The 72,089-nt window shown below is 41.8% G+C and overlaps 2 protein-coding genes across 2 annotated transcripts; one reads left to right on the top strand and one right to left on the bottom strand.

The window, feature by feature from the left end:
* Positions 1-8,919: 8,919 nt before the first annotated feature.
* Positions 8,920-13,293, top strand: slc22a5 (solute carrier family 22 member 5; the record flags this gene model as incomplete). Its single annotated transcript, XM_079738748.1, has 9 exons — positions 8,920-9,315; positions 9,649-9,752; positions 10,357-10,511; positions 10,778-10,949; positions 11,543-11,669; positions 12,041-12,120; positions 12,265-12,479; positions 12,711-12,893; positions 13,154-13,293. The coding sequence occupies 9 exons, from the start codon at positions 8,920-8,922 to the stop codon at positions 13,291-13,293; spliced, it is 1,572 nt and encodes a 523-aa protein (XP_079594874.1).
* A 23,293-nt stretch (positions 13,294-36,586) lies between these two features.
* Positions 36,587-70,033, bottom strand: pdlim4 (PDZ and LIM domain 4). The gene is made up of 7 exons (XM_079737628.1): positions 69,785-70,033; positions 60,960-61,111; positions 53,622-53,700; positions 45,297-45,598; positions 43,615-43,784; positions 41,279-41,417; positions 36,587-40,411 (listed from the first exon to the last, which is right to left on the bottom strand). The coding sequence occupies exons 1-7, from the start codon at positions 69,875-69,877 to the stop codon at positions 40,207-40,209; spliced, it is 1,140 nt and encodes a 379-aa protein (XP_079593754.1). The 5' UTR covers positions 69,878-70,033; the 3' UTR covers positions 36,587-40,206.
* Between the last annotated feature and the right edge of the window lie 2,056 nt (positions 70,034-72,089).

The raw sequence follows: 72,089 nt of genomic DNA, 5'->3' as shown, positions 1-72,089 counted from the left end.
AAATGTAAGATTGCTGCGCAAATTGTTCATGGTATTGTTATCTATTATGTTAACATAATAGATAACAATAGATAACAATAGATAACAACGATCAGTGTAAGAGTGTTGGCCAATTGGCCAACACTCTTACACTGATCGTTCTGTTCAACAACCAAAGATAAAACAATTCTAATCTAGGATATAAAATCTCCCCAACTATAAAAAGGATGGGTTTATTGTAACACATACACCCTTTCAAAATGTATAACCTTGTCTACTCTTTATGAACATATACCTCGGACATGGCTCCACGCATTCGCCGGCTTCTTTGAAAACAAATGCACATGGCTAGCGTAGAAGTGGATGGGTATAGTTCCCCTTTAAGTAGGGGTGTGATTTGTGGGAGGTGAGTTTCATTATGTTTTACACAGTGCCGAAAAACTGAATAATACATATGCACAAGGCAAAAACATTTTCAAGTATCATGAAAAAATTGGTGGAGTTAAATTTCTTTAAAAAAGCTAGGTAACAATTTCCACACCACTTGCTGATCCTTTTCATCGCAAATGTTTTTTTTTAAAAACTGCACTAACACTTGAAGAAAACACTGATCAACTTCAATACATCGTAGATAAAATATTAAATGAGAGAGAACGAGTGGATGACTTGAACTGGAAGACTGGAATCAGGAACCCAGTGGCCCTTGTAAATAACTGCTAGCACTGTGAGCATCTAGCTAACCTTGTTAAACATTACTGATTCAGATGAGTGCATTGCAAAAAAACAAAAAATGTTACACACACGCAAACCCTATCTCAATCGTTTTTTTACTGCACTAACACACTAATTAATCTTTGATGGGAAACTAAAAGTGCCAGTGGACACAAAACCTTTTTGGTTTAAAATGTTTGAGATTTTTATAAATTTTTTTCAATTCTTTGGCATTCTCCCCAAACCACTATTTGAACGTTCCACTCTGCTGCGAAAGCAGGTGGCGTTGTATTGGAGACGTCTGAGGGCCTTTTCCCAGGCACCCGGACGTCACGACCAAAGGGCACTGGCGGCGCAGTGGGATTTTTTTTAAATCTCATAGTGCTCGAATTCCAGCTGAAACAGCAGGTTCACTGGCTCTTTAAGTTCATAGCATAAACCTTTGACGGGTCTAATCAAGAACCTCTGTTCTCTCCATGATGATGGACACGTCGGCAGGGGCGGGGCCTTGGTCTGCTTCACAAACAGAGTTGACTCTTCAGGACATGCTCAGCATAGTCCTATTGTCAGCAAGGAGGGTTTCCTTGCTGACATCCTGTCAAAACATAATAATTGGTGTTCAGATGCAATATACTGTACACGTAAGTTACCATTTATGAAAGAGGCGATTCAAGGGGTTAAAGTGGCCATTTAATTAAGTTTACTTTTACACAGATAAAGTCTGGGTATGTTATTATTCAGGAATTATCTTCACTATTATTTCTTGGTCCAAGTATGACTTTAAGTAAGGCAGCTGAGTTTATAAAATATCTGCTTTGCGGAGCAGAAATTAGGTAGGCTTTAAAACCATCTATTCTACTGAAATTTGAATCAGAATTAAAAAACGTATGGAGCAATTATGAAAAAACGGAATGAATTAATGATACACAGTAAAAAAAAATTTCACAGTAAAAAACTTTATTAAAATGACATACTTTTTCCCCACATACTGGCATTAGATACTCACCTTTAGATATATCCATCTACTATTGAAAAAAATACAGAATATCTTTAACATGGACACTAAAAAACATCAGAAAAGGTCAAAATGTACCTGGTAGTCTTTGATGAGTTCCTCCGCTGATGCCAAGGAACTTAACCAAGCAGCGGATGGCATCTCGTCTGCATGTTGCAGTTAAAAGAGAACACTACACTTACAACTTACTCATGCATACAGAAAGCAACAAATTACAAGAGAATGCTTCATGTTTACATAGTCTAAAGTATTCTCAAAATATGATGTAGGAAATATAAAATATAAATATAAAAGCTGTCTAGAAACTCACAAAAACGAAATATTATTAATAAGGTCTTGCAATACAGGTGAATTTGAATTGTTTAAAACCCTCAATGGACTTGGACACAAAAAACTAAAGGACAGTGAGAAAAACAAACAGAAAAAGTGAAGTTTCATAATAACAAAGGTGTGCTAGTGGTTAAAGTTCAGTGGAATGAGTCTTTTAATGGGGAGTTTGAGGTCCTTCTCTCATCACAACAGTGTCTGGAGTGTTTTCAAAGTTGCATGCCTGTGTATATTATGGAAAGTGTGAGCTCCTGATGCCTTGGTATGACCGGCAGAAAGTTGGGAAGTGCAGCTTCCTAACTCCCTTAAAGAAGTTACCAGTTGGTTTTGTGTTCAGTAGCATGCCAATTTACTTTTTGGTGGATTCTTTCCAATGTACCAAATAGTTTTATTTTAGTTTTCTTATAATTTAGTTTTGCCTGATGTGCTGGTTGTTGTGTGTCGGACAGAGTCCCAGGACAAGCTGGCTAAGGGGAATCTTTTCTTGATTCAACTCTCTGTGGATGATGGCCTTGTTGTGGAGTGTGTTGCTGTCACTTTCCTTAAGGTGGTTATACAATTTTAGCACTCTCTTCTGGATTTTAATAATGATTGAATATCATCCTAATTCTGCTTTGGATGCATTATTTTGTGTTTTTCTTTGGGCTCTTAGGATAGATCTGCAGATTTCTGCATGTAGAGTTTCAATTTGATGTTTGTTCTATTTTATAAAATCTTGGTTAGCAAGTGGACCCCAGACCTAACAGCCATACAGTGCATTGGGTTCTATCACTACGTCAAAGATTTTAACCCAGATCTTAATTGGAATGTCGAGTTTGATGTTTCTTTTTATGGCATAAGAGGTCCTCATTGACTTGTCTCTCAGGTCATTCACGGCTTTGTTAAAGTTTCCTGTGGTGTTGTTTCCATGTTTATGACGAAGTAGGTATGTTTTTTTGTTTGCTCTAGGGTAACGAGCTGTCTCTCGCCTTCTCTCCCTCCCTCATCTGCGGCTGGCTCTCTCTCTTCTCTTTCCATCACCTGCAGATGTCTCTCTTCTCTCTCTCCATCATTTGCTGCTGTCTCTCTTTTGTCTCTCTCCATCATCTGTTGATGTCACTCTCTTCTCTCTCCCTCATCTGCTCCTGTCTATTTATTTTCGCTCTCTCCATCATCTTTCAATGTCTCTCTTCTCTCCCCTCACCTGCTGATGTCTCTCTTCTCTCTTCTCCTAAACTGGGTAACCAGTTTGGCGATTTGAGTTCGCCCTGCAGAAGGGTTTGGAGAAGAGCAAAACATTTCTTTCTGCTTCCAATACGTTTTTGAGGGAGCCAAGCTGGCTTTTCCCCCTGGCGCACTATTGGCTTGTTCAGTGGCGGACTCAGGGGGGGCGCAGGGGGGGCGACCACCCCCCCTGCTGCCTCCATGGTTGAAAAAGTGCCCTCAAGAGTGGTGAATACGAGAGAAAGTGCCTCATTGGCTGCCCTTTACATGTGAAAAAAATGAATGGGTGCCCTCTGGTGCCCCTACATACAATAAATGATGACGATGTGCCCTCTAGAGCAAGAATGTGGCCCTTTTATTTTTTCGCCCCTGCCCTTCAAACACTCTGAGTCCGCCACTGGGCTTGTTTAACACAATGACGACAGGGGAGCGACGGCAAGAAGCCAATTGTGTACAGAGTCATTTGAACAAGGCCCATTGATCACGCCTCTTGTGCTGGAGAAAATGACAGTAGTTTCCCCAGACCAACGGGCAATCTACGATTGAGCATGGTCTGGCAATAGCCAGACTACTCTTCTCCATCATCTGCTCTCTCTCTCTCTCTCTCGCTCTCGCTCTCTCTCATCTCCTCAAATATAACCAGTAAAAGGTGCACTAGCTTGAGGAAAAGTGGCGGAAAAGTGGCGCCCAAGCCCAACTTCTGCTTCGGAGGGGAATCTGCTTTGAAGTAGATTTTTTTTTTTAATTTTGACGCAGTGTGCTGCATGAGTATGGCAAACAATAGATTTGCAGTACTGTCATTTCGATTGGACCTCACCACGCATTCAGTATCCCAGCAAGTTTCCAATGAAAGCACTTTAAAGGGTTAACTAGTGTAGGTCAGACCGACCTCAGTGGGTATGTGAAACAGAAGAGACCTTGGCTGGCTCTAGGCTGTTTGCAAATCAGACACAATCGGAATGGACTAAAACCCCAGCAAGCTGCCTAAGCTGGAGATATTGTTTGACTGCAATACAGTGTGGGATAATGGCGTCTTTTCCTATCTACATACATTTACATTTAGGGCATTTAGCAGACGCTTTTATCCAAAGCGACTTACAATAAGTGCATTTGTTACAATAAGTACATTTGTCATAAGAAGTGAAACAATATATCGCTGTCGGTACAGTAAAGATGTTCATAGAACCAAGTGCAAGTATTACAATCGCTAGGCTAACCCATTCCCCGTGTAAAGCAACGATAGCAGCTACTGTAGACGCTACACAATTAAGTACCTTGAATAAGTGCAATGTACAAGTGCCAGGACGTACAACATTCAATGGTGGCTGTGCATTGGTTTCTATGCAGAGTCGAGGTGAACCCTGAACAGGTGAGTTTTGAGTCTTTTGCGGAAGCTGGTGAGCGACTCTGCGATCCTGACATCGGTAGGGAGCTCGTTCCACCACTGAGGTCCCAAAACAGAGAAAAGTTGTGACTTCGCTGATCGACCTTTGCTTGCTCTTAGCGATGGCGGTACCAGACGTCCAGCTGAGTTAGTTGTGCGGAGGGATCGAGCTGGGGTGTGTGGCTTTACTAATGCTTGGAGGTAGGCAGGGGCAGTTCCATCGACTGCCTTGTATGCCAGTACCATCATCTTGAATCTGATGTGAGCTATTACAGGGAGCAAGTGGAGGTCTCGGAAGAGGGGGGTTACATGTGAGAACTTTGGTAGGTTGAACACGAGGCGCGCTGCCGCATTCTGGATGCGCTGCAAGGGTTTAATCGCAGAGGCAGGGAGTCCAGCCAGGAGCGAGTTGCAGTAGTCGAGGCGGGAGATGACCAGTGATTGGACTAGAAGCTGAGCTGCTTCCCTTGTGAGGAAGGGCCGGATCCTGCTGATGTTGTGAAGTGCAAATCTGCAGGATCGGGCCACCGCAGTGATGTTTGCGGTGCAGCATAACTGATTGTCCAACACTACACCAAGGTTTTTGGCAGTTGGAGAAGGAGATACAGTGATGTTCTCAGCAGTGACCAGTAAGTCCATGTGTGGGCAATCTTTCCCTGGTATTAGGAGGAGCTCAGTCTTGTTGAGGTTAAGCCTCAGGTGATGGGCAGTTGTCCAGGTGCTGACTTCTGCCAGACATTTAGATATGCATGTTGAAATAAGGGTTTTGTCAGATGTGGGAAAGGAGAGAAATAGCTGAGTTCACATACATGCTTGCAGCTGAGTACAAGTTCACGTACATGCATTTTTGTCTATTTAACATGCCATAATGTAAGAAAGTATTATTACCGGATTCAGTGAAATCCCTAACACACATTACATTTTTTGGTGAGCTTCACACCATTTATTATGTCTGTTTTATATCAATTTAATTAATAAGGTGAAGAGTGGATTTCAATGAAAGACTACCTCACCACTGATACAACTGTAATGTTTAAGATGTAAATTCTGTGTGTTGTAATCTAGTGAGAATCCGGAAAAAGAGGATTATTGCTTTTTCCGTTAATGAGAGACTGGGGTGGGGGACCCGGGAGGGGCCTAATGTCCAGGCCTGATGCATTGGGTCAGTGTTGTGCAAGTTCACAGCTAGCTAAAAAGTTCAGTTCACACAGATGATGAACTACATCATGATCATAGTACACAATTTGAAATTGTTACACAAAATGAACTGTTCACGTTAATTTCTTCTTTTATTATTCTATTCTATTATTTTTCATTAGAACCTCCTCTTAACCATCCACCCCCAGCATTGCCACTGCCCACTACTCAAACTAATTGAATTACTGTATATTACTTACTACTAAATAATGCTCAAGAAAAAAGACAAAACATTGTGAGTATATATTTTACCACTCAAACGATCGATCGTGTTATGCAGAAAGTAATAAACCAAGCTAACCGCAGCCGCAGGTTTTACCCTTCTTGTGATTATTGTCATTAAGTCGCAGATTTCTCCCGAGACTGGTTGGATGCTTGAATTAGATCCTTCTTTCTAAATTCTTTGCCGAAGTGGCTGACGTTCAACTTGTTTCCTCAGACCCAGAAGAAAAAAATTTCTTCATATATTCATATGCATAATTGGTTTCAGCGGTAGATACGCTGTTATTGTTTTTGTTAGCCATGCCGGTTGTATACGGTAGTGGTTAACAACCTTGTTCACCAAATATATGAGCACGTTCAATGAACGCCGTTCTTTAAGCGCAAACAAATCATAATAATGTTCAACAATGAACATTGTTATGATTTGTTGTTATGATTGGTCAGCGCATATAGGAGGAATCCACACATTTTGGGAAAATAACCTGAAGCCTAATTCCAGAGTTCTTTGCAAACCAATTGAGGTTTTGTTGTTTATTGTAACAAGTGATAATAAAGTCTTTATCTTTCAAAATGCGGCTTTCTTGACCTCTCTTTGTTTGTGAAAGTGTTGGGTTTTATCCACCACAGGACCATGACAAGTTCATTTTGATTTCCAAGGGCGTTATCAATGGGCACATACCAAAACGTAACCAAATCCTGTTGGAAGAATAGCAAACACATCTTTCTTATCAACAAAAGCTTTAGTTTGTTCTTCTTTTTGACATTTATGATGACATATAATATGTCATTTCTACCACTAGGGTTTACGTTGTGAAGTAGCATGGGTTCATGTTACTATGCATATGTAACAATAACTTGCTACCTTACCGTTACATTTGTCCAGGGGTTTCCAAAGACAGGTCAGAGGCACCGGTAGGGGAGAAACTAGATTGTTATTTAGAGAATGTGAATTCTCTCAATTAAATATATATTTTTTAAGACACATTTCTAACATCATTGATACAAGATGAAAACAGTATTTACATGATGAAAAATACACGGAACTCAAAACATATACACCATAGGTCTAGTCAAGAGAATTCAAGTTACAACATAGCTTCATTTGTTTGCTATATATAGTCAAGCCTTGAGAATTTGTATGATTTCACCTAAGAAGGGTTACCTACTTTTAGGTGTATCTTAGCATATAGAAACGCTTGTCTGTCCTGACACAATATCCCATTAAGAAATTGCCGTGAAAATTTCAGGGCATATCCGGGATTCCTAACCTGAAAAATATTACTCCAAATAGGTTCACCCTGCAGGGCTGGAGACTGGGTTCCAGGGTCGAGCCTCACCACCAGACCACTGTTACCAGCTGGGCTGAGAAGAGACCCTGCGGAAAATAGATTTAGGATTTTACAGTATGGTGTCCTGAGGGGAAGGGACAGTTCAGAACACAATACTCAAACCTATACTATAACCTTCAGGGAATTATATACTACAAGTCTGACAATTCTTTTGACATTTTTTGAGCTACATATTTAAATTTGTCAATGATTAAGATGATAAATGATTAAGACGTGTACGTTGACTGTCAAAAGATGCCAAAGTACATAATAAAGCGTAATAATAGAGCTTGTTTATAAAAAAAAGTATTCTGGTCCCCGCAGACCTTAAATCCTAGTAACAGCCCCGATCTTGACTAGACCATGGAGGTTTTTGTGTGTTTGCTAAGTCAACCCTTCATCACTGCCACAAGTCCAACACAACTGGGATTCAGATCCGGTGTTTCACTTATTTAGTCCCAGTCCCAGTTTACTTGCAAAACATGCCATTTTGCTTTAAAGGATCCCTGATACAAAGCAATTCAAAGCTACATACATGTTATATATGTCCATAATACTAATGTAATTGCCATTATGAGCCAAAAGTAACATCCATATAAAGTCTGCGTCAGCATATTAAGGGTTAATTTAAAAAGGAACCTCTGAGGTTAATTGACGTCACACTCCTCCTGTTTGCCTGTTGATTAACGATACATCAGTGCCTGTTAGAAATAATTGATATAATCAGTCCGTCTCCCTAATAATAAACAAGAGATTCAGCTTAAACTTTGTCCTACTTTACTCTGTCGTCGTCGTCACTCCCTCCCCACTATTCCCACCAAATGCACAATGGTGTGGCTTAGAAAACACCGCTTTAGAAACCAGCGGCAAAGCACAGTCCTTTTAATGCTACTTAGGACCATTTAGAGTGCAGGCACGGGCCATTCTTGAGGGTATTTAGAAGCCAGGAATGTCGTCTGGAAGAAATACAGCTTGGAGCACAGCTAGTGAAGAACTGGGAGAGCAGAGGACACAGCCCTTCTTCACACATTTGGTTATTTGTTTTTTCTTGCCTATTATTTCAACCCCCCCCCCCCCCCCCCCCCCCCCCCCCCACCCCATCTCATCATCACTCGCTGTAAGCTTTGATCACATCTGCATCCATGAGTGATAGGCCTCTCAACCAGGGCTGATTCTAGTTCAACAGCTTGCTCTTTTGTTCTCTGCAGGAGTATTAATGCTGGCAGTCTGGGGCCAGCACTGCAGCTGTGTCCTCAGGCCACTCACAAGGGGGTCTCGTCTCCGCTCCATCAAGTCAGGAAACAGACTTTAACTTTTTTCCTTTCTTCCCTTTCTTCCTTGCCTGCTCTCTGTGTGTGTGCGTATACACTCTCCTCCTTACGCCAGGCGAGACTGGTAGTCCGTTCTTGAAACTTCTCCAAGGCAGGTCGGTTCTTCCCTGCCCCCCCCTCTTCCCACCCCACTCCCCCCCAACCCTGTTTTTTTTTTTAAAGGTCAGGTTTATAAAGAAAGGTTAAAGTTAAATTAGGTAAAAACATAGATAAATTGAGAGAATGGGCGATTACGACAAAGACACTGCCTTTATTGGACAATCGGGCCGTTACTTCTGGGCGGCTTTCTTCCTGCTCAACACCGTGTTCATCTCCACCGGATTCACCGGCCTCTACATCGTCTTCGTCGGGGCCGTGCCCCCGCACCACTGCCTGATTCCCCGCCAGGCCAACCTGACGGCCGAATGGCGGGCGGTCATAGTTCCCACGGAGACGGCGGCCAGCGGCGAGGAGCGGCCAAGCCGATGCAGCCGGTACAGACTGGACATGGTCAGCAACCTGTCTGCCCTCGGCCTCATCCCCGGCAGGGACATCAACCTCACCGATGTGGCGCTTGAGGGTTGTGTGGACGGCTGGAGCTACAGCCAAGACATCTTCAAGTCCACCATCGCCACAGAGGTAAGGGGCTGCACGTGTGTGTGTGGGTTTGTGTGAGGTCATGTATTTGTTTTGTTGAAATTACTAACTGAATGTCTGTGTATGAGGACACGCACGTCTGTGCACACGTTCCACACAAACGTGACGGTGTGTGTGCTTACTTGATTCTGTGTATTAATACTCTAGTATAATGAATGAGGCCAACAATGTGTGTGGCTGTATGTGCATGTACGCGTCTATGTGTGTCTTACAAATGGAAAAACCTATTGTATGTTTTGTAGTATGTGTAAACGATGAAGTGGAGTTAATCAGTCCTAATATTTATCTTTGAAATTGTCTGTTATTCTCTCAAAGTGGGACCTTGTCTGTGGTGATTCATGGAAAGTTCCCTTTGCATCTTCAACCCTCTTTATGGGCTTCCTGATTGGATCCCTCATATCAGGCCAGCTTTCTGACAGGTATTTCCACTTTCTCTACATACTATTCCTTTAAGCTCTTTTATTTGCCTGATCAAAATTTCAAGAGATTTAAGATTTCAATATATGTCATTAGGATTGAATCTAACAATGTGCTTGAATGTTGGAGTTTGATTGTTAAATAGAATAAACTGTTTCTTCTAACTGATCAAAGGAAAGCCAAGGAGGTAGAAAACCATCAGCCTTGTCTACTGGTTATGATGTGTTGGTGTATTAAGATCAGAAACCAACCAGCAGAACTACCCAGCAGGTAGTTCTGCTGGGTGCCACGATGATGATCAAGATAGAGCTGTAAATGTGGTAATGAGGACCACTGCCTTCTCTTACAGTCTACATGAATATCACAAACAAGTCTTTTAATGAATCACCAAGTACTGTGCAAACCACTCTATTCTGCTCCTGCTAGTATCGGGAGTAAAACTCAGTTGTTATGGTGGACCACGTTCACATGGATGTTAATTGTTGAATAAATAAACGCAGCTGGATAAGGAATTGACAGGAAAATAAAGACAGATACGTTATATTTGAAGTTATCCAGGTGAATTGCAAAACTTAATGTGTCTTCTTAATATTATCTATTTTCCAGGTTTGGCAGGAAGAAGGTCCTTTTCGTTTCCCTTGCGGCCCAGTTTGTATTTGTTTTCCTTCAGTCTCTCTCCACGTCATGGATACTGTTCTGCATCACCTTCCTCTTCATTGGAGCTGCCCAGATAGCCCTCTACATATCTGCCTTTGTACTAGGTAAGCATATATGTCTTAGATCAAATGTGACTGAATTTACAAAACAAATCAGTGTATTGTTTCCTACATCACACACGAAATTCCCTATGATTGGTGTAATCAGAGCTTATTTAGGTATTCATCATATATTTATCCTCTTCGCCACTTTATTCTACGTAGCTTTGTATTTATTGCATGAAGGGATAAGGACTAATGCACAAGTTGATTTCTTGCACATTTGTGCTTTTGCAAAAAACATTTCTAATTCGGATGGTGATCACTCACAGGAACCGAGTTGCTGAGTAAGTCAATGCGTGTTCTTTTCACAACACTGGGGACGTTCCTCTTCTACTGCATCGGCTACATGTTGCTACCCTGGCTGGCCTACTGCTTCAGAGATTGGAGGACACTGCTGGCAGTCATCTCCTCCTTCTCTTTGGCCTACATTCCTTTATGGTGGTACGTTGCACGACAGCATTTGTTAAAGGTCAGCTAAGACATAAGCTCAAATAAACAGCAATAAGTTAAGACAGTTCCTAAGCTTGGCGATAAGTGTTATACTAAAGGAGCCCTATTTTACCACCAGGTGTAATGTTTTTTTGGCCATCACCAGCCATGTCCACATTGACCCACTTGTGACAACACAAGTAGGAGTGTCAACCCAGATGTGTGATGGCTAGATACCAGCCTATCCAATTGACTGTATCCAGTTGCATTTGTACCAATTGGTACAAATCCCTGGTGGTAAAATAGAGGACCTTTGACATTGCACTTATTAATCATCAAAAAATATAGATTTATGTTTTCTTTAACATTAGTTCATCATTAACTAAAGGCTTGAAAAAAAGACTAATGTTTTTTTAATGCTTACTTCATCGTTAACTAAAGCCTTACAAATAACTAAACATTATTATGAAATGTTACCAAAAGCTTCAGTATGTTTATTTTGTTCTGAGATCACAATACTAGATTCACACAAACAGATAAAAGTATTGTGTCTTCCATGATGTTGAGTAATATCCCAATGCTAACTTGAATGCATAAATGTAAAGGTTCATTTCAGAGTCTCCAAGATGGCTACTCTCTCAGGGGAGAGTGGCAGAGGCGGAGTTCATACTGAGACATGCTGCCAAGAAGAACAAGGTGGAAGCTCCAGAGGTCATCTTTAAAGATTCTGGGGTGAGATGCTTATCACACGTTCATACTATGCGCAGGTTTTTAACAAGGACAATTTCTGTGAAAAAACAATGGAACCGGTCCATTTAGAAACATAATTACCTGCCTACATTTATTCCTGAATTGTATGGAGATCCCCTATTTCACTGAAGCTTGGCTGTATAATCTCATGCCATTGTATTAATTTGTATGGGTTAACCTGTGTCACTTCCTGCTAAAGGTGGTAAATAGAATGATTAGACTTGTATGATTTAAGATTAACATTTGAATAGTAACACAGCAGAAACCAACTATTTATATGTGAAATGGTTTATATTTTAGCCAGAAGATCACGAATAACCTTTCCCCCATGTTTTCAGTTTGGAGATGGGCAGAAAATAAAGAAATACACCATTATCGACGTACTGAAATCCAGAAAACTAAGGCTCATCACACTCTTGTGTCTAACTCTTTGGTAAGTCCATTTAAAAAATATGCCTCTTAGCCAAGATTATAAACTATCTCAAAAGTGTTTCTATTTAAATGTACATAATTGACGTGCTGGTGTCAAGAAATCCAATACAGTAATGCAGATTGTCTTTTTTTCTCTTTTTTAAAGGATGTCTGTTAACATTGGTTACTTTGGACTATCTCTGAACACCTCAAACCTAAGTGGTGACCCTTACATGAACTGCTTCCTGTCAGCCTGCACTGAAGTTCCTGCCCATGTCATGTCAACTCTGCTTCTGAGGAACTGTCCAAGAAGAGCCCTTCTTTCCTCTTTCCTCATCATCGGGGGTGGATTTCTACTCCTTGTCCAGTTCATCCCCGAGTGTAAGATTGGCAATCCGTTGTTTGCAAGGAATATTTTCACAAACAACATAAAAAGACATGCATCACTCAGGAATAAGTATGTGCAGTTGTTCCATGGTTGTCCTTTAAGATTAAGAATAATTTTATTTAAGCTATCTATTTCAGCCTATTGACACTAACCCTTATCTAAAAAGTAAAATCTAAATAGTTTTACAGCTAGCTAAATTGCTGTTTAAATATTCCACCATACAGCTCTCCATGGTTTGACTCTGGCCATGGTTCTGACCGGGAAATTCGGTTTCACCATGGCCTTCAGCGTGGTCTATATCTACACGGCAGAGCTTTACCCGACGGTCCTGAGGAACATCGGCATCGGAATGTGTTCTTCCGCGGCACGCATCGGAAGCATCACCGCTCCATACGTCATATATTTAGGTACGTGGCGGAGGAAGCAAACACCAAAACCAACGTTATTAATTATTACTGCATTACCTAATGTTAATTAACAGTTCATTATTGTACCTTTACTGTAAAGTGTTACAGGATGAACTAACTTTGTAAATACAAGGTGGGAAATATATTCAAGGTTTATTATCATCTTAATAATAAACCTTGGGCTTTTTTTCTTTTTCTTTACAAAACCACAAAGTAAACAGGTATTGAGTTGATCTTTATCAATGGAATTTAACATACAGGTACATACAACAAGTTTCTGCCCTACATTCTCATGGGAAGCATCACAGTTGGCTCTGCAGTGGTTAATGTCTTCCTCCCGGAGACCCTCAACAAACAACTACCAGAGACTGTCGAAGAGATGCAGGAATGTCAAGGGTAGGTCCAATGAAAACAATTCATACATGTCAACCTGGACAGGAATGAAATGACAAACTACTCTAAGAATTGAATTGCTTTCACCTGGATTAATAATGTTCATGTCTGCTCAACCTGGAAGTGTACTTTTATTACCACTCAGTTACAGTTTAGACTAAATTGCCCCTTGTTCCGAGAAAACCACAGATTCATGACATACATACATGACAGACTCATAAGAGTTTGTTTATTGGTTGGCATGCCTGAGTTGCTATCAGATGCTGTCATATCACGGTATATTACAATACCATATATAACACTTACTAAGTAATATCATATAATGAATATAAGCCTTTTATGCCATTCTCCATGCTGACTGTTTTTCATTAACTCAACAGGATTTGCAGGAGAACAGGAAACAAATCAGAAGACTTGGAAAAGAAGGACAACATATCTCAACATAACTACACGAGTGAGAGAGTGCGAGATTGAAAAAGAGAGTGAGAGGCAGAGAGAGCGAGAGAGAGAAGGAGTGAAATTCCAACTATGCAGAGTAGTCTTTATGAATGAGGAAAGTGGAGATTACAAGTGTTGTTTTTTTCATCTCCAAGCATTTGCAGTGTGACCATACTATAGTTTCAAACTTCGTACTGCCAAGGTAGCATACTACATATGCATACATAATGCTACCTCTGTAAATTAGTAACATTGCAAGAGAATGTTAGAAAGACAGGCGAAGAATAAAAAAATATGAAACGACAATGAAGTAAAAAACAACAACATCCATGTCATCCTTTTATAAACCTTAATGGCTCTGGGTTACAGAATCCTCTGCATTGGACGGCAGATCAGAGTCCCCTTTCTCCAGTTAAAACATTACCAGTCTTTACTTGAATATAACAACCGTTAATGGATGACGGCAACCAAACATAAAAATCATTCACATAGAACACACAAAATAAAGACTATGCTATATCTGTACAGGAAAAGTTCCAAATAGTGACCACCCTTGATCAAAAATTTGAGTCAATAAGAAAATATAATCTTCCCTTGTTAGATTTTTTTGTTATGATCCTGAACCGATTTTTTTTCATGACTATATTGTATAATGTTGCACTTGTGGGAATACAATAAATATCACACATTTACTTGAATCATCTCACTCCTGAAAGGCAAACTTATATCAAATCAAAGGACAAACCAAACTGATGGCAGGCCAGACAGAACATAAGTTTTGCAGCACACAAAAATGCAAATATAAATGCAAATACAAATACAAAAACTCACCCACAAGAAAAGTTCTGAGCACCGTACTATTTCCTTTTTGCTATAGATGCATAGCTGTGTCTCAGTCCAAACCACAGGTTGGCTATGTGGGTCAAAGGTTTCTCCAAAAGCTAATTAAAGCCCAGCTCATACAACACAGGTCCTTCATCAACCGAAAAGTGCTAAACCTGCAAAGCTGTAGAACAAAAAGATTAACCAGAACAAAAAAGAACAAACAATAATGAGAATAATCTATATAAACTGAATTAACAATTAGTGTGGCTGGATAATTTAGGCCAGTATATAAATCTTGGGATCTGTGTTTTACACCAACCCTTCCTGTAAGCGAACAAGGTGAAGGGTAATCATTCATTGCTTTGATATTTGAAACAAAGCAGGGTTTAGCGTTTGGTTGAACCTCTCAACCAGGCTATTAGATGGTGGATGGTGAGTTGTACTCCAGATCCCCTTCATGCCATGCTCCCTGTCCAACTGTTTCATTAGGCCGTAAAGTTGGTCCCCTGTTCCGTGGGAATCTTTTTTGGGATTCTTACTGTTGGACAAGCTATAGGAAAATGATGTGTCCGTATTGTCAATGTATGGCTGCGTCCGCTTTTCATCAAAAAGTAACTGCCCATCTGGGCCCCACTTGGCAGGGGATGCTCCCAGCTGGCAAGACCCAAGCAGCAGGTGCAGTCCTCAATGATCGTGTGTGTTACCACTTTATACTACATACACACATTTGAACAATTGGCCCTTTTATACTGAAAAGATATATATTTGTATAAAAATAACAAATAAAAACAAGAAAATTGGTTAGATATTTATTTCAAAGAGTAAATACATTCTTTCTTTGTGCCAAAGTTACAGGTTACTCTGCATGCCAGGTTATATATTGGCATGCAGAGTAAAAAATTGTGGACACTGGTAATATAGTGACATAACCCTTCAAAACTTGAATACTAGAACTAGAATATTTTACTAGAATATGTATTAAGGAATATATTTTCTCTATTCCATAATGATGAATAATTCATTCTAACAATAAAAGGGTTAAGGTTATGAGGACTTACGATTAAAACACTTTGTTCCTCGTGTCTTGGGGATTCTCTCAACCAAGGATTTTCTTAATACTGGTAATCAGTATTCTCTCGAATGGATTCACATGTATTTATGTAGTGTTTGTGGTGGACACGTCATCCCACCATGCCCTATCACCGACGACATTGACCTCAGCAAGTATGGCGAAAGGAAGCCATACCGTTTAAGAGAGTGGATGGCATGTCCAAGCTTATCCCTTGCACAAAGCTCAACCTATGGAGCTACTCTGAAAGTGGTATGCTGCCAAATGTAAATGTTAACATTATATACATTCCTCGGGAGGGCTGTCTTCATGTACGGACGTACAGCAAATCTACAAGTCCTGTTGTTACATAGGGGAGAATTAGGTTTGTTTTTCTGTGCAGCTTAGGGAGGGCTTCGTATTTAGTATGAATAATGTACAAAACAGGCATTCATATGTAGAGATATACATACATATATATATACTGTATGTGTACATGCCATTGTACATATGTTGTTCATAGTGGGACCTTGTACGTGACAATGGATACAAAACTAATTGGCAGGAACTGGTATCTCTTCACTTCTCCTAGGAAGGCTGATAAATCATTAGTGGGGAAGTGTTTTCATGGTGAGGGCGTCCGAAGAGTCCCAGTAACATTAAGTGTAAGCAAAGTGTATGATTAAGTCCCTCCAAGTTAGTAACAATAATAGTGTTCTGTCCACCGTGACTTCCTGTGTCCTACTATCCGTCACTAACCTGACGATCCTGGCTCTCTGGGTATGGGTTTGGGAGGGTCCATACTAGTACGATTCTTTAATAAGATGATGTAGGGAGGTGCATTTACATTTACATGTAGGGCATTTAGCAGACGCTTTTATCGAAAGCGACTTACAATGAGTAACTTTGTCTAATAATCTTTACAATTCATATAGGCCTTTTTCGCGAGCGCGTTGCGTGCGCTCAACCTCCAGTTGAAATTAAACCCTTAGCAATAATGTGGAAAACCCAGTCGATAATGTAACAAATTTCTGAGCACATAATATAAGAACATTTTGTCCATAATGTTACAACGTACAACATTCACCACACGTTCACCACAAATGACTCAAAAAAGCACTCTTAAAAGCAGTGCCAACATTTAAATATTTTTTAACCATTCAGTGAACAAAAGGCAACAGGCTGATTATCATTTAGGGGGCCACTCAATGACATGCAGAAGTGTCATCAACACGCCCACTGAAGTGGTGTGAGAAATACAGACTTTCTACTCCTCATTCACATATTAGGTAATTTACATTTCCTACTGAGAAAATACTACCTCAGGGGTAGGATTATTTAGGAGATTTTCAAGGGAAAAATGTCAGGATATGTTGTTTACACATACGGCCCATCAGGAGAATATCAGGACTTACACGTGTGTCTGAAAGCAGCTAGTGTGTGAGCATTTGATAACATTATAAAATTAGTCAATTTATGGTAACAGGGGTAATTGTTCAATGGAAAGTGTAGTATACTATGCATGCAAATCAATTATTAAATAGCTTTAACTGTTATTCAGGACTGAAAAGTGCATTGACATTTTAAAATGCAAGGCAACTACTATTGGTTAGTTTAAAATAATAATCATCATTGAGATTAAACCTCTCTTCCAGTGTCCTCGCCAAGACAGGCATTAGTAGCCTACAGTCACACATAGCCTACACACAAAACATAAGAAAAATAAAACAACTAAAACAGTCCGCAGGGGGGAAGGGGGATATCAATATCGCAAGACATTTCGGGAGGCTCAAGGAGAAGAGTAATATTAACTTTTAGAAACAAAGTGTAAATACATTTCGGGAGGCTCAAGGAGGAGCGTAATATTACATTTGAGGAACAAAGTGTAGTCTTGTGGTGGACTTTAGACATAATTCACCATACTGTGTTATTGACATGTTTTCGTTTTGTTATAGGGACAATGTCTCTTTAAGATCACGTGACTTGTTTTTGATATGCCGGTCGGTGCGATGTTTGAATTTAACGGCTTTTATATGACGAATTGAACGGCCTGCTGTTGCTTGTCGAGGTGAGAAATTGTCTTTTCCCTTCTTTTATGGCAATTTCTACAGTCTTTAGACAGAACTTCTTACCTGGGAGAGTTTGTCGACGGCGGAGCCGTTATGTTTAAAAACATAACGTTTTACTTGGGTGAGTGTGTCACTGCGGTGTGTGCATGTGTGTTCTTACCTTGGCGTGTGTGTAGACAGCGGAGCCGTTATGTTTAAAAACATAACATCTTACCTGGGCGAGTGTCGCTGCGTTGTGTGCGCCTGCCTGTGTGTTCTTACCTGTGCGTGTGTTGATGGCGGACCCGTTATGTCTAAAAACATAACGTCTTACCTGGGCGAGTGTCGCTGCAGTGTGTGCGCTTGCGTGAGTCTTTTAACCTGCGTGTGTGTTGATGGAGGAGGAGCCGTTATGTTTAAGGGCGAGTGTCGCTGCATTGTGTGCGCGTGCGTGTGTGTTCTTACCTGTGTGTGTGTCGATGGCAGTTATGTTTGAAAACATAATGTTTTACCTGGGCAAGTGTCTCGGCAGGGTGTGCGCGTGCGTGTGTGTTCTTACCTGCGCGTGTTTCGATGGCGGAGCCGTTATGTTTAAAAACATAACGACTTACCTCGGTGTGCCGCTGCCTTTGTCTTGATGTGCGCGTGCATGTTGTTACGTATTTTAAACACATAAGCTACCCACACATAGCCACTAGGAAGTATGATCGAACACATAAGCTACCCACACATAGCCACTAGGAAGTATGATCGAACACATAAGCTACCCACACATAGCCACTAGGAATTATGATCGAACACATAAGCTACCCACACATAGCCACTAGGAAGTATGATCGAACACATAAGCTCGCACACATAGCCACTAGGAAGTATGATCGAACACATAAGCTACCCACACATAGCCACTAGGAAGTATGATCGAACACATAAGCCACCCACACATAGCCACTAGGAAGTATGATCGGACACATAAGCCGTAATTACCATACATAGCCACTAGGAAGTAGGATCGAACACATAAGCTGTAATTACGGTACATAGCCACTAGGAAGCAGGATCCGACATATAAATTGCAATAACTATTCCAGCCACAGAGGGCAGCACCTTTAGATAGGTGAGGAGGGCGAAACCAATACGTCACATAGGCCACGCCTACTCGGTATTAAAGCAGGAACTGAAGGCAACGAGATCAGAAACATCCGGCAGTCCATACTAGGGAGTTAAGGTAGAGAGGCCTGCTGTTTGTCGCTCACACGCGTGTCTATACAATTCCCCTCCTTTTGCTTCAGAGTTACCATACCGAAATACTTTAACAAATAAAGTGAGTTAAAAGCGATCCGGATTAGACTACTTTCTTCAAGAACGCAACAGTGTGTGTATGTGCACGCGCGTGTGTGCGCTTCCTTGTATGTGTCGCTGCCTTTGTCTTGACGTGTGTGTGTGCGTGCATTTCCGTGTATGTTCGTGCGCATGTGCGTGTGTGGGCATGTGCGCGCTTGCGCTGTATGTATGCGTTCGCACATGCGCACATGACTAACTTGAGTAACTGGTGCTACAGGCCTGCTATTATAGTAAGCTAGTTAGATGCACGTCTTGAGCCATGGCCTTGAGCCGTGTCCGTACCGCTTCCAGTGGGGATTGCAGTACGGAACACAGCCGCTTCGCTGCTGTGCCGGTTCTGGTGGAAATTGGCCTTATTACTATTTTTAAATGCAAGGATGTATAACATACGGGGGGGGGGGGGGGGGGAGAGATGCAGAGTCTAGGTGAACTCTGAACAAATGAGTCTTGAGTCTTTTGCGGAAGCTGATGAGAGACCCTGACATCAGCAGGGAGCTTGTTCGTTTCACCACTGCGTTGCCAAAACAGAGAAAAGTTAGGACTTTGATGATCAACCTTTTTAGAAAAACATATTTTATTTGCAATGTAATTTAAAAGCACTACACTCTTCCCCCCAATCCTAAAGTTAACCCAACGTCTTTGATTTGTGGAGCTCGCTGTTACCACGTTTACCCCACCCGCGAAAGTCAAGTCGATGTCTTCTGCCACTGAACTCGATCGCTTAATGGAAAGTTAGAGAGTTGTTGTGAATCAGGCACCTGTTTATCTATGGCGCTGTACTTACCACAAGATGGTGCTAAGGATGTGATGGTAGTAGACAATCTGAATATTTATAATAAAAACCAACCTGGAACAAATTATGACACCAATTCATACTTTGCACGTGACGTCACGCAACTGGCTGCCGGGCAAGAACAACGTTCTCTAGCATCTTAGGGCGTATTCACACCTGCCTTGTTTGGTTCGAACCAAACCAAAAAAATCGCTGGTGTGAGCCTTTTGGGCTGTTGTGAATGCACACATGCGAACTCTGGTGCGGACCAAACAGACGATCCGAGACCCAGCCGGAGAGGTGGTCTCGGTTCGCTTCCAAACGAACCCTGGTGCGGTTCGCTTGAGATGTGAAAGCGACCGGTCGGTCCGACCCAGTTGTAAAAATAATATGCCTTTTTGGACGCAACAGGCTCCCATTGCTGCTTGTTTATTGATAGTGGCAGGGCCCAGTTTCCCGAAAGCATCGTTAGCCTAAGTGGATCGTGAAGTGCGTTGTACGAGCATCGTACAGTTTTCACACCGTTTCCCGAAAGCATCGTTGGTAACGAACGTCGTGAAAACGTTCGTAGCTAACGAGGACTCCAGGGGTACTTGTAGGATGCTAAGAGCATCGTTAGCCTACTATAGCGGCGTCACCAGCGGACATTCCGTGTATGTTTTATTAAAACACATCCAATACCACGGAATGCCCAGCTGGCACAATTTCGCAACCAAAGACAGTGGTTACCGCCGATATATTACTCATAGACTACTGTTAGATTCAAACAGCAAAGATAGAGACATGTTAGAAGTCAGCAACAACATAATTTATTGCAGCAATTTAAAATTCCAAAAATACATGCGCAGCCGAAATGTACCGATCAAACGCCACGTCACAAGGCATATAATAAAATCTAATGATTCCATTGCTCTTGTGTGGGAGGTCGCTTTCGAGCTGCACTTGCTGTCTCCCTCTGATTTTAATTAAACCATCATGGTTAAAATGTCCTCATATTGATCAGTGACAGAAGACATAGGCTACTGTAGACATGAATCATGCTGAGAGCAGCGTCGGATAATTTCTGCAGGCGTTTTTTGTTGCGATTGTTTGCATTAAGCCCTGTAGGCGCTTCGGTGAGGCTGTGATGAAGTTCACTATTTATTGGACCGTGTCTAGACAGTAACTAACATCGCTGACCATAGTTAATCGCGTTTGTAGTCTACACTCAGACGTGAACTCATTCTTGCATGCAGGTGTCTTCATTCATAAAAAAATTAAAACATTTGGTAGTATGCAATAATACAAATTATTCTAAAGAGATCTAGACTCTGTGCGCAGCCCCGCCTTCTCCAGTGAACCAAGAAAGCCCACGCTGTGACGACCGGGGGTTGACCCCCTCGGTTTTACACAGGAAACTTGAGATAAGAAGGTGAAATCGCCGGGCGTGCCAAGCTGTGACCAATCCGGCTTGGCAGCGTAAAAAGACTTATAGCCTACATCGTCCTGACCAACAATATGGGCAGGATCTAGACCAAGCTCTCCTAATCGGGTCAGCAATCCGTGTGTCAATGCCTAGCCTCTGCGATTGAATGATAATGAATGAATGGAACTGTAGCAAGTTCGAGGAATGAGAGCAGGCGGGGTTGTCGTTCTCTCCGCAGGAGATCGGTTTATTTGCGTTGTAAACTGAACAGAAATATCAAAATGTAACAAAAGGGTCCATTTAGCCGTCTCGCGGTGGATCTAGGTCAGCGTCACGCTCGCTCCGGACCTCCCTGGTCCGTTCGCTCCTGGGTCTCCGCTTCACTATAACAGAAAACAGGCACATAAGTACAGCCTCCCTGATTGACCTGAGTGCAGACACCTGCTCATCACCAGGTTCAATCCCCCCCCCCGGCCAATCCCGTGCGCTCCCAACCTGTCCATACTCCCCCTGCAGGCCAGACGTCGCACGTCCCCCCACAGGAACGTTGCATTTTTAATGTCTACAAATATGTTAGACTAGAGAGTGCGCGCCAATCAATGAAGCCTTATGCGGAATCAGATAAAGTCGGCTCTCTTTGCTGCGCAAAGCATGCTTCAGAAATCAGCACCTAGTTGTCACACAAGCTATTTTTGATTTTTGTAATATGGAAGGGGGGAAATGCCGTGAAAAAATTTACGCACAGTGCATTCAGGATTAGGACCGATACATATGTCAACCTAGGCCTATTCAATTGTGTTTTAATATCTTTAGCATTCAAATTATTGCAGTCAATTCTTTTCGTAGGCTACTCTGCTGTTGGCCTTGATGGGGTGAATTTTAACGCTTTTTAGATTTTCCTGCGACATTCCTGCTTCTCCCTCAGTACGGAGCTCATTTCAGCACCGTGTCAGTAGACAGTTACAATCCTACGAACGTCGTGAGTGCAGTGAACGAGCATTCATGTTAAGAGGAGTTTCGGGAAACGCTCCAAAGAAATTCACGATGGCCGCAAGATCCATCGTGAGAATGATCGTACGAGCGAAGATCCATCGTTATCGGGAAACGAGGCCCAGGCCCATTAAAAATGTGCCGTGGCTCAGCATGTAGCAAAGAGGAGACGAAATGTCTTTTGGATATTTGGGCAGACACCAACATATAAAGTATGTTGGAGAACACTTACAATAATTCGGATGCATTTAATACATTCAGTACAAGGATGAGAAGGCGTTCGGGCGGTCTGCGGATAGCATAACATCATAAAAATGCCCCAGATGCTCCAAAAGTACTGCAATTGTTTGTAACTGTATGAAACCAATCAGTATAAGCACAACGAGGGCAGCACGCTGAATCTCCATAATCTCCATAGTTTGTTGACTCTGTTTTCTTTGTTTACTTTTTTTTATGCGTTACCCCGCGTTACCCCGCCCCCGACCGTCTTGTCCAATGATTGAATGATCTATGCACAAACGTGCATTGTTGACAAATTCTCGGACTGTTGCGAAAAATAGCAATGTGAAAAGGAACAGCACCAAACCAAAAAATAAACATTGCGTTTTGGTCCGGACCTAAGAGATCGAACTAAGGACTTTCCTGGTGTGAATACGCCCTTAGTAACCTAATCAAGGATCTGCCAGGACGTCGCCAGTTTTACCATACGAACGAAAGTTGGTATTTTGAGGTGAAAACGATATGCCAGATAGTTTTCCGTGCGCAGTGTTGTGCCTGAACGCGTTGATTGAACGATAGTTCATGAACTCATTCATAGTTTGGGCGAACGTGTACTGAACGTACTGTATTACTGCCTGATGAACGTTACTGTGAACTCGTTCATTCTGGTGTCTGTGAACGGCACGATCACTCGGTTTAACTTCGTTCAATATGGGGATTATTTCTTTATCAACATGGCGGATGCGCGCGCAGATTGATCGCCAAAAGAAAATTTGTTTGACCGGTTGCCATGGTTATCTCCGTGTGGTTAATTTGCAGTTACGGTGTTGTCAGCTTACTGTTATATTAAACTGTAATCAGAAAACGCGGTTATATGCTAAAGACCCTATAGTATCTGTGGTATAAAGGCTGGGACAAATTTCAAATTATAAATATGTACACTTTATGTTGAAAGTATAGACCAGGGGTCAGCAACCTTTTCAACATGCAGTGCCAGTTTGACATTTTCTCGTTAATGAGATAACCCTTAAGCAACAATATATTAAAAATTAAGCTGAATTATGACACAGCGACCAAAAACATTTCCAGAAGACCTGGAATTGTACTATTTCCATATAGTCCACAATCATGCATCAACATTTTAAAAGTTTTTTTGGTTGTTATATTTGCAACATGGGCTTACAAATTATAATTACATATGTCCCATCTTAAAACACCATTTTCAGAAACTCATTCAAAAACATATTTGCACTGTGAGAAATGTAAAAAAAGAGAATATATGAGAATGTTGGAACCATCCACATCAATATCTTTAAGACGTGTACAGCTTTGCAAAACCATGTGAAGGCAATGCACACAGGCCACTTGCAACAATATTTTAAATATTTTCTTCTCTATTACTCACAACATAGGTTTAAAAACTCTTAATAGGCCTTATGCGCAACATTCTTCCGGGTTCTACAAAACAGTGGTCTTGGCTTCCGGTCGTCCGCTGCTCAATAAGCTGAGTTTATTATGGCGACCTTCTACAGCCGGTGTTTACAGGAGCTACCCCGAACAACTATTAGCGATGTGCACAGTATTGCCAAACGGACGTCCAGAGCCCCGGGGACTCTGTTAGACAAGGGATTTAAGTTTTACGCCTCCTCATTTATTCATAATTATGAAGGTATTTACATTTGTAGCTTTTGCTAATAGCGCTCGTTAGCGTTAGTTAACTGTAAGTAGCCTAGTTGTGTACTTGTATGCTATCAGTTAGTTTAGCAGTATTTTTGCTCACAGACAATTAAGACAATCAGATGAAGACTGCATTTTAGCGATGGGTTTATACTACCAACAGTATAATTACTACGATGTCCTGTGTGGTTAAGCTGGTCTTTGTCGACGTGGTACGCTGGTCGTATGTGTCTAGTAGACGCATAAGACCAGACACTACTATCCTAGTAGACTCTACTAGGATAGCTGCTAGGTTTAATGTCGACTAGCTGCTACCGTTCTGGCAGGTGTTTCAGATTTCTAAAACATTGATTTGTATAAAGACAACTGTGATGAATGAATGAATGAATGAAATGATGCTGTATCTTCTTTTCCACCAGTTTCAAACAAAGACAGGTTGAGAGGTACTGTCACTGTCAGAGCAGCTTGTCACAGGTCCATGCAGAAGAATGAAAAACCACACAGCTTGAGCGTAGGCTATGTTCAGGGATGGGTTTGTTAAATTGTCTGTTTCAGTTCAATGACTGTACAGAATGCGTTCATCAAGCCTCTCAGAATGAATATATTTACACTGCAACTGCTTTCATTTGGCCACCAGCATGTTCTCAACTATGTAAACACCATATTCACAAATACAACACATTCTTCTGAGACACTTGATAAATGGCTATAGTCTACCTGTTAGTGAAAGAAGGTAATTTGTGCAAAGTTGATTGACAGTAAATATTTCTATCGACACATATTTGGTATACCTCTACTCGTATGGTTAACAATTTTTGTATACTAAACACACACACACTATACCGATAACATCATTAGGACACTTGCCATGACATTACATTCGAAAGCTATATATATGTGTTTCCTCCCCTTTTGCAATTGCTACTACTTGCAACTATTGACACCCTGTAGTGGCAGGCATTCCAGTACTGAGCAATATATGTTTATTGTGGTAGACTTGTAGGAAGCCCCTTGTCTTAATTTAGTGGTATCTGTTCTGCCAACTGTCCAATTGTCTCTTTGTGTATTGTATACAGATAGTGCTTCGTGATTCAGATCCCGTCATCATGACCTCAAGTCAGTGTTCATGCAAAGCTGGCACAGCAGTATGCAATCACACTGCTGCACTGCTCTTTCAGACAGCTCATTACTCCGAGCTCAATATCCAGGTTGTCCCCCCTGTTCATGCCTGTACAGAAATGGAACAACAATGGCACAAGCCCAGAACTGCAGTAAGGGTTGAGGCAAATGCACTGTATAATATGTATGTAATAGTTAGGCTATGTGTGCTGCAATAAAATAGTAATTTGCTAAAATAAAGTATAGTGATCTAAGGTTAGAAGCATTAGAGGTGCAGCGTAATATAATGGCGACTCTTTACTTCATAAGGGAGTAAAACCCGGGCCTGTAAACAGCATGATTGTTACAAGACCCAGGCTTAACAGGTGCATGGAAGGAGGAATCAGGTGAGGTGTAGTCACTGAGGTCATACATGTAAACATTAGCTGGGGCACAGCAGGTTATGATTTGTAACAATATCACTGTATTTGGAGGTCACGAGCAGTTACTGAAACCATTAGACTATGCATACCACATATTTTACTTTTATAATTGGAACCTTTTCATAGTAGAATATTACCTTTACCACTTTGTTTCATAGAAGTACACTCTCCAAGGGTGTGCATGGGCACCCTTTTGATATTGGGCTGCTATGCATTGAGGACACATACGAGGACTTTGCTAATGTTTCGGACCCATATCGCCCTAACTGACTCATCCTTTGGAAACTGGTGGAAACTTACGCTAGAGTTAAATTTCCCCGACACAGAACAGCTCGGCACACAACAAAAACTGCTGTTCAGATGTTGCCGTTTCTGGTATTTTAACATTTTAACATTTGTGAAATTTTAATTTCACAAATGTTAAAATTAAATTTTAATCACACGAGATAGAAAACTAAATACTAAATAGAATACACTAAAGCGAAACTTAGAAGTTACCAGGAGATCACCTACCGCTGCAGTCAACCAGTGTACGGAAGTGAAAAGCGGAAATGATTAGACCCGTTTACACCTGTTTTCCGGTTCGAACGCTGGGCGCTCCGCATAACCCCTATTGATCCCATTTCAGAACACTGCTTTCTGTAACTAATTTAAACATATGAACTGGGAGGAAATGCCCAAAACAGAATAAAGGGCAAAAAAAGCAGTAGTAATGATTATGCTGTGATTGTGCTGTGAATTTTTTTAATAATAATAATAAAAAAAAGTTTTTTTTTTATTTTTTTAAGTGTGCCAATGATTATGCTGCCGTGCCAGTGGTGGCACGCTTGCCTAGGGTTGCCGACCCCTGGTATAGACGGTTGCGATTCCCATTGAAACGAATGGCGCGGTGAATATTCTTTAAAACGAGAGCTGGTAAATTGTGAAAAATGAATTAAACTGTAATCAGACAAAGCAGTTATATGCTATAGACCCTAGAGTATCTATGGTATAAAGGCTGGGACGAATTTCGAATTATAAATATGTACAATCCATAATGTTAGCTCTCTGGCTCGATCAGCGGACTAGAATACCTCCTAGAATCATTGCTTGTTGGCCGGAAACGGGGGCTGTTTACGTTTGGTTCTAGTATTTTCGCTTGGTTCTCCATCCCAAAAGTAGGGCTAGAACTGAGCGAAAAGACTACAACCAAATGTGAACACCCCCCTCTTCCGTTTCCGGCCAACAAGCAATGAGTCTTCCAACAGAAATCAATGGGATTTACAAAATGCGCTAAATGTACAATAAAACATGATAGAAACTGTATTTCGCTACGATACTTGATTCAACCACTCTATTTCATCCTAGACAAACCAGAAAGGGGGCTCAATGTTCAAAATACCGGAAAAAAATAATAGCTCACATCAGGGGCATAGGAATGAGTTTAACATTGGGGGGGACACATATCGGAAACCTGACAGATCCGTTAATGGTTTGAACAGAAATATGTCATAAATTAACAACACTGAAAAAATTCACATATATATTTTATTCTACTAAAAAGATACATTTGTAAATGTAAAGGAAAACACATTTTGAATGGCAGTAATGAACTGATAAATATCAAATCAATTATTTAATTGCACACTCAATCATCCAGTTTTTCAGAATAAGAAGCGGTGACAAGACACTGTGTTGCGCTTTCAAAATAAAATAAAATATTTTTCTCCCCCCGGTATAATTTTTAGGTTGGACAAATGCACCTGTCTCCAATATTGGAGGGGACACGTCCCCTCCGTCCCCCCCGGTTCCTACGCCCTTGGCTCACAGCAACATATTGAAAAAAATAACAGAACTAGTTCATTTTTGGAACTGTGAGCTTAGTTCAAAATTTTGAATTATGAAGGTTTAACTGAACTAGTTCATATTAAAATTTGTGAACTGAACTTTGAACTAGTTCACGTAGAAAGTGAACTTTCCCAACACTGGCTGTGGGATTGGATGTATTAACCGCCAAGGAGTGAAGCCGGGGTTATGTTTTTACCGGATCCCATCCGAAAAGGAGAAAAACTGTATTATTGTCTATAAGATTAGAATTTGCCATAAGTAATATATATTGTTTAATTGCACATTATAATTACGATTATTTCAAAATGAAAATAACCCTTCCTCTGCGGTCATGGGGATACCCAGTGTTGCCAGATTGGGTGGGAAATCTGGTCCAATCTGGCAACACTGGCGGAGGCGTCACTAAACAATCCTAAGCAGTTTTATTTCAGAGTGCAGCAAAAAGCTCCGCAGCGTTGGAACTTCAGAAATGCTTGAGAAAATGTAACTTGTGTGGACGCTACCGCATTACTTGGTCAATAAAATAGCTACTTAAAAGTTATTTGATTCAGCAAAAAGCTATTTGTCGATCGTTTTGCGGGTAGCTAGATAGTACTCACTCAACTTTGATGATTATGAAGATATTCCTGTTTTTCACCTCCCATACGACAACGTTGTTAACCCACCCTCTTGAAAAAAAGTTAGCTGTCCGTACTTTTGTAGGCTTTCATTTTTTGTGCGGTATAAGGTGACGGATTCTCTATAAGATAAATGTAAATATCTCCAAACTCCACGTCTGGTCGAGACGTTGCCAACTTCAAAGCAATGAACACATCAGCTGGTGCTGTCTATGGATCGCAAGTTCCGAGTATGTTTATCTTTTCTTGATATCGAATTTGAACATTTATGGTCTAAATAGTTGATTGATTGTAGTATTGCAAGGCTGCAATTCCCCTGGCTGGCCGCTGTTCGTCGTCATTTTGTCGGCGTCTGTTGCCCTCCAGGTAGCCACGGTAGTCACGTGACTGCAAAGTATGAATTGTATTACAATTTACTTAAGCTGATTATTGTTTTGCATATTTGAATAAATCCTTAAATATGTAATCCTTTCATTCTTTACAGAATGACATCTTTACAATTTATTCTGTGTAATGTATTCTGATTGGCCATGGAAAAAGTTGTTTTATTTTATTTACTCTATTATAATATAAAAAATGAATTGAATGAGTGCTCGTGGAGAAATATTAACTGTCAAGAACTCACTGTTGTCGTTTTCATGGATAAAATGGCTTATCCTCTCAAATACACAAGGTGTCGCCAAAACCTTTGAAATATGCTATCACATGAGTTTTCACAAATGATTTCTGTTTCTGTAGGTACGATTTGAGGGTTGTAAACAGTTAACAGAAGATAGCAAAATATTAAAAGAAAAAGGCGTTGCATTCATGCAACTGAGATTGACAGGCGAGATGGAATCCCCAAACCAATCAGGTAAGAGATTACCTGATTAGTCAGAAAATCTGATATAGAGGCAGACATTTTTTTTAAATATAGTATTACATTGGAAAGTGTTTCTTGATAAACACTGGTACAGATCCAACTTATACGTCTTCAAGAACCAACTTACAGTAAGTTGCAACTATAAGTTTTCTGGAAAGTTTGGGTAAATTATTTAAATAATTTGGGTAATATTAATATTATTTTCAGTCAGATTTTGTGTTTTTAATAGTTTGTAACATCAAAAGTGGCAGGAGTGTCCATGCACATGTATAATAAATCCAGTCCCCTCACTAGGTTAATCTGCCCATTTGGGGACGCTGATTGCTTGTTTTGATTCGCCTCCCATTTGGGGATAAATAGGGTTTTATAAATACTGTTTTATGCTAATCTTGGTTAGATCAGGATCCAATCCCCTTCATAAGAAATCCCAAACCGGCGCTAAGGGGAAACAGATCCCACCTGAAAGCCCCCTGCATACATACACTTACAACAATAGTGCAACGTGTGAACCGCATATGCACAAATCACAACAAATACATAACTTATCTTATTTGCACCCATACAGTCCTGTGTTCATTTATAGGGTCATCTGCTATGGAAGTCAAACGACAGGGTGCCAACCCTTGAGAATAATGGTGAGATGCCACAAACACACAGGGTTCCCATCTGTCAGTTCACATTAGGGCTGCATGTTCCAGTGATCTGATATGGAATGGTTTTGGGACCACAAATAAAAAAATGCAATTTGAAAATAATTTGCTGAGCAGCATGTAGCAACATGTAGCCATGGAAAAAGTTATTTGGATACTGTGGCTTATTATGTAATCATGGCCAACGTAAGGTGTTCACTGAGCAAACTTGGTGAAGCGGTTGGGGAGCTATTAAACTGGTAATCTGTGTGTGTGTGCGTGTGCGTGTGTGTGTTTCTATGTTTGTCCTACAAATAACTGAGTCTCCAATTGAACCCTCCAAATGCTATTCATGCTAGTCTGCAATCTGCAAACCTTATAATCAATAGGGCAAAGATAAAGAATTATTGGGTGAAGAGTTTATTATATTTGTCATATGTGACAGGAGTGGTAGTCAAGGGCAACGGACAATGCCTGGTTTTAGAGCTAGCTCAATATTGCAAGATGAGGAAAGTAAAAGTGGCTTTTATAGTTATAGGTGCTGTAGGTAAGATTTTAGAATTGTAAAGAAGATAGATAGCAAAAATAAGCGGAAGAGAGAAGGATGTAGAAACTGAACCACTAACAACTACCCAATCTGCCCCCTCCCTACTATCTCCACCATTGAGAAGTGAGGGGATCTTCTGGTTCTTTCTTTCAAAACAGCGACAAACTTTACTTGCACCCCACCACCACCACCACCACCCCTAAGTAACTTGACATTTGTGTCATATGGAATAACACAAATTTGGCTTGAGCCCCCATCACTAATATTATCACACACACACACACACACACGCAAAAGATGCATATTGTGTTGATACATTGAACAACATGTTCATTTTCAAGAGGGTATGAGCTGATGGCCATGACCTTAAACATATCACACGTCCACACACACATAACATCAGCATCCCCCTCTTACTCTCTCTTCTTTTAGAGAGCTTTGCTTTAGGAAACATGTGGCAGAGTGGAGTAATTTGGTTAAGACTGCAGCAGCAGTCATATGGGTTGGTCTGGATTAGTAAGAGAATGGCTCTATTTACACTTGCCTCACTGCCCTTCTGCAGCTGCAGTTCTCCATTCAGGCTGTCCGCTTCATTTGGATTGTTCCTGTTGTGGCCTGTCAGACGTCCGGATGAGAGGGTGGAACAGCATCGTAGTGCTAATGTATTGACCCACAGTGGCTAGGGGCTAGGGGCCATCAGTTAAAGGAGTGTTCCACCACTCTAAGGCAAGATCATCACATCTACATTGGCAAACTGTACCATAAAACAAAACAAAAAGGCTCTGAATAAATTACTAACACGAGTTTCTAGGTATGTATGTGTAAGTGGGGGAGCCATGCTGATTTGAGTTCTGATGTTTACATATTGCATATATTTAGTAGTTATAGTTATATTTCTCAACCTTTGGATAACACCATGCCATCTCATTATTCCATGCTTGTTTGTGCAGTATATGTTTGTTTAGGTGGCAGGCATTACATTCTACATTGTTGCCATATCAGCAACCAAAGCCCAACATGGCAATGACGTTATGCTATAATAAACACACTCCCAGACCTTCATACTGAATTCTTATAGCACATCCATGGTAAGTAATAGTTTAGAATGGCGAGTGCCTGTTTTATGTCAGCAGGAGGGTTTGTATCCCTTCATGGACTGGTTTGTATCGTCTTCTGTAACTGCTGCAGACATTGTCATCCTCATCTTCTCAGTATATATGGTAAACCGTTCTAATGGTGTTTTAGCTATACATATCAGAGGCGTGTGAATGCGGCAAATGCCTGGGCGTTTCCTAAGACAACCACATTAATAAACCATTAATTAATTATTTATTAACCATTTTGCAGAAGCAAACAGCATACAATGAGAGGCAAAGAAGTTTATAGATCATGTTTGTGGTGTTTGTGAGGTGCTTGCCAGGTAGGGGCCTGGGACAAAAAAAATCGGTATATATCTATTTCCTGTTTTTTTTCTTTCTGCATCCTCAGAATACTTCCTGTCACCTGACTGCAGGATGACACCCATTGTCTGCTGCCAATTTTGCAGCAGACAACCTTGAGTCCTCTGCTTGTTCCATTGTAACAATGGCAGTGGTACAAGCCAAGGTTCAACATGATTGGTTTCCTCCTCCCATCCATCTACCTCATAGGAATGTTCTCAGACCAATCAAAATGTGGCTGTCCCCCTATACATTCTACCTGTTTATCCATCCTCACCAATCGGAAAGGGCCGTGGCCCTAAGTGTCTCCATCAAGAAGCAGAGGGTTCAAGGTCCATGGACGTTATCAAAGCTACCGTTCCTGCTCTTTTATGTCACTATTCACTAAGTGGCCATTTGCCAGATTAAACTCAAGTTAAATCTCAAGCATTCAAGGTTGTAAGGTCCTGCAGAAACAATGCAGGCCCTTATCTCGACACAAAGGCAGCATGATGGTCCTCAAAGTGCAGGTGAAACGCCCAGAGGGGAAGCACAGAGTCACGGAAATTCCTAGAGGTGTTTTATCAAATGGGATGAAGTGGCAGACAAAAGGCGGAAAGAAAGAAAGGTAACCTTGCACATAATAATCTGCTGGGTGTGTAAATGAATGTGGCTTAGTTTGTACTGGCTAGGAAGACATGCTTTCAAATGTGTGGATTTGTGTGTGACTACATGCATGTGTGTGCACGTCTGTGTTCATATGGCTTCCTTTGAGTGTTATTGGAATATGGGCTTAACATCCATCATGTTGAGCAGATACTTAGCTTTGGTTGCGTGTTTTTACATGCACCTGCAAAGTCCTATTATTATTACTTCCTGACGACTGGTGTTTTGCCACTGCGACTTTATGCCTCCATCACCCGTGTCTGCCATTGAATGTAACTGGTAAGCTAAGCATTTGCACCCGTTTGTCAAAATGAATGATCCTGAAACATCTCTGCCTTCATGTTCAAACAGACAAAGGGCTGGATCCGATTATGTCACCAATGTTTCACAACACCAACCACTGGGAGGTTGAAACATCCCCAGTGGGTCTGCAGTCACTGGGTGGGGGGTCTTTACAGATGACACTCAAACACAAGTCCATGTACCCTTTACACGTATGGTGTTGTGCATACATTAGGGTGCACAAACACATAGAAACTCAAAGTCATTTACATGGACTGCACAGTGAGTGTGCAAATTCCTGTACCCAAAAACAATCAAAGTAAGGCATATCAACACAGACATGCACGGAAATGCATTCAATGCGTGTGTGTGTGTGGGGGGGGGGGTTGGCACTGGCTCTGCTGAGTCAGAGGATTTGGTGGAACAACACAATAACCTGGCCCCTGTGTCCGGAGTAACCTCAGTAGGTTGAGCAACAAGGTCAGCACAGCTTTTGACGGCAGGCCTTCTTTTCATTTGCTGACTAGGATTTGCAGGCATGTAGTATCGACATGCATCCCATGAACAAGACATCTAGGGTAGTATTATAAATAGTAGCCGATAGCATATTTGATTGTTCCAAATTCCTTCCATAACAAGTCAAAAGTTCTATTGCTGCAAAATATAGTTAAAAGAACAAGTGTAGAGATTGCAGTGCAACAAGGGTACAGCTCAGCAAAGCACGGTCCAGACACCTCGTGCAAGATTATCACAAACCAGAATAAATCTCAATCAGCTAATGAGATGACTGGATGACTGTATGCCTTGTATTGTTATTTTGCAATCACTATGACTCCATGACTGAGAATCCTGTGGTACTATCCATGCCCACTTTAGTGTGATTTGGTGTTTGTATCAACATTTGGAAGCAACTCAAAGCCCTCCCATTTTGACAAAGGCATTCAAAATTTATTGCATAAAAAGTTGAATGACTGCTTACAACAAACATGCCGACATTTATACATGCAATGCAGAAACTTTTCTTTGTGCTGCTGAGGGATAAGGTCATTGTTCTCAGTGGTCCGGCTCTCATCTTCAGCGTTTCAAGGAAAGCCCAGCACATCTGCTAAAGAATTATACCATATTAACACTGCTGTAATCATACAAACCACTGTCATATACAACAGACAACAGAGCTTTATGTGGAAGCTGACCAAGATGCATGTTTTTTTTATGTCTGTGTGTATTTGGATGTTTGTGTGAGTGTGTGGATGCTTTTGGTCGACTCAGCGGTGGTCCCACTGAATATTTCCCTCACAGTGCAGCCAGTGACTCAGTTGATTGATGAGGATGATGACTGATGATGATGTTGGGTCTTGGTTTTCAATATCAAACCCAGCACCTAAACTCAAACCCGAAGAAATATAACAAAAAAATTGAAATTATGTGTAGACGTGATGTCATAGTAACCTTCAATAGAACAAAATACAATGCAATGCAATGGGGAGAAAGGTCATGTCGAAGTTGAGCTATTCTTGTGAAACGTTTCTTGAATACTGTGACTCCCTTTTTTCCTAAATAATTAAAGCAATTATATCTCTCTATCGTACTTTCGCAATCTCTTGTTCCTACATTGAAGTACTTAAAAGCAGTTGCTTTGCTTATTTCGTATGAACGTAAATGCTTCTTGCACTTTTTTGGATTCATCTCCATTTTTGAATGCACTTACTATAAGTCGTCGACGCAGAATGTCTTAATCACATAACCAGGGTTTACAAATAACGTCAACATGAAGGAGAATCCGTTCCTTTCGTTTCAATGTTCACCTTTTTTTTTTCTATGAATGTTTTTATTTGATGTGGCGAACCAGTAATACTCCCTGTTTGTGTAGTTGTGTGTGTGTAATTCGAGGTCACATTCTGTTTTTTCTCTGCAGATCGCTCTGGCCTCGATCCCTTTGAAAGCGTTTACCAACAGGTTTTAAATGATGAGAGAACTCAGCACTATGGGGATAGAATTTCCTGACAAACAAAGAACGCCACAGTCTGCCGAATAAAAAGATAATAGCTGCGCCCAAGGAAATTGTAGCAAGATAAACAGAAATACATGAGGCAAACACAGATGAGAATGATTTTGCTTTACTTCCACCTGGCAAGAGCGAAAAGAGCAAGGTCTTCTCTCTGATTCCCCTGGAGTTTTTTGGAAAATAAATCTCGGGGCCATATTTGGAAATAAATGAGTGCACAGCCAAGCCTTGACTGATATTTAGTTGCAGAAAGCTAATATATCTTGATGGTCTCACGAGGCTCACAGAATCCCCCAGCCTCCTATTCACATACTGAATCCTTGTTACCTGCTGACACTGTGGGTGTCTCATAGTCTCGGTCTGTCTCTCTTCGTGTCAGTTATACACCAGGCCAACATTAAGTCCTGTCAAAAATTTATGTATGTTTGTGTTTGTGTGTGTGTGTGTGTGTTTGTTGGCCAGCCACCCACAAACATCACACACCCAGATGTTAACATGACACAATAAACAAATACTCATGACAACCATATTATAGTAACCCCCCACACACATCCAAACAAACAAAATAGGTCCTAAATAGGGCTTCTTGCCATGGACAACAAATAAATAAAATTGTACTGGTTTTAAATGCAAGTCCTTGTGTTTGTAAAATATACTTTAAACTTGTGCACATTTTCTCCACTGTCTTTTATAACTGACTTAACACAAACCTTACTTTCTCTGCCTCGTGGGGACAACTATTGGAGTCATTTATGGGTCCTCTGACGTTCTCCCAGGCTTTATGTTTATGTTGCTGTTCTATTTCATGACGTCCACGCCATCTAGTCTGCCTTATGGGCTAAGGTGACGCTGTGAGCGGAGCCTTATGAATGTACCCCTGCTAGACCCAAGTCTCGGGGCACATCGCACACAATAAGCCATGCATGTGCAAAACACAACAGCTCAAATAAAAACTCATTCTCCGAAGAACATGCAAAGCGGTGAAAAAAAAAGAATAAAGTAAGTGCAAGCTTTTACTCAGACCTGAATATTCATAGATCCATGGAAAAAGGCGATGCTTAGTAACAAGGTTTCTCCTACGTCTGCTACCTCCGGGGCAGGCCGAGGGAAGCCCAAACCACCCACTGTGGCGAGCAGCAGGGCTCCTCCAACATCCGCTCTCAAGTAAGGTCAGGAAGGAAGAGACCGCTCGCTGGAGTAACAGTGACCATGAGCAGCGTAGAGCTGCTTCATCAAAAAACAGCCACAGATGCTCTTGCTTGCTGGTAAGAACAGTGTGTATAATGCTGGCAAGGGATGCAGGCCAAGAAGGACTAAAAAGTCAGACCAAACATAACCTGCCCTATAAACGCAAAACGTACAAGCGTTCATGCACACATCACCAGTGGCTAGGGGACAGGATATTCATGATGCTTGTTAGTGGTTACAATCCGTAAACACAGTAAATGTACCACCTTACCACTGGGTGACAGCCAGGAGGAATAGGATTAGGCTGAGAGAAGCGTTGCCAACGTAACAGCACAGAGTGACAGGCCTAAACCTAGGCCGTAGGAGCCCTTATACTCCAACACAGGGTGACAGAGGGAGCCCCTTTTCATGTCCAGCATGAGAGGACAAAGGGCGCCGGGGGAAGACCATGACACAGCCCCACAAAGGTCCTCCGCCGTCACGCCTTTGAGCAAGGCCGTAAAAGCAGCCATAACTGGCAATTGTACTTTCATGCATACTGCTGACACCATTTGTGTGTTGGTTCATTTCTGTACCAGGTGGACTTTGTTAAATGTGGGTTTCGAATGTTGTCGCACGAGAATCTAACCAATTCCAGTGTGTTTGGTGTAAAGTAAGGTTGTTCTTATTTTCTGGTTGCTCTGTAGAATATCATACAATGATAGGCAGAGCAATAAAAAACCTGAACTGGTTTTGAAACATTTTTACGCTCTAAATCCACAGAGCTTTTCTGATATTGTTAATTTAGTTGATTTTGGTTTCAAAAGTAAGATGTCTCCAGCCACGGTGTGCTGGAAAAGTGTCAATATTTTCCCAGCGGTGCTATAAATGTGGGAAAAGCAGGAACTAGCACGCAGCAACACAATTCTTCGCAAATCACTTGTCAGTTTATTTGTCTTACAAAATAGGATACAAAAGGATCCAGAAAACCAGATTCATAAAAAACAATAAGTTAAACACATGAGGATTTTTGTGAAAGCACATGGAAATCATTAAAGAACACAGATTATGCAACGTCTGCAATGCAATGGACTTTTATACTTAATGGCAACAGTGACAAACCAAATATTTACAATACCATAGAGCCAAAATGGCAGCATGATATAATATCATATAATTTACAAAGAGAATCACTGCAGTCGGTATACTGTCAATTGAAACGTTGAATGTTCATCAGAAAGGAAAATAGGAATTACTGGTATTTGAACTGAATCAATATCAATCAACTAGGTACATTAATGTTTTCCTTTAACCATTATCCATTTCATTATTCACCTACAATGAATATACATCACCCATTTTACAAATATTGATGCTCTCCTTTGCTTGTTAGCTTTCACACTAGCCTAAAAGTCTTGTTACAGAAATGTGCTGTCTGGTTGCTTTGATCTACCACACGTCCCCTGGCTTCACCTCTTTCACAAAGTGGGATGCATCTCTAGGACTGCTTTTGGCTGTCATAAGTTAGCCCAACCTTTCTCTTTGCTATTCCCCTACTGTGTGTCTGTAAAGGGGCCTTTTCAAGATCAGCTTGGTCGTCAGGCTTCAATACTAGCTGGACCCAAGTTTAAACCACTAGGGCAATGTGATGTGGTAACTATTGTTGATGTTAAATATATATAACTCAGGAAATGTCGTTCCACAAAGAATCAGCTTGTCCTTAGCCTTAGCTTAGGTTCATTTAATTCCAGTTGATTGTGTGCATGAACTTTGACCTTGATCTCCTTGGGTCCGGAGCCTAGGGAAGCAGTGAAGCCAGGTGGAGCATCAGCGCTTGCTTCATTAAAGGCAAAGCCTGGCTCTGTTTAAGCTGATCTTGCACACGAACAATAATAGCTCCGAAAACTCTTGTAACAAAGTTCATGTATATCCCAAAGTGCTATGGACAAGATTCCCATGGGTATAAATTGCTTTGAGAAAAAAGTTTCAAAAACGTTTTCATGACCAAATAAATCATCAAAAAAAAAAAACACCACAAGAAAGTTTTTAACAGCCACAGGACAGAATATGACCACATGGAGTGTATGAAGTGTGGAGTGAGACTACTTATTTACAGTGCCTGTAAGGCTCACTCTATCATTATTTATTGGAAGCATTCCACAGAAAACAGAGTGGAAACGCTGTTCTTAGACAGGGTCATGAACGGATAGAAAAGAAACAACTAAACAACTAAAAGTAACAGCATTGCTAGAAAATAGCGTCCAAGAAACTTTGGACCAACATTGTTAAACTCAGCAGTTCAGTATAGCAACTAAAAGTAGAATATCTAAACAAACCGAATATATATTCTCCTTGCAAGCTCATCTTTCTTTCCTCGTTCCCTTAGAATACCCGTAGTATCACATGGCTAAATGAAGACTCATGTTGTAGGCTTTTAAGTAATAGAGGAGAGAAAGGAGAACTTTGGGTCAGTATTCGTCATAGCCCTACGATGGTTCCCCCCCGCCTGGAGAAGTCTTCCCAACCCTTTGTTAACGTGTTGCTCCTCCTCGAAGCAAGCCGATATCAAAATCTCACCAACAATCTTTTTCAACAGTCAGACAAATCCAACCCAAATCCAAACTAAAAATAGTAAGTGTAAACTCAAACAAGAACAGAACGGTGATGTGTGTGTAAGATGTGTGTGTAAGCGCAACAGGGTTATTGAATTATTCTCCATATATAATACAGCTTTTTTTCTTTTTTAAATGAAGACTAAATAAATGAAATCCTGATACAAACTGCATTAAAATGTATTAGTTGTAATAGGTAAATATTGATATACTAAAATAGCTCCGGTAGAAACCACAGCAAACTGGTTAACTAGCATTAGTGTGTGAATACTAGAACCATGTAGTTTCTAAAAGGCATATCTATAAGTAGTTCATTTGTTTATCATCCTTGAATATGATTTCATCCAACATGTATTGCTTTTTCTAATATAATAGCTGGCTATATCCTGCAGATGCCTGTTCAATTTGGTGATTCTTGGAATTGTATACTTTCCTTAATTGAACTGTTGACATGTCTTAACTGGAGCATTGAGGTATAGGCAGACGCATGAAGAACTCAATAGAACCATGGATAATGGGTTCATCTGGAAAAGGTTGTATGTGAACAGTAATTTATTTCAGTGTTTTGTTATTTGTTTTGCTAGAGTTGCAGGTTGATTAGAACCATTTGAACAGCAGAAGACTCTTCACCGCTGGGAAAACTAAGGAACTTTGAGGTCAGCCAATGCACCCCAAAAAGAGTGTAGCAATGTCTAATTGGAAATATACTCAGTTTTAACATTGTGTTGTCCTAGTAGTTCAACTGGGCAGTAAAATTACACGCTACAAACAAACCAAGCTGTGCTATATCCATGGCAGAGCAGTCAAACGCTTACGTGGCAACATCTTAGACCATTGCAGTCCTCTCTTGAACCCCCACCCAGGTCAAAGGTACAGCGTCCCCAGCCCAAAGACAAACATCTATAAAAGAGGCTGGTCCCTGTTGCCATAAAACATCTTCATCAGTAAGGACAGCCGCTCTTTGAAGCCAGCCTGCTGCCCCAGCATACAGCATTTTACATTTCACCTCAGCCCCCACCATCGACTGACTGGTGCTCCTTTAAATGTAATGTAGCTTCTGTCGTGTTTATGTTACGTTTTTGTATTGTATCCTGTTTTGATGTGATGTGTTGGGTGTTTAATATACCGTATCAATAGAAAATAAATCAGATCAATAAATGATAATAGAACCTCACCCAGGTATGTTGCAGAATCTGAATTAATGCTCAACTTGGACAACACACTTCAGGGTGCGATTTGTGAAAAAACCAGAGGGGGGGATAATTTTGAGAAACATTTTAAAATGTTTCAAAATGAAGACGGACCCTGTGTATTTTGGTTGTTAATTATTACGATGTAATGGTGAAAATACTTTGGGTGGGGGGGATAATTTTTATCCCCACCGAGGATAATAATTCAGCAGAGGGTAGGACGTGTAAACCAGAGGGGGGGATAATCCCCACCATCCCCACCGGCAAATCGCACCCTGAACACTTAATCATTCATCATGAATGTGAAGTGATGGGAAATATGGGGTTGAGAAGCGATAAAAGTCCTGCACTGTTTTTATAGTCCGTCTAATCGCTCATCGATCACGCCAATTTCACTCATTAGCTGCAACCTTTCTTTGTGCTAATTAAACCAGACACAAGATGGCCAACTCCCACCTTTGATGAAGGTGGGAGTATGATGAAAACATGTATCTTCATCATTCGTCACGACCCTCTGTGTTCCTGCTCTACAATTCCTTAAAAAACAATTCCTAATACCTAATCAACCGGGACACCCTTCTAAAAGAACATTTCGGGTCCCTACCTCCAATGTCTTCCAGCTGTATATTAAAGTATAGCACTCCCTCAAACTCTCTACGTCACATGTTTCTACCTCTCTCTCTCCTTCGCCTATGGTCTCAGACCAGCTGTCTATCAAAGTATAGCACTCTCTCACTCGCTCTATGTCACATGTTTCCCCTTCCCTCTCCCTCTCTCCATCGCCCATTGTCTCAGACCAGCTCCACCTTGGAGTTGGGGTAGACAGCGACCACGTCGTAGCCCTCGGGTGGCTGCACGCGGGCCATGGCGTGCGTCTCGCAGTACAGGCTCTCCTCGATGAAGAAGTAGCCCCTCTGCTTCAGGTTCAGGCCGCAGTCGTCGCACATGAAGCAGTCGGGATGGTACAGCTTATCCCGGGCCTTCACCATGGTGCCCCTGGGGTGGAGGGGGGGGAGAGAGACAAGCAGAGAGAGGGGTAATGGTTTCACAAGATTATCTGGATGACTAATGCAGGGGTTCCCAAATGGGGGTACGCGTACCACTAGGGGTACTTTGGACTACTTCAGGGGGTACTCATAAATTGTGATTTTTTTTAATAATAAGCTACCTCATTTTTTCAGATACACCAAAATGTCATCAGCTTCAGGAAGAATCTATCTTTATGGGATTCACCTCTACATGCTCTGACCCTCCACTGGGGTCACGAAACTGCGACTGCCAGCTTTCAATGTTCATGTTTACACTGCCAAATAGAACGCACGTACATTATGTGTGTTCATTATTATGGATAGGGAGCAGGGGGAAAGGCAGGCCGCTCCCCCCTGACCCTGTGCTGAACAACAGCCTCATTGTAGCCCTGCAGGTCCTACAACACTCTCCTGTTGGAGGGAGACGGCGTCTGGATGACATCACTGTTTACCTCCGGGAGCCATTACCTGTGGCTCTGGTTCCCATGACGGAAAGGTGTGTGTGTGTGTGTGTGTGTGTGTGTGTGTGTGTGTGTGTGTGTGTGTGTGTGTGTGTGTGTGCTTCTTTATGTGTTTGATTGTTAGTGTGTGTCTGTGTGTGTGTTTGTGTCTGTGTGTGGGGGGCTGATGCAAGCCCGAGCTTGGACTGGGTGTGGAAAAGTCTGTTTAATCCTTAGAAATTGATATGGGAAAGAAATGAGGCCGGGCAAGAAGCAGCCCGTCCACAGATTGACTTTAGTTTCCTTCGCTGGAAATGACATACTCGTACGCATTGTAATAATATTTGCATAATCTTGTGCTTTGTGCTTGATACCAGGTATCATTGTGTTCTTACACAATGCCGGTGCAACAGCGGGTGCACTGTGGGAGTTTCTGCAGCCCGGGTGAGGAGACCGGGACGGGGCTGGCCAGCTTGGGGACCGGCGATCTCACCGGAGACCGCAGGCTCCTCATGGTTTCACTCGGAGACTTACCTGAAAATGAAAGGAAACAGATAAAGAAAATAGGTTTAGTCAATATGTGACGACTGCATGGAAAGACTTAGTGCCACCCAGTGAGAAGACAGAGGTGGATTCCAGACATGCAAGCACACACACAGGGTTTGTTTGTCTCCATCGGTGCCTGGTTATGTGCTACTTCCAGAGACATGGATACGATGGATTGTACACATAACCAACACACACACCAATGTGAAAAGGCCCCCTGGGGCCAGGTCCCCCCCCACTCCCTGTGGACTTGTTGATCATGGAAGGCAGGCTCCTTTCCTCTATGCCTGGAGACCCTGCAGCTCATAAGTCATATTGTATATTTATATACCTCAAAGTCATTCTTATGTAACCTGATCTCTTATCTTACATCCACATGCTTTAATTTTGACCCCCATCCCTGCCACCATCGTGGAAGGATCCGAGATATCAGTACTCATTAATCATTAGATTCCTTCGTATCCCTTTGTCCTCTCTCGCCGTTCTTCCCCACGACTATATTCTGTTTTTTCTATTTCTCTCTCTGGCCATTCCTCCACGGCCTTCCTGCCTCCTATCCTTCCTAACCCCTATCCTCCTTCTACTAGCCACACACACAGGTGTGTGTGTGTGTGTGTGTGTGTGTGTGTGTGTGTGTGTGTGTGTGTGTGTGTGTGTGTGTGTGTGTGTGCTTGTGTGTGTGTGTGTGCGCGCAACATGTCAAAGCTTGTCAACGCACTTGGACTTATGAGCGGGGGGGTCACTCCTAATGTCAACAGACCATGGAATATTCATGCACACAGCACATTCATGCACACACCACAGCACACACACACAAACACAGATATCGAATCGCAGTAGCACAGGGAAACCGCTAACTCAAGAAATCAGCCTAATTTAAACCCCAGCTGTGTGTATTTCTTCAGGGAATTTCCAAGTCAATCAACCTGTCAATCAAACAGGCAATGCGCTTTGAGTGGCTGAAAGACTACCATCAGCAGCAGTTTGAAAGCAACCCTGCTAAGGAAATTACTTAACAAATGATATTACAATTGTCTTTCTCTAATATTCCCCAATTTTCTCATAATCCTATTTATCTTCCACCCTTTTCTCATAATGATGTGACAGTGATAGTCCCTTGTTATGATGACGCCTGCTGCTCTCCGACCCCCGACCCCTCCTTGCTCCACTCAGCAACAAGAAACACCAACGCACTGCTTCTTGGGATCCTGACATAGGTCAGAGGTCAGACAGGAAACCCCTATGTCTCCCAGTTGATTGTCCTCTTTAAAGAGCCAGTGAACCCACTGTTTGAGGAATGAAAACACTAGGAGATAAAAAAAAAGGACCGCCCAACCACACACCGTAGTGTTAAGCTTTTTGTGTCCGGGAAGCCTAAACCTCGGACACGGGTGTTAAATAAACCGCTGCTCAGAACGAGATTCACCATCCACTCAAAACGTGGCGTTATACTATAACTGTCCGAAAGCTCAACCTTGGCCGTGACGTCTGAGTGCCTTGGAAAAGGCCCTCAGACGTCACAGAGAGAATGCTACCTGCACCTGCAACGCCATTTTCCTAAATTGGGGTCTTGTTTCAGTAACAGTGAAGAGATGACATAGATTACGACATTGACGATCATATAAGACATATTACCAGGAGATCACTGGCTCTTTAAGGGCTTGTTCGTGCAGCAATGCTCCTGCAACCCTCCCACTCCAAATGGCTGGAGCCATTAGAGCACTTCATCTTCTCTGTCCTCCTCTGACCTGTCATCTCTCTCTCTCCATCTCTCTCGCTCTCCGTCTTTCTCTCTCTCTCTCTCTCTCTCTCTCTCCATTTGCACGCCCTTCATCACTTCCTTCCTTGCTCTGTCCATCTATGGGGAAACTAAAAGGAAAACTACGCCATTATAAGGCAGGTGGGGGTGACCTCGACTTGATAGCAAGCAGTACAGTCCTGTGACTTCCGAGACCACAAGCCTGGGGGGAGGAAGAAAAAACAGTTTACAACCCTTAAAAGGCGTATATCTGGTACAAACAGTCCGGAGATTCAATTGGAGCTCAAACTGATATCAAGCACCAATTTGCTTGATTGTAGAATCCCCCTTTCTCACACGTGTGCAGTACACACAAACACACACACACACACACACACACACACACACACACACACACACACACACACACACACACACAGGGCCTACCTCCGTCCTCGGCCTCCAGGATGACCTGCAGGTACTTGAAGGAGCCCGACTGTTTGGGCTGAGCGGCCGGCTCCTCGTGGTCCTGCAGCATCCGTAACACGTCCGACTCCACGTTGAAGCTGGTCCCGTTACCATGACGGCCTCCCGGTGAGGTCACGTGGGGCTCGGGGCTACAATCATTCAAAGTTGGAAATGACTTTTAACAAAGGATTTTTTATCTTTAATAACGAGTAGCGGTTCAAAGAAAGGCTGTGAATTACTGCATTATTTATTGAATATACTTGCTTTTTTAAGTGGTAGTGAACAAATCTGAGATTATTAATCATAAGATAATGTAATCCTTTTTTGGGGAACTTGTGAGGGTTTATATCTATATATATATATATATTATATTATGTTTTTCTTCACCATCTTTGAATGTGACCTGGCCAACAAGAAGGGAATAAGGGTTTGTCTTTTAAACAAGGATATCAAGATGAGATTCAGAACAAATCATTAAGAAATAAACACAGAAAATGTAATAAATTTATGCTTGCAGATCAAAACCTCACCCTTTAGTTTCACTCTTTTGGAGAAGGAGAAGGTAGGAGAAGGTAGCAACAAGAAGAGAAGAGTTACACAAGGAAGTACCACAACGGAAGATTGGAAAGATGCAGTACACACACGCACAGATGCAAAACAATACACACAAACACATGCACATACATACAAACACATGCATGCAGACTCACCCCCCCCCCCCCCCCCCCCCCCCCACAGACACACAGTAAAAGGCGGAAACATGTATACAAATGCTGCCTTCTGAGAACTAAACTGGGACAAAACATGGTGATCCAAGTGAAATAATGTTTAGCCTACAGTGTATTACTGAATCGAACATGGATTAAACAGCCGATATAGCCTCCACATCGTATAGAGAAGTGAATGCACAAGGCAAACGACAGAAATATTATTAACGGACTGGTGTGATGTGACTTTGGTTTTCGTTGGGTTAGGGTTAGGGTTAGGAAGAAGGTAGGAAGGAAGAAGAAGGAAAAAGGTTCATTCTTACTGGCTGCGTTTTGAACAAGTCAAACGTGTGTTATAAAATACAACGGCGTTAAATAAGGTGATATGCCATCTTAAACAGCGTATTTTACATCCAATTTAATGAACCAAGTCTTCAGTAAGGCGTAGCTTTTACCCTTTTGGCCTCCCATGGAGTGTGTAGTGTCTTTGTTCTGCACAGTATGATGCAGTGAGTTGATCCCGGACTCTTTGAACACATATTAGTCACTAGCCCATGGGGCCACAGGGTAATGGGTTACCTCTCCAGCACACGCACGCCCCCCCAGCGGGTAACCCAAGAGACACTCACCCCTCTACTGTAACCATTTAACATGCTGCACTATGCTCCTACCCTGCTGTGCAAGACATCAAAAGAAACTTACTACAGCTTTAAATCCCATGTCTGTATTACTTCCACTTGGTATGTGATTGTGTGAGTGTGTGCGTTGGGATAGTCACGGGCAGATGCGTAATTGTCAATGGTTTTGGTGTATCACTGTTTTCATCGGATGCAAGATTTGGTTTCTACATGTCGCGTGGCAACCAGTATATGTGTGTTGCACATGGGTCTATGTAATTGTAAATGTAAAGAAAAAAGTAAAAGAATCCAAACGATTTTACAGAAACCTCCTAACCTGTAGGAGGCACTGCCGAGCTGGAGACCTCCCATCTTGCCAGGCAGGGAGCGGTCTCCATTGCCGTTCAGACCGGCGGGGCTGTTATGCTGCCCAGTTCCGTTGCCATGGCCGTTGCCATGGACATTCCTGTGGCTGTTACCATTCCCATAAGTGAAGCTGGGGCTGGTGTTGGGCCTGGCAGGTTCATTATTCAGGTGGGCTGGTTGAGGGGGGGTGGCCCGGGTCTGATTCTCGGCCTCCTGGGTGTAGGACGGTTTCCGACCGTAGCCTCCGTTTCCGCTGATTATCGGGCGGAACTTCTGTAGAACAAAATAAGAGATGGACAGGTGGGAAACCTGGATGAACCTTAGATGTGGGGCACTTTGAGCACAGCAGGAGAAGAAGAAGGACATCAAATCTATGTTACAAGCGAAGAGTGTTGGATTCTTCCCCATGTTGTTAGGGGTAAACACTGAAAAACAGGGAGCTGCTAATGGATGTCCCGTGTTGTTTTGGTCCAAGAAAAAGAGTGAAAATGTTAAAGGCAGAGATAAATAAAGGATCCTAAGGACTTTCTAACTGAAGAAACTAGTTGGAAAACCAAATTGGGCTTTTTAGTTGCTTTAAATAGTTCCTTCTGAAGCAGCTAATTCAATGCTGCCCTCACTTCACTCCGATTTGTTTAGCTTCACTCTGATAACTGGAGTCCCGAATTGACATGATTTTAAAACGCTAAGATTTAACAAAAGCTTTTCCTTTTTAAAATGATTTTTTCGCCATAATGACCTTACTGCTACATACATTTACCAGCATGTAGTCCTGTCTACATGGTACATTACATGACTCATGAATAACTAATGATTTTAACAAGACAGCACTGGAATACACCTTCCTCTAGTCAACTTAACCATGAACGATTGTCTACTAAAGCGTCACCAGGGTTTAATAGACATACAGACTGACAATGCACGGCTTCTGTTTTCCCCCTGAACTCCCGTCCTGTCAGCCCCTTCTGTTTGTGTTCTAATGGTCCTCGCTCAGTTTCAGCTGCCGACAGATACAGTGCTTTAGGCGGAAGGCAGAAGGCAGATTTATATGTTCGCACATCTGGCACCGTGCTAATAAAAATGCCAGATTGGCCACTTTCTGAGCTTTGGGAGTGATTTGAGGATTTTCTCAAGGTAAAGCAGACTTGCGTGCTTTCTCATTAGGCCAATCGGCTGTGAGACAGCTGTTCCCCTAAAATAGATGACTCTGCCTCAGTCTCTGTATATCTTTGTCTTGACTAAATATAGACAGGCTTTTGAAGTGAGCGCTTCATTGCTGGAAATCACCTGTTAAAACATCTGTTCTGTCTGTTTGTCTGTATTTCTCCCTACCAACCTCTGAGTCTGTCTGTCAATCCGTCTGTCTGTCATTTTACTTCATATCTACTACCTTACACCACCTTTGTATCTCCCTACCTAAGGGTAAGGTAACTACTTGCATATCTACCTTACTACCTACCTACCTCCCTATCTATCTAAACGACCTACCTAGTACCTTAGTAAATACTTACATTACGACTTACATACCACCGTCCAACCTACTACCTACCTACCTACTACCTTCCTAACTACTAACCTTTACTACTTAGATACCAATTACCAACCTACCAACTAACTACATACCTACCTACTTACCATCCTACCTACTACCGTACTACTGTTCCTACCTTCCCATCTACCTTAATACTTACCACCTAGCTTCAACCTTACTACATACATACCTACCAACCAGCCTGCCTACTAAATACATACTGTTACGTTACAAGGTATTTGTGTACCAACCTACTACCTTATAACATACATACTTACCAACAACCTTCTACATACATACCTACCAACAACCTACTACCTTACTACATACATAGCTACCAACAGACTATTACCTTAATACATACATAGCTACCAACACCTTATTACATATATAACTACCAACTTACTGACCTGCCTACTACCTTACTACATACAAACCTACTACCTACCTCCCTACCGATTGCTCTTGGTTTTGTGGTTTTAGATTAGTACTATCTTAAAAGAGTTCAATCATTCTTTTTAAAAATGTCTGTCCTTTTATGTGCAGAGTAGGCAGTGGAAGGCATTACATGGAGATTGTTGAGACAGGCCATATGTTCTTGCACAGGGCCATGTTTTATGCTTATTTTCACTGACTTGAGGATAGCTGCCAAGTGTTTGTTTCTCCCCATGATATCCTATCCTCTTAGCTTGGGAATAAGGGCCTCCAGAATGTGCTGACTTGTTTTGAAGTGGTTCCCGTTTTACATGCCTTGTTTTGTTTTATTTGTTTCAGCTGCAAGTGTAACTGAAAGTGAAAATCATTTATGCGATTCACTGTTTAAAAGTTTAAAGTTTAGTATGCATGTGTGTGTGCGCTTGTATGTTTAAAAAAAGAGCGATGAGAGACTAGGAAAGAATAGCAATGAGTAATTTAAAGCAATGTAAAGAATCAACAAATGCCATTATATTTTCGAATCTACCTTTCCATTTGCAGCTGCTTATCCATTAAACCCATGCAACCATGAACACATGCACATAACCAATGCATGCGTCTAAAGTATACGGGGGCATAATTGGCCTGAATTCATGGACCAGACTTCATTCATCATGTTGACTTTGGGGGAGGGGGGGTGAAGGGGATGAAGGGTGAGGTGAAAGGTGGAGGGGGGCTTAAATGAAATCATCTGGTGTTTTACCCCAGATGACTGACACCCCCTTTCTTCCAAACAAGCACACTGGTGGGACTACACACCAATGTTAGAATATACATCAATGTGGATACATAAACACAAACTCTGACTCACACACACACACACACACACACACACACACACACACACACACACACACACACACACACACACACACACACACACACACACAGAAACTGACCCCCACCCACCACCACTAGCACCACAGACACTGTGGCACCCCATGTCCCACACTGACCCACTTACTGAGCTTGTTTATTTACCCCCCACAACTGCGACCACAAAATCTTAATTTCCTGGTGGGCCAAGAGAGACGCTCAAGATGAGCATAGATCAAAATCGAAGGAGTGAGTGTAATTGTTTGTGTGTGTGTGTGTGTGTGTGTATGTGTTTATGTTTGAATTTGTGTGTGTGTGTGTGTGCATGTGTTTATGTTTGAATTTGTGTGTGTGTGTGTGTGTGTGTGTATGTGTTTATGTTTGAATTTGTGTGTATGTGTGCGTATGTGTGTATGTTGATGTTTGTACCATAACCTGCTACAGATGGGACTTTACACCATACAGATCAGGGCTGAGTCGGGGTTTATCTGAGAGGGGGGTCCCTCTCAGTTAAACCCCCGACCCCAACCCCCTCATCAACATGTTGACAAGTGGAGCAAACCAAATGTGGAGGAAGAGAACTTGGGGGTGCAGAACCTTCTAGAAACCAAAAAGACAGATTTGGACTGTCTTGGACTGATCACAAAACACTAAGATAAGGGGATTCACAAGTGTAAGATCTTAGCAGGAGCTGAGGCTGTTGAATGGCAAAGAAAAAATTAACATTCCACAGATTGATTAAAAAAAGAAATACATTTTTACTGAATTATGTACAAAAATGTAAAAAATCGAAATGCAATATAAAAATATAGCAATTTTTTTTCCCACCAGAACAATTTTCAAATAACGATTTCATTTTTTTGGTGCTTGGGGTCATGACAGGATTTGGACATAAAGGGAAGGGGGCAAGGTTATTGGTCAACCGGACAAATGCGTCATTGGTATGAGCCGTGTTTACATCCTTGAATGAAGGCATGCACTATGGCACAAGGCAAGTGTAAATATTGAGACAACTGAGAAGATGGCTGTGGCTATATCCTTGTAGAAGCCAGTTACATGTTTGTGAAAACAGCATTGGGAAATGAGAAAAATACTATTTGTTCTGATAAATTTGTAACTTATGCGTCTAACCCTGAAACCGACTGGATCGCTACCGGTCTGGCGGTCACAGATGGCAATTTGTAAACATCACTTTGTTGTTCACAATTCTATATTTTTTTATTACAAGAAACCTTTCCATACCTACAACCACAACATATTTTTTGAATCTGGCAATACCTGTGCCATCAATTCAATTCAAAATAGAAGGTATTACACTAGCCCAATGAGTGCCAACTTCATGTATGTAACGTCAATATATGAAAAGAGGTTTTTCCTTTGCTAAAGATTTTTATCCTGATACCTACAACTACTTCAAGGACACCTAATCTCTTTGAGTCGGGCAAATCAGCTTCTGATGTTTACTTGCTATGAATGTCTCTTTTCAACAGTTTCCACACAACCTGTCAAACTGTTTTCTCATCCATGCCTGTTCTGAGTTCCAGCTGCTTGGAGTTCCAAGCCGTGAAGAGATGCCGGCCCCTGAGTCACATAAACACTGTTTGTCTGTCAGTTCCTATTCATATTAGCTTGGAGACCTCGCTATGCTATGATAGCACTTTGTCTGAGCCCAAAAGGTTCTTGGAACGGAGAACCTTGTTGACGTGTGTTCCACGTCTCAGAGCTTCCACATTGTAAGACCTCATTCTGTCCACAAAATAACTCATAGCTCGGTGGCATTGCTTCTATTAAATTTTCTTAAGTAAATTGGCCGACATTCAGACAAAAAAACGAAACCAAAACAGATATGACACACATTTACAGCTAGGCCTTTTGATGAATATTGTGATGATCTTGGAAAGTTGCTTTCTGCATGCACATCATGGTTTATTGTACCCTGGGAAAGTACATCAACACCTCTCACACTTAAATACAAGATATACTTAGATATTCTTTGGAAAAGCCTGTGAAAGTGAAAGCCTGATGTGTTTTCACTTCAGTCATCCCATCTGAATCTCATCAAAGCGCACAACCATGAGTGAGTCATTCAGAAAATACCGTCCTGCCAGGATATTAGCACAGTTCCTTCACACCACACCACCATACCTTCCCTGACTCCCCGAAATAGAACCCAGAGCAGAGAGCACACCAGATATCCTCCTGAGGTGTCACAATAACTAAAAAGTCATCAGGTCCAGAAATACTTTCCTTTCCTCACTCCTTGTTTTGGGAGAAGCTCCAATGGAACCTTGGCAAGAGGAACTACATCACAGCACCCATGTGTCACTTCCTGCCGGGACGCTCAGTCCCATATGCAAACTTTGGAATTTCCAACAAAGCATTGTGGTAAGGAACACTTTTTAAAACCTAGCCCTGTGGAATGGCCCCGGCAGAGTTGAAATGTTGAAATGTTGAAAAAGAGAACATTTCATCCAAAAGAGGATGAAATGTTCAAGCACTTGGACTCAATTTATCATTCACATTTCAGTTACACACAAACTTCTTCTTACCAAAATGGTGCCCTGAAGCACTGTCAGGATTTTGGATTGAAGTTCAAGCTTTGTGTTTCTAAGTTTTTTCTCGAGTTCTTGCAATAATTTAAGAAGGCATTCAAAAGATATTCCTGTTTGAGATTACAATGTCAATAATCGATCCATCAGTAATACATCCCTGCTTGTGATGTCACACACGGATCTATTCTGCTCATCAACGACACCTTGGTGTAGCATTGGGGCCCTTTAATGTATCCATTTGTTGCTGATTTTTGACAGCGACCAGATTTGTCATATATTGCTTCACTATTGTTTGAACTAGAGTGTATACATCATTGCTAAGAGATTAAATTGGGGGATTACTGTAATTGCTGTGTGACATCATTGTATATAGTTAATGATGAATGTTTCTTCTTTCACCTCAATCAGCTTTATATCCGCAGGAATGTCCTCTTCACCGAGACTCAACTAGGGTTGTTGTTCAATGTGCTTTTTTTGGGTTGGGAACAATCTGTATTGCTGAGTCTCCTTGATGCCAAATCTGAATACAATGGTGTGAAAATAAAAGAGAAACCTGGCCTTTATAGCACCCCAGGGACTGGATGCAGCCCCCAGCCCTCCGCTCCACATTGAAAGAGGACTCCACCTGAGTGTGGAGCTGCAATGGGACGGACTTGGGACCTCTCATCTCCTCTGATTCAGTTATGTTGAGGGAGGAGATACTGGGGGAACTAAAGGATATTTAGGGAGGTCTGAGATATATGAGAGAGAGATTGATATAGAGATATATAGAGAGAGAGAGATAGAGAAAGAGAGAAAGAGACAGAGAAAGAGAAATAGATTTACCATTCTCAAGTTACCCTCAAGCCAAGCGCTCCTATCACGCATGTCTCCGTTTGTATAAACAGTTGTTGGTTCTCATGGTTCTCATTTCTCACATTTAATTAAAACCAGGACATGGTGTTAGAAATACACATGTATTACATTTCAAGATTATACAGTAAAATAATGACACTTCTCTTTGAGAAGGGATTTAATTTTTTTGTGGAGCACACACTGAAAATATCAACCATCAAGAGCCATCCTAACCTACATAGAGACGAGTATGGAGATTTACATAAATATAGATGGCATAACTAAAATAACAGCAACAGTAATTTCATTAAAAAAAACGTTGTTTCGTTCTAAATAAACCATAGAACAAAGGAAATTTACCAGTTTCTTATCGCCATAGAATCAAATGAGTATTGCTATCAAAAACCGTTTCCCTTCACCATAAATACAAAGGTAGGATCGTTGCAATGGCTTTCAGAGCACATCTTACGTGGGTGTTATGACGAATTAGGAAGAAAAAAATACGGAGAAGAAGAAAAGAAGAAGAAAAAAAACTGACACATTTTGGATCCTAGTTCCAATTCTTGATCACTTCGAGAAGTGATCAAGAATTGATCACTTCCCTCCTTTTTCTCTTTTATATTGCTGTCTTTAGCCGGCTCATATACAAAAGCAGGAATGTACACACACCCCCAACACACAGACTTTGGGCACACCAGAATTAGGAGGATCCATAAAGCAAGGGTCCATAATGTGTGCAGCCTCTCGGGCAAGGGTCCATAAAGCCTTAGTGTGTGGTTTGCAGCCTCTCGGGCCGCAGAACAATCAGGACAGTATTTCAAAAGCACTCTGGCCCACAGTGGGAGGCATTGTCTCCTTGAAGATCATGTGAATAATTTGGCAATAATGGATTTTGTTCTGTTTTGTGCGTTTCCATGGACACCGTTTACAGGAAGAACCTAAGACACAGGGACAGGCGTAGTCCTGAACTTAACCCTGATAACCAGGTTGTGTTGTTTGATCGTTTATCTTGAACCTTGCCTACCGTGTTGTGTGGGTTTTAGCACACAAATGAGTATTGCATAAGTAAGGACCTAACTCAACCTTTCACATTCAGTTTTTCCCTGTGATATAGATATTTTTTCAGGTAACATTGGTCTTGGCCTATAGAATTTGAGAAAAGGCAGAATTCAAAGACATTTTGTTCATTCTGACCACCAGACCGGTTTGGTAGATTCTACTGCATTGCTGCAAGAGTCACAGTCGACTCTCGATGGCTTTTTACAGGCATTTGACAAATACCGGAAAACTCATGAGAATCTACCATTACTGGTCATATGCTTGTAATGTACAAGCATAATTTAAGTCTGATTACACATTATTTCTAACTTGAAGTACAGACAGTTTATCGGAGAGTTTATATTACCCTTAAAACCATTTAGTCAATGCTTTTATCCAAAGCGATAAAAATAAATGAATATAGTTGCAATCAACAATAACGGTGTCCTAAAATACTAGACTATATTTTCAGAAAGAGATTCTTCCATATGTGGAGGTAAGCCGAGCTTGGTAGGTATGGTAAAATGGCAACAATTATTTATGATATATTGATTTATCTACTGTATATAGTTATTTACTTCCAAGTGCAAATGCTTCAAATGAGTAGGCCTGACGGTTAAGTCTGCTGTAGATTTCCTCATTGTTTTTATAGTAAACCTGCACCTCTGCCATGCCTTTAGGGGAAAAGGTGAGCTGCAGGACTCGCAGCTACAGAGAGGACCATGTTTGCACTGTACAAATTCACAAAGCTTGTTTTCCGGTATAGTTGAAGAATTTTAGGGAAACGAGTGAGTGTAAACGAGACATATTTAGGAAAAGTAATTTAAGGGCGAAGCTGAAACATGTTTGAGAGTTGTGGATAATTTTTTAGATTGTTCGGTAAAAAGGACTTCCAGGGTTAAAGCTAAATGCATTCAGTGACAAGCACACTAGTTTTTAGCGTTCATCATCCATGTGTTCATGGTTTGAACTCAAGCCTAAAATGTCAGGTAAAATATTACACTTTAATTGGGTTTGGACAAGTGTTTCAGAAAATAAAAAGGTTGTGTACCTGCGTGTCAGACTCCATGTAGGGGCTTATCTTGCCATCATCGCTTCCGGTTGGTGACCACACTCTGTTGTCATCTGACCTGGAAGACAGAGGGGGAGAAAAGCGTGAGAAAGGGGAGGTGGAGGTGTGTGTGTGTTTATGTGTAAGTCGGAATGTGTGTGAGAGAGTGAGTGTGAATGTGTGTGAGAGAGAGAGTGTGAATGTGTGTGAGAGAGAGTGAGTGAGTGACTGTAAATGTTTAACAGTGTTGAAAATTTTGGAGGAAAGGTTAGTTATGCATCATTACACTAAGCTTTCTTCCTCCTGGTAACTTTCCTAAAATCCATACAAATATAAAATATATAAAAATATGTATTTTTGGGCACAAATAATTAGACTTACTGCAGTTAAAATACGTCATACAGCATCAACATTATATGTTGATCACAATGAAAGAGCTTCAAATATGTGTGTGGCCAGTGAGTGGCAAAATATGAAAGATATGTTTGACCTTCATTTGTAAATTATGCGGTGTTAAAGAGTGCTTTCAAGGTTGGAGGCGGCGAACAGTTGCATTTCTCGGAAAAGAATAATGGGGTTCATTATTTGTACTGTTTTGGAAGTTTGCTGTTGCTATGGCATTTACCATGATGTGGGAAGACACATTCTTAAAGGGCAGTTCCAATGAATCTGAGAGACCATTGAGGAAGTTTGAGAAATGCCCCACTATTAATGGCCTATTTCTTTATTTTTTAAATTTCTATTGGGCTTTAAAGCAGTTACACTGTGATCATTACGATCTGGTTCTTCACTAAAGATCTGCATCTTCACTTAAGATCTGGACCTTTAGTGACCCCATGATCCCAGGAGGAGGGGACAACCCCTGTGTCCTTTCCAAATACACACCCTGGCACTTGTACCGATAAGGCCCTCCAATCATCCTCCATTCTCTAATTGATACACTGATTGGCCGTGTGTTGGGATCCAGGGTTTCCCGCAGAAAATGTGTTAGTAAAGGTGGTGGGTTTGCAATCAGACCGGGTGGGGGCTGCTTAACAACATTGTCAAAATACCGACTGAAACAAGAATTTGTGCAATTTGAACTTTTAAAATATTAAAAACAAAACTTTTGACACAGGTGTCCAACCCCTGCCACAGACATACACATTCACTGTGTTAAGCGTCATGGGTACCTTGAAAAGCACTCCATAAAGTAAATGTCATTTAATTATTATTCAAACCTTTACCTAAGCCTGGAAGCTCATTGAGCTTTCCCTCATTTGCAATGATGTCGAGATCCCTTAAAAGGCAGACAATTCAAAGAGGACAACACTAAAACAATTTTACACTCAGGTGAAGTGGTTTGGGATCCTAGTCTTGAAGGAGTAGTGAGGTTTCCCATTTTGAAGATGTGTGTGATTTCAGAATAAACCCACCACACTTGAAGAAAAGACAGCTAGCAGAGCAAGTAATCCAACAAATCATCATACACATTCTGCCCACGTCATACACTTCTGATTTTCTGTAATGAATCCCAGGGCCCAATGATAAACTGGCTCCAGGCGGTATGCAGTATGTCTGTATATTATGTCCCCATAATCTACGACATATACAAAGACTGCCTCCACTGTACTTTTAATACAATTGAAAGGGGAAGCTGGATCTGTTTCCATAGAAAACAGAACTTAGTATTGCTTGCCTTGAGTGCTACTTTAAGGTTGACAAGTGCATCTTGCGCAGCATTAACATAAAGTTGTAAAGCACAACAAGGAAAAGTGTTTAAATATGATCATTACAGTCAACGTCTATACAATATGGATGGTATAAATTGTAAACAAGACAGGGAACATAACAGATCCTATGTGGTATTCTGAACCCTTTTAGAAGCAATTCAACCAAACCCAATATCAGATACACTCTGAATAAGCAGTTAATGATCGTATTGACTACTTTTGACTCATCCATGAAAATAGCAGCACAATGCTAGCTTTAGTCCATGCAAGACAATACAATTTACAAGTAATGTAACAGATGTTGCTATTTAGAGGTCTAAAACCAGTCTGGTAAGGGCTCAAAACAGAATATTCTAAGATGAATGCTTTGAGTTGGTTATTCACCAGTGATTCCAGCATTTCTACTAGCCAGGGAACTCTGGATATTGGCCGAGTCTGTTGTCTCCTCCATTGTTCAAAATAATCACCTGACTTAAAGATACTGGTAATTATACCAGTTGAAATGGAAAGATTAAATATATATTATTTGCCCAGTGATAAATGGAGTGGAAATCTTTTTGAAAATAACTGATAAAGTTTATCTGCTCAAATAGATTTCATGTTATCAAGGGTTTGTAGTGCAAGTCACTTCGATAAATTGGATGTAGAGTGAACAAAGAAGCATGGTCTACGGGGCATGAAAATATTTGACCTTCCTTATAGCAGCTCTGCATTTATTTCTTAGTTGATTAAATGCTACTAAGAAATGGAAGGGTTCTCTGAACATCTAGCAAGAGAACCGGCTCGGTTTCTTTCCTTAAACAGAGACTTGGTAGACTTAGGTAGTGATGAACGAGAATGAGGATGCTCAACCAGTGGGGGAAGTTCGGATTGATCCAGTATGCCATCTGTTGGTCAGCTGAGCTGGGATGGGCAGCGGCCAGTGGCATCCGGTTCTCCATTCACAGGGGCCACCGCAGGGCCAAGGGTGACCATTAAGTTGATGGGCCTCTCTCCCTCTCAGATGTGGTGTGTTTGCATAGTTTAATGGTGAGGTAAGTGCAGCCATGGAGAGCTAAGCTAATCTAAAGAGAAGCCAACTCGGCTGGCAAGCAGCTGTCGCAGCAGTCAATAACCACAAACTCAGAAGTGTGATCTCAGCACAATAAACAATTAAAGAGTCAATCAAATTGGGAAAAGAATCAAACTAGAACCAAATAAAATCTGTTTTTACAATCACTTTAATCCAGGGCCAAGTGGTGACTTCTGCCGCAAGGCATGCTGATGAGCCTCTCCCCGCCTATTTAGACTAGGGATAAGCCGTGCCAAATTCAGCTATAACACTTACAGCTCGGCCCCACCCAACGCGTGGCCTTGGGTGTGGCACTCGCCTCCCTTTCACTTTGTATCGGCCGTGTGCCGTACCACCAAGTGGGGCCATGGATTCTGGGAAGGCTCGCGTGCGGGCGGGTGATCGCGGCGTGTGTAAAGGGGAGGGACAAAAGTTGAACATCAGTTAACTTTATGCAAATGAGCGAGTCTTGCAGCGTACGTTCAGCCATGTGATTGGACAATTGACATTCAGCGAGTACTGGCGGACCATACGGACTCGTGGTTAATACAATTTCCTGGTTTAAAGCACTTCCATCGACAACGTGGTGAACTCTCACAAGCAGCCACTAGAGCGAGTGCGGGGCGTGGCCGAGCCGCGAGAAACGCTAATTAACAAGAAAAATATTCCACACAATCACCGAAGCCACGAAAACAACCCTCTTTAAATGTACATTTCAAGAGAGATAATAGCACATGCAATCCCAGTGCGTTGCGTAGCTTTTCAAGTAGCATATGCATTGGATTTTTCCGACTACCACATCCTATTGGATATAGTGTGTTGGTGTTGGTGTGATGGTCACAGCATTGGGTACTGGTGCTTAAAACTTTATCTTAGGCAAAGTATCACTTAATTGCCTTGTTGCACAGTGTCAAGAGATTAAAAAGCTGAGGCCAATTCAGCTTTTTTCCTACAACACACACTCAGTGCTTTGATGATATGATGACATACAGTGCACATGTGATATATGGTGAACAACTCAGCATTTAAGGGCAGAGCAGCACAACTCAGTCTCTCTCTGTCTCTCTCTCCGTAATTTCTCTTCCTGTGTTACTAAACACAGGCCCAAAAGGACTGCTATGTGCCTCTAATCTCTCCATCATCTCTGTCTGTCCATCTTCCTCTTTGTCTACCTGCCTCTCCCCTCTCTTGTCCCTCTGCCCACTCATGAAAGGCCTTCCAAAGGACTTAGAATTTTTCAACTTTGAAGGTTGTAACACAAAGGACACGACAAATCCCTTTTTCATGCACCATTCAGGTCTAAATTTATCTTGAGCTATGATGGTCATTGCATCCACAAGCGTGGCTATCACGTGATCTGCTCTATACCAAGCTTGACGGCGTGACGTCTTCACGCTCTGGCCCCAACGGAAGACCAACTGAAAAATGTATGAAGCAAATTTTGTATTCGGCTGTTGCACTTTTTTCTCATTTAGGGTTGAACTACTGCCACACCGGTGACATGACAGTTCAACAGGTAGCTCTCATGCGGTTTCTCTCATGCGCATGCGACTCATTGGATTGCTACTACTGTTGTTATCACGTGACACACTGTGTGTGTAATTTTTACAGATCCAGCGTACTGGGTCATTATCGGCCCGATACCGATGCCGTGGATCGGGACCTAGTTTAAACTCAACAGCATTAAGAGCGCACACGACTGAGTGAAAGAAAGTATGAAAGAGAGTTGTGTCGTTTCACAGCGGTGGGGATGGAGAGTGAACAAGCTCAAAGCAACAATCCCCCCGAACCAGGTTTCATTTCTAGATTTGGAAGACAAATTTTTGGGTGCATTGGATGAGTTTACTTTAGCTGAATGCAATCTACATGTATGAGTAGAATCATAGAAGCCGAGTGCCCTCAAAATAAGACTCAAAAATAAAAACTTTAGCTGAACACAATCTACATGTATGAGTAGAATCATAGAAGCCGAGTGCCCTCAAAATAAGACGCAAAAATAAAAACATATTTTCCGAACTTATGCAGAACAAGGCCTGTTCGCCAGCAAATACCCAAAAAGTCAAACGACGGCTGGACAGGACATTTGATCTTGACTTCAATTTTTGAACTGCAGCAATCCCCATTGTCAAAATGCTGGAAAACTTTTGACCAGGCCCAGGCTAGGAGGTATGGACCATCATAAATAAAAATAATGATACCTAAACCCTAGTTTCCACAGACACACTGTAAATACACTGGAAAATCATTGGAAAGTTCAGCAGTTCGCTTGGGTAGCGGTTGCTGGGGTCGTGGTTGCTGGGGTCGGCCGTGCGTGTTGGGAATACCTTTTTAGGTTGCCAGCAGCTTTAACGATTATCAACATTATTTTCTATATTATTTGCTCACTATTTAATTACACATACACCCCCTCCCACCCATTCACAGAGACACACGGACATCATCACACACACCCATGGATGCAGGGGAACAGTAGGATCACATGAACACAGGGAGGCCAGCCCTGTGACCCATGTGTGATGCCATTGTGGGAGTAAACTGGCGGGCCTGCTGCTTCTGGGGGGGACTTGAACATATGACCAGACCATCATCTGTCTGACAGACCCCAAAGCACCACTGGGCTGGCTGATAGTGGGGTGAGGAATTGGGGTGTACAAGATGGGCAGAGACAGGGACAGAGAGACAGATAGACAAAGATAGAGCTCCGTTGATCTAGCATCAGATAAGAGCACAGAAGACAGCCAGAAGACTTGAGGGCCAGTGTCTCTCTGGCTGGCTCCCAATACAGTGCACTGAAATTGGACAAGAGAGGCCCTTTTTCCTGCCTTCTTTCCCTTCTTCCTTTCCTCCTCATAAAGCATGCTTCACAGTTTCTGGTCGTTCTTTTCCAGCCACTTATGAATGATATTATTTCATGGTTTGAACCAAATCGCCTCTTTTTTAGGGTAGCAGCTGCCTGCGATCGGCCAAGTCATGACCTCATCTTGCTTTTCTGTTTCATGAAGTTCCACGGCCACCAAGTCATGAACTAATCTCTCTGCCTTGGTCTTCTACCCTATGAATATGATACAAATGAATAAATCTGCGGGTGATGAATTGAGGAGTCATTACAAAGTGACATTTTTTTTTTCAAGGCCTCCGGTGGCAATGATGAGTTACTGGAAGTTATGGGTCAACAGCAGCACAAAATAACAGTTTTCTCTCTCTCTCGCGCTTTTTTCAGTAATGTCCTCAGAGATTTAATATGTGGCTTAGATTACATACAAGGAGGATTGTGCCCTTTATCCCCCGGCTTAGGAAGAGGAACCCAACACAGGAAATACTGCACTCAGTGTGTAATTGAATTTCCAGCCATATGCATAGCATGACAATTTTGGCCATAAAAATACCAAGGAAGGCCCTGTATGGGTTTTCCTCTTGGTCTTGTGAATATATGCCCCTAACCTTGTTTTCAACTTCTCTCTCTCTCTCTGATTTTGGGCTATGTCTACTGTTTTGGTTCTCTTAATCTTCTGATCGTATGGTTCCTTTATCTTTGAGTAACATCTAATCTCTCTCTCTCCACCTCCAATTTACTGCTTACAGCAGACATCTTGTATATACACTCGGTTAGGCATTACCTTCTTCTAATGTGAGACGTGACTTTCTGCTCTAGTTTTTAACTGCAGGGAAGCCCCGCCCACCACCCTGCACATAAACAGGACCTGCTCTGTGGGAGCTGGTGCACAACTTCATGTTTATTTATTTTGCACAGACCCCCCCCCCCCCCCCCCCCCCCACACACACACACACAGACCCATAAAGCCACAGACCCATAAAGCCACACACACATAAAACCACACACCCACCCACCCACTCACCCACACACACGTGCTCAGAGTAGACAAACAAATGCATGTTACGCATAAAAACACAGACACACATTACTCTGCTTCAACACATAAGCAGTAGGGTTGAAACTGTAATTGCTGAACCGACACGTTCAACAAAAAAGGTCCCATTCCAGTGGATACCAAACGATCACGTGTCCGTGGTCTCGAAATTCTCCTTATCTCGAATACACTGTGCAATAAAATACAGAAATTGTAAAATAATAATATTTTAAATAATTGAAAACATTTACATGATTGGGTGTGGAGATTACTTCCATACAATTGTCCATAAATCCCTTCTGCATGTGTTTCTGTTCACATTAGCAATCAGGGCTGCAGGCGGGTGGCACATGCAATGGAAAGTGCCACTTTAGCAGAAACACCAATGCTGCCTTCATAGCTAACAAAGATTTAAGGGCAGTCACTGGCGAACCAACCTTTCTTAAATCTCTCACCTGCATCCCAGCACTGTGTTCATCTGCATACCAGCAGTGTGTTCATTAGGTTGTGTGCCCTGTTCCTGCACGTCTTGACCACTGACTTGAATACTATAGCATGTAAGTCACTTAGCGCGCATGTGTGTGTGTGTGTGTGTGTGTGTGTATGTGTGTGTGCGTGCGTGCGTGCGTGCGTGTGTGTGTGTGTATGTATGTAGTCTGCGTGTATATCATGCCTGTGGAAATATGCACAATAAATGTGTACCTACCCGCTGACGTGGAGTGTGAGCTTCTGAGTGCACGTCTTGATTCTGTTCTGGGCCTCCATGTGGGTCATGGTGGCTGTGCTGTCTCCATTGATGGCCAGGATGGTGTCCCCCGGACAGAGGTCTCCCTGGGCCGCCTTGCTGCCCGCTGTCACCTGTCACAAACAAACACACACGGAAACCACGCAAACACATAACCACACCCACAGACACACACACACACACACACATTCATCGACAAACATAAACACACACACAAGCAAAAGACCAAGTCACACCAGAGAAGGAAGAGAAAATGGGAAAACTGTCAATGGTGTGTTGAAGAAAGAAAGAGAGAAATCATGCAACACCATGGGAGGGGAAGTGAAAGGTGTGTTAGAGAGAAGATAATATTAGGGTGGATGTGCCAGCGCCCGGGTACCAACCCACCAGGACTTCCTGTCTGTGGTGGGTTGCAGGAGGACCCATGGGCAGTGCCTTAGGCTTACATCCCAATGACGAGTCAGCAGATCCACGGTCTCGCCACACAAGAACACGGTTTGATTTTAGATTCGAGTCTTGAATGCAAAGAGAGGTTTGGATCCAAAAAGAATGGTCTGGAATTATATATTCTGATTTTTGACCTTTGGAAATCGTGGATAAAAATTAACGATCCTCAAGTAAATGTTCAACCTCACAGCAATCTTAAATCATTCAATCTAAATATTTGGGAAAAATATTCCCAGGCTCCGAGCGCTGTCTTTGAACAGAGATTGCATCTTTATAGGCTCCACTAAAACCTTGACACCCATCTGTGAATCATCAACCTTCAGTGGTGCTAGCGAGAGAGTTTGTTCAAATATCTTATATCTTATTACTTCCTGATAAAAGTGTGACAATGTGACTAGATCTTGATCTCATTCAAAATGTCTCAGGGGAGTAAGTGCGGTTTACACTTGCTACATGTGAAAACTCTTCCTTGGATCGTTGCTGACTGTTAGCAGGTTTCGCTCTTTTGAGCATTCATTGCTTCAGCTGATGAACTCCTTCAAGCGGTTTGAGGACTGGTTTTGTGAGTTTGGAGGCACTCTGGGTATTTTTCCACCTTCAAAAACACACCTGGTGACCTTTGTTAACAAATTCCCATGATTACACACACACACACACACACACACACACACACACACACACACACACACACACACACACACACTTTCCAGGCAATCCACATGAACGGTCATCTGGTTTAGGCAAGGAAAGCTTGGAACCAACCAACCAATCACATCAGCTGTCATCAAACCAAGACATCCCAAAGGAAAAAAGGCACCAGGCAAACGCTCATCCTCATATGGCAGCAATCTGGAGTGGAAAACAGACGGGCCACTGCCTGATTAAATTACACAAGACATGCTCTGGAAGCGTCTACAAAATGTGAACACGCGCTGTGTAATCGTTTTGTGACACTCGTGTGCTACAGCTGGCCGCGGCCTTACCAACGTTGACATTTTCTTCCTTTAGTTTTCTTTCCCCAGCAAGTAAAATTCCCCATAAAAAAAAAACATGTGTGCAGCCATTTGTACAACATTCCTGGCAACATTTTTGAAGCAGGTAAGGTATTTACTGCCACTTGCTGCTCAAAGACTCTGTCTCAAACAAAGTCTTTAGCACCTCTGCTGGGTAATTCCTTTGAGCTTGGGCCTTAATGGGCTGGCAGAGTTCAAAGCCTCAAGATGGGGGAGCAGATTTAGAAAGGCCCCAAGTTCAGCTCGCCAGCATTTACAAAGACACGTGGGATTCAAGAAGACTTTGGACATTTATATTGAATTTCTCGTCACTGTCAAGATTACAATGGTCAGCATTTAAAATGTGAAGATGAGAATATATATTTATTAACGTTTATTCATTCTCAAGTTTTTGTATACGCACAATAAGGCACTCACATTACTTTTACATCATACAGGCCTTTTTTTTTATAATTGACTGGTTGTCAGAGGTTTAAACTTTGTGATATTTCAACTATTTGTAGGAACCCATGCCACAGCCAATTCAGCTCTAATGTCTGTCTTGCCTGTTTCAGAATTCTTCCTTTAATGCCTTCCAATGCACCTCTGGCTCTCAATCAGTTCTGGTAAGCGGAGAGTCATAGGCATAGTGGGAAACATATGCGTGTGAGTGTGGGTTAGTCAATAAGTGTGTATCTAGTGGTCTCTGGGAACTTAACTTTATATTATGTGTGTTGGGTGTGCACACACAAACACACACACACACACACACACACACACACACACACACACACACACACAACTCTGTGTGTGCCAAGCGCTCTTTCAAGCATATAAATTTATTTCTTCATATGAATCTCAACAATGTTATTGATTAAAATTCCAGAGAGAAGATCCAAGTGATTATTTAAACAAGAAAAGCCATCTGCCCAGCTGATAGATGGCTTTGGAGCGGAAAGCACAATCAGTCAAATGAGAGTGAAATGTCCAGTACCCCATCATGTGCATGTTTAATGATCAGCAGATAGCGTCTGCTGGCAAATTAATGTCCTACGATGTTGCACCAAGCTACCAGGAGGTGCCCTGACGCCCACAGTGTTGGGTGTGTGTGGTTCCAACTGTGTTTGTCCTGTGTTTGGTGTGTGTGCTTTCAACAGCGTTTTTTTCTGTTTTTGGTGTATGTGTCCTCAACTGTGTCGGTTAGGGTTAGGGTTAGGGTTTGGGTTGTGTGGTGTCAACCGTGTTTCTGCTGTTTGTGGGTATGTTCCACAGAGGCAGAGAGGGGCAGAGAGAGAGAAAGAGGGGGACAGAGCGAGAGGAAGAAGAAGAGAAAGAGAAAGAGAAAGAGAGAGAGAGGGAGACAGTTAAAGAGGGAGGAGGTGAGATAGTGAGAAAGAGTTGGAAGAACAAAGAGCAAGAGGGAAGGAAAGATAGAGGGGGTGAGAGAGAATAGTGAAAGATAGAGAGAGAATAAACAAAGCCAAAATAAACACCAAAGAGGACATGTGGGCCCATACTTTAATGTTTATCTTCATGTAAAATGCTCATTTGCGAGAACCGCCTTTGCTCATTTGCGAGAACAGCCTTTGGGTAATGCCTATTGTGGAGTTGTTACTGTGAGTATCCATCAGTGAGACTGCATCATCTAGGATGTTTGTGTTTATGATCCCATCAATTATGTGGTGATTCCATAAACGATAAAAAAAGATAAGTAATAAACTATTGCAAGTTAACTGTCCTTTTGATCCTACAGGCATCCCTTCAACAATTTTTTTTCTTGATCAGATGAAGTGTTACTCCCGGACAGCGGGCTGCGGCCTCACACATTCCATGGTGCAGAGGACGAATGCTGGCCCTCTGCCAAGCAGCCTTTGGTTTGTTTGCTGTTTCAATGTGAGAAACCATGGTCACGACCTTGACGGTGACCACTTTGAATACATTTCCAGGCACTGTGAGCTTCTATCAGTCTCATTGTCACACTTTCCCTCTGCCAAGATGAAAACACAATGGAAGGGCTGGACTATTTATTAAAATTAACATATAAAAGGGACCATTACAGGATGGCTCTCCGGAAGAAAACCAAACGTGGCTTGTTTGTGTGCTAATACATGTGTATCAGTGCACACTTACTTACATTCCATAAAAGCATAATTTTCTATCCTCTGCAGCAAACAAGGACGCAGTATCCAGATGAGGAATCTATTCATCTCAACCATCAACAGTGCCAATCTACCTGTTGAACAGAGATTGTTGAACTGCCTCTTTCTACAAATCCTTCGACATTTATATACATACATATTAATTTTTAACAAATCTGCGGCATAGTGAGGATTGCATTTGTCTGTTAATGGACCATGGAATATAAGTTAAATCCTGAGGAAGAAGAAATCTCAAGCCCTAAAGGTTTGAACGACTCAACACCCTCAATGACGACAGCAAAATTCTTTGACAGCACCACCCGCCTATTATCTTTTGCTGAAATGGCTGAGTCGCTGCTCGGCTCACAAAAGCCATAATTCTAGCTTAGAGAAAACACGCAGAGAGCAGCCTCAGTCGCCTGATATTGAAGGGAGAAAAATAAGAAATAAGCTAACAGAACAAACAACAATTTAGGTCACATGTGTTTTCTCTGGTATGTGCAGACAATCAAATAGATTGAGAGACCCTATATGAGGCAGAAAATGGCAGGGATGTTAAGTTCATTGAGGATGTATGCAGATGTAGGAGGGTGTATGCGGTTTCAAGGTTATGCCAGCACTACTGTAGAATAATCATGCAATCTGAGTTCTACTACAAGCACTAAATTACAATTCCCTGTAAACACAGGCCCTTGTAAATTCACCTCAACAGTGATAAGATAGAAATGAGTGTGTAATTTCAATGGGTTGTTGAAATCGCATGGCTTGCTCACTTAGCAGGTCAAGGAAAGCAATGGCTTGAGTATTAACCGGGTCGTAAGTGGGTTCCCTTTGGGTCTACCCATTATTAATAACTACGAGGCAAGGTTTCGAACTATGAGGCAAGCTACCGCATCCTGATCATTTCGTCTCTTCTATCGTACACAATTTCAGACGTCACGTTCTTGTCCAAGCGGGGGTGCGACCGTGGAGGAGGAGGTGATGATGGAGGTCTGCAGCTAGTCCCTTCTCAAACAGCAGCCAAAAAAGGGGGCCGATCAAATTTGATAGGATGCCACAAAATGAAACGGTTAGTGGCACCAGTGCCACAAGTAGAAAATGTCTATTAGCGCTGTCTATATATGTTTATAAACTTATATAGACTTATATAAACGAGATACACAGATTTATCGGCCACCGACCCTTATTGTCTGATATACACCCTAAAAAATGATTGCGCACAAGACGCGCCCCCCTGATTGTGTGTGATGATGGCTGATTTAACCTGTGCACACTGATTTCTCAATGTGCAACATGTGTGTGGCCAGTTGAGGCTGCTCTATCCAGCCACCATCCACACACTCTTACACAGTAATTTAAGCATGCCATTTACGATTAGGAGGAGTCAAAGATTACTTTTTTGTCAAATCCAAGGGTACTCCGATATTAAGACCACTGCCAGATCACCACCATGGTGGCCAGTGTGCCAAGCAAGGTACTCTAATGAAATGACTACTAAAATAAACAAATAATACACTCTGCACCTATCCTATCTAATGCTGCTTTCTGTTCTACTGTTTCCTCCTATCTCATGAACAGATGTATTCCTCTAGGACCTGTTGCTGTACAGCCAGGTGTAATCTACAGCACACTGAAGAGGGTTCAGCGTTGACACACACTCTGAAGAGGGAATTAGCCACATGGACTTCACTGGCTTTCAACAGGCAGGGTTACATGATATTTACTGAGCAGTCAAGGTGATTGAGAACAACGGGGAATAGCATTGGGGTTTACTCCCTCCTCCTAGGAGACACTTTGGATACAGAAAGACTATCTCTGAATAATGTCTTTCAGAAACACACACGCACAGACTTCCCTTCTTGTTCACTGTGGCTCTTTATTTGCTTTCTGGAGAGCTGCTTCATTGTGTGGATGTGGAATGCAGTGAGAGTGTGACAAGAAGGGGACTTAGGGGGAACTTCAGCAGTGTTGATGGACTAACCTTCATGCCACTGGTCTCCATGGGGATGAGCCAGATCAGGCATAATTAATTGATCTTTTGCTCAGTGTCTTCAAAGAGCATTTAGTTAGAACTGAAGCTTACATTTCCTTTGAATGTTCGGAAATAAAGAGAAGACGCATAGAAAATGAAACAGCCGATGCAAGGAATAGATGATGGAGTTGCTCTGATCTTCTGAGCATGATCTTCTCATAATACAACCTAGCTTACAAATAGCCTTTGTATACCTGCCCTTTATTGTACCTATCTGTACATGCCTTCAGATAGGTACAAAAGGGTGGCCTCTATCTTTCATTATATGACAAACGTACAACCGAAACGTGCTTTTACTTTTGGCAAGCATACATGTGCAAACCAAAGTACCTGTAGAACCTGTGTACTTGCAACACTGCCTCAGCTATTCACAAGGGGGTTTCTTTGCTCATTGTTCAAACCATCATTTTTAAATCGCCAACAAACCAGGAATGCTATTGGAACAACAGCTTGTTGCTGAGGAACACAAGATATCTGTGGTCTGTTCACAAAAATCTCAGTAGTGTTATGGTGGTAAGCAAAGAAACTTACATATAATATCAGATATCATTGAATAGATAACATATCTCTAAACTACACAACTAAAGGCATTGTTTTAATTATCCATCACACACACACACGCACGCACGCACGCACGCACACACACACACACACAGACACACACACACACACACACACACACACACACACACACACACACACACACACACACACACACACACACACACACACTTTTCCAAAGAATGCCAGGGCCCATTGCTGCATTTGTCTTTTTGGGAACATGGTCTAAAATCAGCGGGTACGAGCGTTAATCCTCCTGGACAAATGACACCCTTGGTTTTCTGCTGATGCCAGGGGCCTGTAGTTAAAGGGTCGAGCTAGTGCCGGGGAACAGGCTACAGCTGAGAACAACACCTGGAATCCCTCACCGGCACCAAGAAGCTCTGAACGAAAACAAATGTCAACACGCCCCTCCAGAGAATGGCGGTGTTTACCCTGGCGGGATGAAGTATTGGCTACCACCAGCTGCTCTTCTGTTGGCTCTGAAACCACCACCCTTAAATTTGAATGATATTTCGGATATTTCTGCATCGTTATTATTATGATTTTTTTGTTTTAAAACTGAGATTTTTCAATGTCAAAATGAATTAGTATTTTGTGAACCGCGTAAAATGAAATATAATAATGTAGGCTGTACCTGTCTTAAGAGTGATAGTAGCCTGTACATGATCAAAAAGGGTTTGCAACCTCAATGAGCCTCATCTGGCAGTGCAAAGTGCTCTTTTAACCTGCTGTTTTCCAGTTTTTTCTTAGTCCAAATAAGGACAGGTTGCTTGACTATGGCCCCAGGGTCCTATGTTCCCCGGATATGTATGGCACATGATGGGAACAGGACAAAGGATCCTATTTTCCCAGTATCCCATGTTCACCTGCTCTTTCCAATCTTCATAATGGGAACCTGAAAGAGATGCACCCCAGCTTTGTATTAGCTAAATATGACATTAGCTGTTGTCCAAAAGTCGTTTTTGCTTAGGAAAGTTCCTAACAGTGATATTTTCAAACAAAAATACTAATTGGGATTCATGTAGATAAATATGACTGGACAGGAGTGGGAGCAACCATTCTCATTGGTGACAACCATTTCGTTTCACTTTTTTGAATGGGAGCCTTTATTTAAAAATGTAATTTCAATTTCATCCCTGGTAAGGAAGTTGTATTTTTCACCGGGTTGTCCCTCGTTTATAAAGCCTGCATAAAGCAACACGGAAAAGCAAGGACCTAAGCAAGTATCTCTATCACTATCTATTTTTGTTGTTGAACATTGCAGTTTCACCACGGGAGACCCATGTCCATAACCTACGTCTCTGCATTATGTTGTAGCCTAATGGAAGTGCAGTCAGATACTCTAAGCACCACGGTGGTCGTATTCCTTATGAACCCCGAAGTCCTTATGAATTCTCCTTCACATCTTTCCTTGACCTTAATGTGATTTTCCATTGAGGACGAGGAGAAGAGGTTAGGAAAGGACACGTATTGTTATTTTTTCTACTATTCGACCGCAGAGCCAGTTTATAGTCACAGCAAAATCATTTGCCGTGACTGACATCTCAACGTCGAAATGTCCAAATAACAATGAATGCAGTGATATTGCTAAAATAGAACAATTTATTTCTTCACCTAAAAAATCGAATACAGGTTTTCAAATAAAACCGGATACCGTTTATGAATAATTTAAACTTGAAACAGGTCCAGCTTTTCCGAACACAATTGAAGTTCAAATAATGTGTTATCAGAATATTGAACATAGGATCCCGGGAACATAGGACCTTGGGAACTTAAGACCCTGGGAACAGCCTTTCAACCGAGTATGGAACAATGAGACGGCATGATAATATCTACCTAGTGTAAGGAGACGAAATTTTTCGATTATCAATTTTCTTTAGGTTTGTTAAAAAGAAAACGGCAGATTGGCCAAAATGATTTAACTATGATATCTTCTTAAGCTTTGGTTCACTAACTAAAACAAGCGAAAGTGGCTGCTCGAATTATTCCATCTTGTATTGATAGCCTATTGTTTATGATCGGTCACGCCTGCTGTATGGTATTACGTCGACCAAAAGACCCCTGCATAGCGGGATCGCATCATAGCCTATCAGATAGACACAAGATTATTCGAAATGAATATTCATAACCAGCAATCGAGAACCTTTACCATTCCAAAAGGAGGTCAGACTCAGAACAGCAATTGCGTAGCGGTACACCTCATGACCCTCGAGGTCTCAGCCTAAGAAGCGTAGTTAGGTGTGTGTCAATCAAGCATGCAACTCCCACTCCCACACATTCCTGGTCACAGTCGACAGATTTTTGACTACACATTAATATTGATGAAATGATTTCAACTCAAATAGTCAGAAGGTTTATTCGCGCTTAATGAGACACTAAACTTCAAATCATGAGCGTTTTTGGCACTAGCAGAGGCTTCTTTAACTTAATATTATGTAGATCGAGTAGGACTACAGCCTAGTTTATTTTCTTCTTGGCCAACTTTTGGTAATGGTAAGTTTGTAAGTATAACATTCTAACCGCATCACCCATTCGGCAGTGTGACTTTTAAGCATGGCTCGCTGCATGTATCGCAAAAATACCTGAAAATATCACTTTCGTTCCTGTACTTACCCTAGAAATAGTTAACGGTGTGCTGAAATCCCGTCCTCCCACAAGGCGAAATCCCCAAGGTGAGGGTCCCTCCAGTGTCACAGTCTGGGGCATATTCGATTCGTGATTTAGTTTGTAAAGGCACACACGTCCGAGGCAGCCAAGGTCCGAAAATATAGAAAAATGTTATTTTTGGTTTTGTGAAATAACCTTGTCGGCTTTCCCAGCTTCTAGGCAACACTATTTAAATGCTTAAAAGTTAAATAATGAACCGCCTCTTACGTGAGATGAGGGGTTGTGTGTGCAAAGCCGACAACCCTGCCTGTCTCACTCTCAGCGAGTGTGGGAGGGACCGGGGAGCTCGTTAGACGCTCTGTGTCAGGGCAGTGGTGCCTCACTGAACATAACGGGAAGAGTCGGTCAGTGGAACTTTCTCAGAAATCACTTTATTAGCATGCACACCACACACTCAGTAGGCTTACAATGCAACGTACGAGATTTTGTTTGGACTAGTAGACTTGTTCACCTATAAAGCTGATAGTTGTGGCCCTGTCTGTCGGTACGTGACCATAAACACAGCCACATGGGCAGTTAATGCAGAAATATACTCAATAAAAACTATTAAACAAGAACAAGAGTATACAATAGCGGAGTTTCTCTGCGGAAAATATGAATTGATTATTTTTCGCAATTCTGAACAGCACACCATTACGGCGACACATGTGTGTTAGGCTGATTGGCTGAAGAAGTTTGTCCGTCAAAGTAAGTCCTCCCGCCCACTGAAATCGATGTGGACAGCCAGAGGTCCAGACTGATCAGTGTAGCGAAACAGAATGTGAGGTCACTTGATCACGATGAAGTCCAGCCTAATGGGTCGGGCATCTGATGTAAACTGCCACTGAAACATCATTGTTGAAGCAGCACTTGAGATGCATCACTGAAAGAAAAAAAATATTGGATCTGTCACGTCATGTGACATTTAGTTGTTTAATCTATTTGAGTGTATTAAGTCTTAAAACATACTTTTCTGTATGAAATTATCTGTATTAACAAAACAATTGGCATTATATCTGACAAGGTCCATGTCTACTTATGATTTGATGACACTAAACTTCAAATCCACCCAAAGAAAATGTTCATTTTATTTTCAAAAGAAGACAAACAAAAGAATACATTTAATTCAGTTAATAATGAAGTAGACTCTTCATGATAGTAATATGAAGATTCACTTATACAGCCATCCAATGAACACATCAAAGGACTGCATGAGATAAGACAATTTGAACTGTTCGTAGTTAAAGACATATGGGCAAATATTTCAGATATGTCTTCAGATCCCATCACAAATCTATGCGTGGGCCCCAAACCATATAATGCTTATTGACATATAGGACCTTCTCTGCACACAAACGTAGTGGTGGGCTTTAGTCTCTTTTACTCTACAGGATTTTCTAAAGGTTTCAGTTCAGCTAAAGTAAACCTATAGATGTTCCTCAGCTATCTCCCAGCGAGCCCCTTAATAGCTCTGAGGGTTAGGGTTTGTATTATCGCTATTAGCAGTAGTGACGACAGCAGTAGCGGCGTCCACAGTATCACAAGTTCAGGAACCTTTGTGGAACACGTTGGTGAGAACACAGAGTGACTTATGGGAATAGAGGTGCCCCTGGCACCAGTGGCTCTGTTAAAAGCCTTGTTTTCTCACCTTACAGTACAAACATGCATTATAGAAATAGGTGGAATGCAGCCAATCAAAGTTAACAAGGTTTGGCAGTCAGTAAATATAAATACCATCCATGAGATAATTGGCTATGGACAAAAAACCTTTGTGTGTGTGTGTGTGTGTTACATATGGCTGCCATTTAAATTGTTGTTCAGTTCATATTCTTTCTTCTATACATTTATTAAGTCCCTACTGCTGCAAAATATCTAAGAAAATACGAAACAGGAGCCTATAAGATACCTAACTGTTAGATACACAACACAAACACACACACACACACACACACACACACACACACACACACACACACACACACACACACACACACACACACACAGAAACAAAGGAAATAACCTTGGGTCTGGATATAATTTTTTGTTTTTGCCTTTGCAGAGGGTTTTTTACCTTCTGCCCTGGGCTCCAGAGTAGTTAACCTGAGCACAGCAGCTGCAGTGTACCAAGCCTAAGCCCTTTTACAATGATCTCAACCACTATAAAACAATGGACAGCCCCACGCAACGTGGTGCAACAATTGTGTTCGAAATTGTGTACAGGAATTTAATTATCATTATATAATTGTATAATGATATTAGCATTCAGTGTGTG

The sequence above is a fragment of the Pollachius pollachius genome, assembly GCF_949987615.1.
Source record: "Pollachius pollachius genome assembly, chromosome: 6".
Classification (NCBI taxonomy): Eukaryota; Metazoa; Chordata; class Actinopteri; order Gadiformes; family Gadidae; genus Pollachius; species Pollachius pollachius.
Note: the sequence above shows the minus strand (reverse complement) of the source record. Positions and strands in the feature narration are given on the sequence as shown.

Bases quoted from the DNA above. Each gene is read 5' to 3' on its own strand.
- pdlim4 (XM_079737628.1), bottom strand. From the start codon at position 69,877: ATGCCCCAGACTGTGACACTGGAGGGACCCTCACCTTGGGGATTTCGC. The intron at 53,701-60,959 runs GTAGGTACACAT...TCTGTCTTCCAG, and splicing joins CTCACACTCCACGTCAGCGG to GTCAGATGACAACAGAGTGT. The intron at 45,599-53,621 runs GTACACAACCTT...TTTGTTCTACAG, and splicing joins ACATGGAGTCTGACACGCAG to AAGTTCCGCCCGATAATCAG.